This window comes from Xenopus laevis, chromosome 1S (assembly GCF_017654675.1).
Source record: "Xenopus laevis strain J_2021 chromosome 1S, Xenopus_laevis_v10.1, whole genome shotgun sequence".
NCBI lineage: Eukaryota > Metazoa > Chordata > Amphibia > Anura > Pipidae > Xenopus > Xenopus laevis.
In genome coordinates, this window is record NC_054372.1 from 140032169 (window position 1) to 140104257 (window position 72089).

Sequence of the window (72089 nt, forward strand, 5' to 3'; positions counted from 1 at the left end):
CAAAATTTAAAAAGGGATTACGATCTCAGCCTGGCAATTATAGGCCAGTAAGCTTGACATCTGTGGTGGGCAAATTATTTGAAGGCTTGTTAAGGGATCACATTCAAAATTTTGTCCTAATGAATGGCATTATGAGCAACAATCAGCATGGCTTTATGAAGGATAGGTCATGTCAGACGAATTTGATTGCATTTTATGATGTGGTAAGTAAGATTCTGGATAGTGGGGGGGCAGTAGATGTGATCTATTTGGATTTTGCCAAAGCGTTTGATACTGTGCCCCACAAACGACTGCTTTCTAAACTAAGGTCTGTTGGGCTTAATGAAGTCGTTTGCACATGGATAGGAAACTGGCTACAGGATCGGGTACAGGGGGTGGTTGTTAATGGGACATTCTCTACTTGGAGTAAGGTTCTTAGTGGGGTCCCCCAGGGCTCAGTATTGGGTCCACTTTTATTTAACTTGTTCATTAATGACTTAGGGGAGGGTGTTGTAAGTAATGTATCAGTGTTTGCAGATGACACAAAATTATCCAGCCCAATTAATTCCATCCAGGATGTGGCATCCTTGCAACAGGATCTTGACAAACTGGCAATCTGGGCAGCTAAGTGGCAAATGAGATTCAATGTTGATAAATGTAAAGTCATGCACCTGGGATGTAAAAATATCCAAGCCACTTATACCCTTAATGGGACTGCACTAGGCAAATCCATTATGGAAAAGGACCTTGGAGTCCTTGTAGATGATAAACTTGGCTGTAGCAAGCAATGCCAGTCAGCAGCATCAAGGGCAAATAAGGTCTTGAGCTGTATTAAAAGGGGCATAGAGTCACGGGAGGAGGGGGTCATTCTTCCACTGTATAGAGCACTTGTAAGGCCCCATCTAGAATATGCCGTACAGTTTTGGTCTCCATCACTCAAACAGGACATTATTGTATTAGAGAGGGTACAGAGAAGGGCAACTAAGCTGGTAAAAGGTATTGAAAATCTTAGCTATGAGGAAAGACTGGCCAAATTGGGGATGTTCACGCTGGAGAAGAGGCGCTTAAGGGGTGATATGATGACTATGTATAAATATATAAGGGGATCATATAACAATCTCTCTAATGCTTTATTTACCAGTAGGTCTTTCCAGCTGACACGAGGTCACCCATTCCGATTAGAAGAAAAGAGGTTCCGCCTAAATATTCGGAAGGGGTTTTTTACAGTGAGAGCTGTGAAGATGTGGAATTCTCTCCCTGAATCAGTTGTATAGGCTGATACATTAGATAGCTTTAAGAAGGGGTTGGATGGCTTTTTAGAAGTAAGGGAATACAGGGTTATGGGAAATAGCTCATAGTCCAAGTTGATCCAGGGACTAGTCCGATTGCCATTTTGGAGTCAGGAAGGAATTTTTCCCCCTCTAAGGCAAATTGGAGAGGCCTCAGATGGGTTTTTTGCCTTCCTCTGGATCAACTGGCAGATAGGTAGTTAATAAACAAAAAAAAAAAAAAGGTTGAACTCGATGGACATGTGTCTTTTTTCAACCTTACTTACTATGTTACTATGTTACTATGTTACATATACAATATACACATATCTAGTAATAAACGTATTTATAAATAAGGTTATTTCTGTGTCGATGGGTCTACAGTTATTACTAGTTTGCTGTCTCTGTGTATAATAATATGGTAAAACAAAAAACAAGCATATGGTCTAAGTGCAGATCAGTCAAGTTTTACTGGACAAAATTTGGCTCTAAAGTACCAGTGTTGGATGTTGGTTATTATGTGCATGTGAATCCTTGCAGAAAGAATGTCAGAACCTTTGCTCAAATTGATTAATAAAATATAATTTATGCACTGTGTTCAGAACAGGAAGTCAGCTCTTTGGAGCTCTTTGGAGCTCTTTGGTAAAGCTCTTGAAGATAGCAATGCGCTTCCATGCCCAAATTTGTTATGGAAATAAAACTCATATTTATTAACACATCAAGACATTAAGGGGCATATTTATCAAGGGTCGAAGTGAATTAGAGGGAAAAATTCGAAATTTGAAGTAATTTTTTGGATACTTCGACCATCGAATAGGGTACTTCGACTTCGAATTCGTTTTGAAGTAAAATAGTTCGATAGTCGACCATTTGATAATTGAAGTACTGTCACTTTAAAAAAACTTCGACTTCAATACTTTGCCAAATTAAACCTGCCAAAGTGCTATGTTAGCCTATGGGGACTTTCTAGAGCAGTTTTTTTAAGTCAAAGAAAAATCGTTTGATCGATCGCTGAAATCCTTCAAATGGTTCGATTTGAAGGATTTAATCGTTCAATCGAATGATTTTACTTCGACCACAAATGGCCAAATTCTATGAAAAAAAACTTCAACTTCGATATTCGAAGTCGAAGTAATTCAATTTGATGGTCGAATTTCGAAGTATTTTCAAATTCGACCCTTGATAAATCTGCCCCCAATAATAACAAATTAACACTTTTACAATTTATTGTTCTTTTGCTCTAATTTAGTGTTACCAAATCTCTTGAAAATCCAGGGACATGTCTAGAAAATACAGCTAGAAGCAGTGAAAACCTGAAACATGAAAATGTGTCCCTGAATTTTTAAGTCTCCTTTACTCACCTACAGTAGTGAAAAAAAATAACTCTAAAACCTGGTACATATATCTTTGCTCTCAACAACAACATATTAGAGAGAGTAGACAGACTGAAAAATTAGGTTCAATGATAATAAGTAGGGATGCACCGAATCCACTATTTTGGATTCGGCTGGACCCCTGAATCCTTCTAGAAAGATTCGGCCGAATACCAAACCGAATCCGAATCCTAATTCTCATATGTAAATTAGGGGTGGGAAAGGGAAAAAAATTCTTACTTCCTTGTTTTGTGACAAAAAGTCACGCGATTTCCCTCCCCGCCCCTAATTTGCATATGCAAATTAGGATTCGGATTCGGTTCGGCCGAATCCGAATGTTGCTAGATTGCATCCCTAATAAAAAGTGCAATTTGGCAGAAATAATATAAATGCAAGTTATACACTAAGGGGTACATTTACTTAGCTCGAGTGAATGAATAAAATAAAAAATACTTCGGATTTCGAAGTATTTTTTTGGCTACTTCGACCATCGAATTGGCTACTTCGACCTTCGACTACGATTTCGACTTCGAATCGAACGATTCAAACTAAAAATCGTTTGACTATTCGACCATTCGATAGTCGAAGTACTGTCTCTTTAAAAAAAACTTCAACCACCTACTTCGCCACCTAAAACCTACGGAACCTCAATGTTAGCCCATGGGGAAGGCCCCCATAGGCTTTCCTAGCTTTTTTTGATCGAAGGAAATTTATTAGATCGATGGATTAAAATCCTTTGAATCGTTCTATTCAAAGGATTTAATCGTTCGATCGAATGATTTTTCCTTCGATCGTACTAAATGTGGTAAATCTTTCGACTTCGATATTCGAAGTCGAAGGATTTTACTTCGACGGTCGAATATCGAGGGTTAATTAACCCTCAATATTCAACCCTAAGTAAATGTGCCCCTAAATGGCAGTATATTGGACTGTTTCCTTAATTAAGAAGGATCTGGGGATTTTTGTAGGAAAAATTCCAGGCAGTGTCATTTTATGGGTACTAAAGCAAGATTTGAATTATGAGTGTAGACTGCCCAGGTTGGGGTTGTTTCACTGGAAAAAATATGCTTGGTGATGACAAGATTATTCTTTATAAGTACATTAAAGGGCAGAAACTGTTTTTCACCATAAAAATGATCAACACACCAGAGGCCACCCCTTAAGACTAGAGGGGCAGAGCTTTCATTTGAGTTGGTTCTTTACAGTGAGGGCAGTGAGGTTGAGGAATTCCCTGCTGGATGATGTGATGGCTGATTCTGTTAATGCCTTTAGGAGTGGCTTGGATGATCCATTGAACAAGCATAATATCCAAGGTTATTGTGAAACTGAATACTTCAATAGTATAGATATTGTTATACAGAGTTTAAATATGTGAGTGTATAGACAGATCTGTATTAGTATAAGTAGCTATGTGTACTGGGGCTTGTTTAGAGGGATTGAACCTGATGGGGTTTTTTTAATTTCCACTTAAATATGTAATATATATGTTATATATATGTAACCAGGACTGTCCCTACTCTCAAAAGCTTTCCCAGATAATTTGAATTATAAAAAAGAGCAGCACAAAATAGCTTGAAACAACCTTAATGGTACATTGCTTTTTTTTTTTACTGAATCTTGTCTAAATGCCTGTTATACACAGCCAATTCTAGCTGATTGTTTTCGAAAGCATCCACATCAAATTCCCAGCTGTAGACCAATCATATTATGAAATTGATTTTCTGCTTCCAGTGACAGATTTTGCACTGTGCAGTAAACCTTCACCTTCGATAGTGTAAGGCGTTAGAAGCCAACCCTACAAAAGATGATGCTTCGCGTATGCACTAATTGCTTGGGATTAATTGGGGAGTTGGATTTCTTGTCTATCGCCTCTATGAGGGACATAATCAGATCCCACATTTGGACTCCTACAGTTAATCAGAAACTTACCAAGATCCAAGCAATAAAAGTTCCCTGTCTAAAAATATATTAAAACTACCCCTACATTTCCATGAGAATGCAGCAACCTGACACAAATTAAAAATTAAAGGTTTTGGTTTGTTCTTGTATTTTTTTTATAAATGTTACAGTTATTCCATCTGTTGACTTCTCTAGCTTGCATATAAAAATTAGTGCTGTGACGAAAAATAAACTATTCTGTGTCAAGTGCAAATATCAATTAGAATGGGGCAGACTGCAGTGTTTTAGGCCACCACAGACCTATTGCAAATATTGGCTGTGACCTCTGAAATACTGTAGTAGTCACAGTCCATGTCTGCAGCAAAGGCATTTAAGAAGATTATGGTGAACAGGGATGTCCATTTGTTTTGATGAATTGAGGTCAATATTGAGTAACTTGCAACATATATTTAATGTGGATGGGTGAGTGCTCACTGCTTGTCTTAAGACTACTATTCAAAACAAATCAAGCACAACTGAGTAATGTGTACAATTCCCTGGATATTAGTTTCTAAAGATATGGGATCTGTTATCCGAATTAGTTCCGAATTTTAGAAAGGCTGTCTCCCAAAGACTCCATTTAATCCAAATAAAATGATGTCCTTTTTCTTTGTAATTATAAAAGAGTGCTTTGTACATGGTCCAAACTAAGATATAATTAATCCTTAATGGAAGCAGAACAGAACTAACAATCTATCATATTTATTTAATGTTTACATGATTTTCTAGTAGACTTAGGGGTTTATTTACTAAACTCCAAATGCAAAAATCATGAAAAATGTGTGATTTGTTTTATAAAATAGGACTTTTAATTTTCAGAATTAATTAAACCCCGAGGATGGAAAAGTCTGAATCTGAAAATCCAGCATCTCAGACCTGTCGAGGTTGCATATAAGTCAATGGGACTTGAAAATCGGGTGAAAAAATCCAAAAAAATCTTGAAATTCTGATTTTTGTTTCCCGCAAAGCAAATTTTCGGGAAAATGTCATAATAACATTTGATCGGAGTTTGTAGCAGAAAATACTGTACATGACTTAATTTGGAGGATGTACATTTATGGGATTTTTTTTGTGTACTAAGTATATTCAAAGCAATATAGCAAATAACTGAAACAATCAATGAGAGAGTAATTGTGGTTTTTTTTAATTCTGATTTTAATTTTATTCACCTTCATAAAATATTGCAATCAATTAAAATGCAGAATTGCGCCCATTAAGACTCCAAACGCCATACTTGTGATCCTCTATACTAGCACATTGAACCCGTTATCACCTACTTTTGAGCCTGAGAAAGCAGACAGTAAGTACAGAGCTCCCTGAGCACTGGCACAATTTCCCTGCTTCAAACCATCCCCTTATCTTCCACCTTCCACCTGATTAAAAGCGTCCCCTTATCTTCCACCTGTTTGGATGCTGTATTCAGTTTCTCATGTTTCCTTGCAGACTTTTAGGCTAATACGCATTTATTACTGTCATTTGTGTCTTTAAAGTGTTGTTGTGGAAAAGATAATGACTAATATGATGGCTCCTCCCTTTTCCGTATGAAGCCCTGTTTGAAAGATCAAACATGTCAAAGACCAGAAGAGGAGGAGAACAAGCCTGAGGAAATATGGGTTAAGGACCAGAGCTTTGACTGGGAAAAAAGAGGGAGTTCAATCTAATTCATTTCAATAATATTTTTTTTTTATTATTATTATTATTAATTTATTTTTTAAAATATTTAGAGCAATTAAAAAAATATTATTTGTGGTGTACTACAGTATTTCAATGCAATATATTGTGTAATAAGAACTACCCCTTCATTGTTATTTGTAATAGTTTCTTCCCAAAATATGTTTTAATTTGCACAAAATTGTATTTTTAATTGATGATATCTTTTTCATATTGTAAAATCGCCTAAAATGTTAACTGTGAAGCTTTTTTGCTTTGTTTTTCACGGGACTGTAAGTAAATACAATATTTATCATAGGGTCAAGGGTTCTTTTGAGAACTTTATCTACAATCCAGAGTTAACCGTATTTTTTAGCTTGTTTAAAACAGCCAAGAGTAGATAATCACAAGGTTTTTCTCTTATTCCAGTGGGGTTAAAATTGCAGTCAGAAAATGCTTTATGGCGACTCTTTCTTTATAATGGAAAGGTTAAATGGTCATCGGGCCTCTAATGTTTACAACCCTGAAAATGCTAAAGGCTGTTAGATATTGAATTAGAACAGATGATAAACTAAGTAACAGAAACCTAGGACACAATAAAAATACCTAGGCACAAACACAATAATACTACATAAAATGTATATGTTAAAATGAGAATTTTGAAAAGATATACATTATAAAATGCCATTCATTAATTGCAAAATTAATGTTGTTTACCCCTTTTTTCTATAATATTTATGCATTTAAAATAAATTTGCTATACAGAATCCTGATTTCAATAAAGATCCAAATTACGGGACGGCCATTTCCCATAGAGTCCGTTTTATGCAAATAATTCAGATATTTCAAAATGATTTCCTTTTTCTCTGTAGTAATAAAACTGGTATTTGTATTTGGGAGTGGGGGTACACTAAAGGCCTGATCTCTAAACTCTACAATACCCTGCTATGATCTACCTCCATCATACACACTGACCACTTTAGACTAGCTTGGCAGGACAATATTGGTCAGATTGACCAGGAAGAGTGAGACGAGGCACTTGAGTCATTTAAATATGCTTCCCCATATGTAAGGTAACATACTATCCAAAACTATATCCTACACAGAGCTTACCAAACCCACTTAATACTGAAATACTTTCCCTTAAATACTGATGCTGTCTGCCCCAATTTGGACATGCCCATTCTCATTATCCAGATAGCTCTGAATTACAGAAAGGCCATCTCCCATAGACTCCATTTTATTTAAATAATCCAATTTGTAAAACATGATTTCCTTTTTCCCTGTGGTAACAAGACAGTACCTTCTACTTGATCCAAGACAAGATATAATTAATCTTTATTTGTAGTAAAACCAGCCTATTAGGTTTCTTTAATGTTTACTTGATTTTCTAGTAGACTTACGGTATGAAGATCCGAATTACATGGGAACTGTGATGGCAGAGCTACTTTTTGGGGCCATAAACACATAACAAGCTATTGGTTCTCCGCTTGGGCCCCAACCCTAGAAGGTTGGATAGGTCTTGTAAACCAAGCATTTCTATATAGGAAAATTACCTACAAATATAGAGGCTTCCCATATAAGTATGACAAAGTATGGAACCCATAACTTGAAAGCCCCTGCACTAAAGGGATAAAGGTATAACCTTAAAATGTCCTTGCAGATAAGCTTGACCCCTCTGTATGGCCATGATTTCCTGCATTACCACCCTAGGAGAAACTGTGATATTTGTTCCACTATTTTGACTGTGTATGAACTCTGTAAGCTAAAAAGTATTGGCTACAGGGGCACTTCAGCCAATAGGCAATTTGAGAAACCTGCCTCAGGAAGCAGCGCCCCACAACGCCCCTGATTGTTAAACTTTGAGCATTATCTAAGTGAAACAGATGCCCATCTAGGTTTATTATATTTCAATATTTTAAATGTTTTTTACACCAAAACCCAGAAATAGAGTTTCAAAAACATGAATCTTATAAATTTATTAAGTGCAAAAAAATTTTTAAAATTGATGAGTAGAATCTGATTTTGCTGCATGGTTTTTTTATGTTTTTATTTAATCAGTTTTTTTTTATATTCAACTTATTTTATAAATTAGCACAGATTAAAGTTGGATGAGATTTTCTAAAAATTTTTAAAAAGCTCTAAAATTTATAAATTTGAATTTTGATAAATAAACCTCCCAACATATACAGTGCCACTGACACTCAAACAATGGCGTAGCAAGATCAAAAGATGGGGAGCTACTCTGCACAACCTTTTTTACAGATAAACTGCAGACCAGGGACAAAGGAATTTTATTAACTTTTAAAAAAGTACCTATGTGCTCCTTCCTCAGAGCAAGGATATATTTTGGGTGCGCTGGATTGTTTCTGGTAATTTGGTGAAGCATTTGAAGTAGGCTACTCTGGTCTGATTAATTATATTAATTATTTTTTTAATTTTAAGAATACTGTATATTGATTGAGTGTCATGCTGTGTGAGAAAGGCTTCTTGGCTACATACTATAAGATGCCAGAAGTAATTTTTTATACAGGTATAGGATCTATTATCTGGAATACTTGGGAACTGGGCTTTTTTGTATAAGGGATCTTTGTGTAATATTGTCTGCTAAGAATCATTTATATAAACCCAATTGTGGACCAGTATGTATTTAAGCAGCTTAGTTAATATTAGGTACAATATAATATTTTATTATCACAGAGAGTATTCGGAAAAACTGAATTTGCTTAAAATTAATTCTAAGGGAGATGGCCTTCCTGTAATTTGGAGCTTTCTGAAAAAATGGGTTTCAGGATAATGGATCCCATATCTGTATAATACTCTGTTTTGGCCCATGTATTATGGAACTTCACGCACATTGGTACAACAACTATAAATATGATACTAATGGTTCCCCCATAATATCCCACTGTAAAGTTCAGAATGTATGCAAAAAGTTGTATTGTACCCCTGAATGCCTGTCACTAAATGTCACCCACTGGGCCACCCAAAATGTCATAGATGTGACAAAAACAAATTAAATTGATTAATGTTCAAAAGATATGGCAATGATACATTTTTAACCATTTATGTGTTCTCTAGTTTTAGGGATTTTTATGTAGATATATTTCTATGTGCATTGCCTGACATGTGCTTACTTAAGGTACATTTACCTTACATTTACCTTATCCCATGAGGATACAGATTCCAGTAGTAGGCTTTACTATGACATTGTAATGATATCAGATACAGAGGAGGGCGCGGAATATTTGCATATTTTTTATTTGCATGGGGAAAATAAAAAATATGAAGCCTTACCTATTCAGGGTTTTACTGTTCAGGGAAGTTTAAAACAAAATACCAGTTATTTTATAAGAAAACATATCTGCATACCTATATTGATTGATGATTGACCTAAATTACAATAACCTGAGGATGTTATTGATTCTGACACGTAAGCACTAAATCTGACGAATTTGACTGCTAAAAGTTTTTGAATTATATCTGTCCAAGATTAATACAGGAAAGCCCTGAAGGTATACGCGCAGGGGCTGTATGACAAAGGGTCTGAATGACCAGCAGACGAATTATACTGTTCTAGGTCAGAGATGTGCAGAATCACATTTAGCTGTGTTAAGGTTAGAAGGAATTAATTAAAGCAGGAGATGGCCAGGCCCAGGGGTGGAGTAAGGTGGAGGGATGTGATGTCAGGGGAAGAAGCAGTTTACGTCCTTATCTTCTGAGCAGGTAGAAACATCCCACCCACTCTCCCCCATTTTGCAAATGTTGTGAAATGTCAGGAGTTTTCTACTTTTTGTCCTCATATTATCTATTAATAACTGAATATGGATGTTTTTATGAAAGCACTGTTATATTGAGGTCTCTGTATCTTTACACATTATAATTGTGAGAGTCTGTGTTGTATTTATTTATGTTAAATGAATGTGAATCGCTTGATCCAGGGAATGTTTCTGATCACCATTGGGGTCAGGAAGGAATTTTTTTCCCTCTTGAAGCATAATTGCCAGTGGCTTTGGGCTGGTTTTTTTGCCTTCCTCTGGATCAAAACAGTGCACATATGATATTATATTTTAAGTTTTATTTGTCACAGCAGTGGTAGGACCTTGCCAGAATACTGCACAGGTAAGTTTAGAAGAGGGAGAAAGGAGGTTCTCTCCTGTGTATGCACAGTGAATTGATTGATACAGAAGCTGCTACTGCTTGTGCTAGGGCGCAGCCTACTTGGATTTTCTGTCATCGACACACTGCAGATGCAGGTCCGGCAGCAGGCTGCTGAACTTCTCTCATATTGGCGGCACAGCATAGTAACGATCTCTTGTTAAATTCTGGCTTTAGAATATTGCCTTGGGTTAAGCGGGCAAGGTCCTATTTATTTAATAAAATGTGAATAAATGCTGTGGCCATTTTACACCCATCTCTGTCTCCTGGTTTCATTAAGGTATGTAATAATGGGGTGCAGTGGGATAGCTCAAGTCCCACTTGTCATGTATTTCCTGGTAAAACAATACTAGTTGTTCAGTTTTTAAAACAGTAATAAAAAGAACATTCCAAGAAAAATGTATTAACATTTGGCTTGCAGGTCTGTAATGGCAACAGGGCTCTTGTGTAACTTGTTGGTCTCTCCACTTCTCTACTCTTCCCAATTACAGAAAGATTTCTTATCTGGAAAACCCAGGTCCTGAGCATTCTGGATAACAGGTCCCAAACCTGTACCCCTATAACTGTGCTTGCAATCATGATACTATATATACTTTCCATCCACCTTCTCTTTGAGGAATCTATAAGAAAGTCATCATCACTTTTTATTGATTAGTTATTAATGATGTAATCATGGCCATGAATTGGCTGATTAATATGTATGCTTACATATCTATGGTTCAGTGGGATGGGAGGTATTAAGAGGTTTTTAGTTCATTTAACACATATGTATATATTGAGATTTTATAGGTAGGTTTATGGATAAATATCTCTACCTATAAGCATAACGGCATCTACTTTGGTTGGTCACACCAATGGTTCTGCTGTCAGATTACCATTGGTGTGACCAGGCATTTTTATCTAGCTGCCAGATTGTCAGTGACATGTGGACCCCTATGAGAGAAATGCTGGCACATAGGTACCTCCACTGAGAGAAGCTCATATTCAGTATTGCCTTTTCTTCTTCCTCATCAGCATATAAAGAGCTTGGAGGAGAACAGGCAGATTGTCTTTTGAAGGCAACCATGACTTCTTATGTGATATCTGGAGGCTATCTTTAGGCTTCTGGTGGCTTCTTGCAAGAGCTGATCAGGTGGAGGCCTGTGCAATGTTTGTGGGAAGAGGCATTCAAGGGTGGCACATTAGAGAGGATGCAGACATGATAAACTCTATGGAGCTGGTGATCCACCTCAGGGTAAACAACCAGAACCCTGCCATCCCCCTTCCATCCAATCTTCCATCTTGGTTTGAAAAGTCTAAGCTCCCAGCAGCCTATTAGCCACCATGTGCTCCAGCCTCCTTGTTGGGTGAGAAATTCATCTCAATATTCCTCATGGCACCAATTCAATCTCAGACAGCGAGGAGCAGATGTGCTTTTGCCTGGAGAGGTATTTGCATTAAGTGCAGATTGGGGTTTCTTTCCGGGGGCACAGATGAACCCCAGGGTGCCTAGGGACCTCTGCATCCATGGGAGAAACAGCATATGTAGGAAACTGATGTTTGTGTTCAGTTGGTTCCTCTGAGCTTTTAGCCACTAACATTCTGCACTTAATAACATGAAATGATGAACACTATCAGTGATGAAGCCTTGGCTTAGAACTGGTGTATACCTGGCAATGTAAAGAATCTCTGTGCAAAATAAATATAATTCTTCCAACTTTTACTCAGTGGCAAGTGCTTAATGGTCATGGACAAAACATGTCACCCTTTAATCAGCTCCTCCGGTTTTCTGGGCACCAGCACTGGGGTCAGTACATGAATGTGCACAGGCTGCCAGGCTAGAAACACACAGTTTCCAAGGTCACTGGGCAGATAAGAAAACAGTGAATGGTTCTTTGGGTGCCACCTGCAGAGGTAAACCTGGAGCTATAGCCAAGTCCAGGGTGGAGGCAGCTCGAGACTTTCCCAACACCGACAGGATCACTAGGGAGGATGCAATGGTGCTTAGTGCAACTATAGGGAAGTGAAAGTGGCGAGTTTGGGTGCAAGTACTTCTCATTAATTAAGTCAAAAGTTGCAGTATGCTGCATCTATTTAAAAGCAGCCACTGTTTCCTCTCCGTGCGTAAATGTGCCCTGTGTTGTGTCAACTGGATTGTGGGAAAAATTCGGCAAAAGGATCCCATAATGGGAGAGATCCGATTGGATTTCTAGGAGATCATATCAAGCAAATAACTGTAATGTAGGGTAAAATAAAGGATGAGCACAAGTGCCAGGGTATTTATGGGGTGGGTATGTGCTGGTTGTTTATTGCCTATAAACTGATAGAGCCGAGCAGCAGGTGAGAGAAGTTGCTATGAATCCTGTGAGATATATTTATGGGGTAGGACTTGTTGTTAATGGCAGGATCCCCAACATACAGGTGGGGGGGCTCTCTATTCTGCCTGAGGGAGAGGGAAGGAAAGGTACTATTTATTTTCTATGGAAGGTAATTCAATTCCATTGTCACATTGTTATTATCTCTTCTCTATTTGTAATTTTTCTCTAGTCCCTCCCCAATCATTCTTCATCTGGACATTACAACTGGTTGCTAGGGTGATTGGCCAAAACCAAGCAGCTTCAAACATAAATACAAATTGAATCACTGGTCTCAGAATATCATAGTATAAAACACACAACAGTTATGGTGACCTTGCCGTTTACACTGTGAGTATAGATATAAAAAGTCTTATTCATTTGTTGCCTGAACAACCAAAGCACATCAGTTATTTAAGTTAATAAAGGGAAGGGCCACAGGGCTGTGTGCGCCAGATGCTCAGTGAAGGCTGAGCAGAAGTTGCAGCCATTTCACCACCACAAATGCACATTGCCCATGTGATCTCCCAACCAGTTCAGTAAACTGTTGTCCAAAAATCATACATATTGCACAGGGTATTTAAATGATTAAAACATTACTTTATTCATTGAAAAGAATCAGAGCGATGAAGCATCAGAACAACATTAAAGGCTTTAAAATCGCCAAACATGTTTCATGTATCATTATGGCATGAGGTGCAGTTACGCTTAATTACCTTACATAGAATAATATGTACACCATTCAAGCCAACTTACCTGCTGCAAATTATTGTTACTACATTAATATACCCAATTCCCCTATTATCATTAAAGGGCCAATTATCAAGCAGCGGGAAGTGGCTTGATGAAGGCTTATAAAGGACTCTAATTGATAAATTACAAACAAGGTGGGTGGTGATGACTGTGTAGAAGGGAGAGGAAACTGGATGCCTGTTAGGATAATAGAATAGCTCGAAAAAGCCTCCAATGGTTCACTGAAATGATGCAAGAGCAATTAAACACGGATTCCAAGTATAGTCGAAATTATTAATCTTTGGTCCCATTTCATAAGCTGCCTGCTACAGCATTTTCCATGGAAAGGTTTGTCCTGGACTATTACATTAATTATGAACAGAATTATCTGTGCATAGATGGACATAGTTCAAGAAAAAGATAGAATAATCTAAGCATATGAGATGTAATTTAACTGAGAATATAGTATTTGCAAATGCTGGCCACTAGTGATTAGTTTTGAAAGGCATATCACTTTCACCCATTAATAAATACTCTTTTAAAAATCCCATAGAAATGAATGGAGAGTGGCGGGATTTCACTCTAGTAGACTGTGGAGATCTTTAACTTCACTATTTGATAAATATACCCCATAGACTCTAATGAGTGAAAAAAAATTTTGACGAAGACTTTATTCATTTTAATGGCACACATTTTTCTGCATTCATTTCCATTGATTTTGAAAAAACAGAACTGCAAGTGGTTTTAATAATTCAAGTGGACAAAACAACCATTTCCTTTTTCATTTAATAAAAAGCCCATTTCATCAACAAAACACTCCATTTGCAAATTAAATAAATATTCTTTTAAATAAAAGAGTTTGGGAAAACGTTTTGTCCCACCTACTGCACTTGTGTCCTGTCACCAAGAGTGAAGACTTTTTATTTACTCCAAAGAAACGTTATCGTTGGTTTTTTGTTAAAAAAGGGACCTGTGTAGTGATACCAAACAGACTGGCAGAACAAAATAAAGCATGCAACATCCTTTAAACTCGCACAAAAGTTTTCTGGAGTATTGAGAAAAGGCGATTGTGTGCCTGAAATGTCGCTATTGTATCTCTGTCTAAAGAATAAGCCCTTTTGAAATAAAGGCCTTTTAAGATACTACAAACGTGTGGTGCGCTCTGCTTGCTGATTGTATCTACGGAACAGGTAGAGGTGGCTACCAAAGACTTGCACACCGTCCATTATACCCTAAGGGTGAGTGCTGACTTCTAATCTTCTCTGGAGTATTTTATTGCAGCCAAGTGCATCTTCTCACTCACACAATTTGTCCTGCTGCCTAAGATATGTAGAAGATGTGATCAGCAGAGAAGAAAAAATAGCATAACTTCCTGCAGTTACTGCTCTTTGCCTACTTGCCGCAGGTCATTTAAACTGCAACTGTGGGTTAGCTCTAGTATGCTGAAATTTTGCATCCTGCAAGATGGGATGCTATTTGGTAGAAAAAAGTGTCAGGATGGCATCCAATAGGGGTTATGGCTGGTGCATTTCTGCCACTGATCTGCCATTCTAGCCCCCACAGGTCTCTACATTGAGTCTTTCACATATGTATCTATATTATATATATTATTATATATATATTATTATATATTATATAATATTCTTATCGTAACCCAACTGACAAAAAGTGATGGAGATGTGAAGGAAGATGGATTCCATGAGGAAGGAGGCAGGGGTGCAGCAAAGAATGCTTTCGGAGAGCTACAGAGTAAAGTGTTGGTAGTGGTTGGTTGTGTATTTGTAAACAACAGTTAAATCAGAATTGCTATGCACAGTAGATAGAGGGGCAAAGGTAAAACCATACATAATAACATTAAGATTTGTTTTTTCCCTTTATGTGCATTGTATGAGCTGATTGTGGCCCTCCCAATGATTTATATGAAGCCCATACAGTGCAAGAGCTCAAATGACCACTTGAATGATCATCATTTTATTATAATCTGGTCTTTGAACATATAAAAATGGAAATGATTTACCCATAACATGGACACCGTTTTGCAACATTGGCTCACACTCTCTATTTAAATGCAAACCGTGTGGAAATAGTATCTCATAAAACAATACACGTTCTTTCTTTACAATTATAGATTATTACCTCTGGTCTGCTTTGTGCTTAATGATCATATTGCTTTGGAACAAAGAAGATCAATTACATACAGTATATATATTTGCAATGTTCTTTTTGTATCTTTCCATCTTAAAAAGATGTTTCCTTGTCTTCTGTCGTTTGTTTTTTTTTTCAAAATAGAATACATATTTCAATGTGTTTTCTTCATACAAAAAAGAGAGGGAGAGAGAAAAAGACAAATTAAGTTCAAAAAGAATTGTAGCATCACAGGCTCCCACGGGTACAAGCTGTCACTGAATGCCTAATGAACAGAATTTTTTCATGCGCAGGGATGAATCAGATTCATTTCACAAATTATAAACATAAGATCCTACTATTTTTATACAAAGACAAGTTATTTTATTCTCCCCAGTAAAGAGGAGTGCAAACAAATGACAGACATAAATCATTTTGGTAATCATTGTCCTGTAGAGGAAAAGCTCAATACTGATTAACTGCCGAGCATTATGTTATTTTTCACTGGCAAAGCATTGTTTCACTCAAAATACATTCCCCATCTTGTTATAGAATTTGACAACTTTTAGACATTAATGTCCTCCTGCAAAGAAAACAGTAATCTGTTGCTAAGCAATGAGCTGTACCCCTTACTGACCTGGAGTTAATGCTGGATCCATTCATATTGTCTCATTAAACTGCAAGGATGAAACTGAAGCAATGTTACAGGCTGCATCTGTCATTTTCTGTCAGATAATGAATAAATTATTATACAGGTGAAGATTATTTTTACCTAGTGCATAATACCATTATGTAAAGCGGGATGAAAATGAATCATGCAAAAACCTTGTGCACCCCACATCAGCAAGGTCCTTTGTACAACTGGAGATTTATCAAATGATCCCTTTTGCCATTACCCTTTTGTTAACAATATCAGGCTATCTATATTGATGCTATATGGATTCCTCACTACTTGTATATAATTCTTTCCCTTGTCTAGTTTTAGAACATATAAACTTGTCAGCTGCTCTAGCTGCTACATCCTCATCAGATCTAATGGATAGTGTTGTGGAACATGGATACTGTATAACATAGGAGAGCAGCACTGCTATAATGCACACACACAAATCTGAAAATACTCCAGCTTAAACCTCAAATCAAAGTCATGTAGAAGTCAATGGCAGATGGTAATTTTAGCAATAGGAACATGTGTTTTACCTTCAGGATTCTCAATAGTTTTGGGCCGTTTGCGTTGGTTTCCTTTCGATAATCCAATACATTTCGAGTTTTCGGGTGACTAATTGGAGAAGTCAAGTTTTTGGAGAGACAATTTAAAAGTGGCACAATTCAAATTGACGAATTGACGAATTTTGGCTCGATTTTATCTTGAAGTGTTGTGGGATTTGGGTTTGTGAGTTTGGTCGAATTTGTTTTTTAGTAAAGTGAAAAAAAGTCACGTTTTAGTAAATAATCCCCTTAAATCCTAATATTAAAAGACCAGTAACTTTAAAAAAAATTTAAAAAAAATTTGTTTCTACATACAGTATGAAAAAAAAACACCAGGACCCATTTAACTTAAAAGTCTTTATTAAGAAATAACTTACTGATTCTGTGCTGTATTCATAAATGAGCCTTCATTATTACTAGCCTTGAACTTCACATATTACCTAGAACTTTTATGTTACTAACTTTAAGCAGGTTATTTACTAAAGTCTGATTTTTTCTGGTTGGAGTTTTAAAGGGGAAAATTATTTTTTCATGGGAAAAAATTTATTATACAGTCCCCTGAGTCTGCTAAAGGTCCAAATAAAAATAATCCATATCAAGTGCATGTAGAAGTCAATGGCAGATGTACCTTTTACAGTTGGAAGATATGATCTGTGTTGGGTTTTGTACAATAATCTAAGAAATTTGTGGTTTTCGGCAATATTGGGCAGCAAATCCGAAAATATCAGATTTTTCCATGATTTTATCAAGTCTTTTCCGATTTTAGTAAATAAACCCCTAAGATAGGCAAATATTGTATGTGTGCAAATGAAGTAAAAATGTCAGATGTTTATATGCCAGGACAGTTAGTCAGAGACAGCAAGTGTGACACCAGGTGGAAGTAATAGGTTAAAGGTTTACCTCTAGGATAACATGGCCAGACGTGGTTCAGATCCCATACAGGAGAATATCAGTGAGAATATATCTAAAGCCTGATTCCCTATCCAACTGCGGTCGCTTCACTATAGACAAACTCAGAGCTTAGGGGAGAGCTACTCCCTACTACAATCCTTATTTGAGCACAGGCTGTTAATGCTATTTAACTTTTCTATCTCACTCTCCTAGACAGTACTATCAATCTGACCTGTCACTGGCTAAGCCTCTTTCACTGGTCCCTGCTCCCTGACTTATCACTAGAGGTACTGGTCCCTCTAGAGCAGAACATCTTTACTGGGCCTTGGTGTACCCAGACTCCCTGGAACAGATGCAGCTGGGTCAGCAACCAGAAGCCAGAGAAAGATCCACCCCAACCAGACACTAAGGAGATAAGGAAGTGTAGGGATTTAAAGCCATAGGGACATATAAAACCTATGGGTCCCTACACTTTCTTTAATATGAACATGTAATTTAAGTATATCTCAGCATGTATACTGAAAAAATTAGTAGCAGTCAATTTGTTTTGTGATTTTAGAATTACAGTATTAGAAATGTGGTACAGTGTACAAAAAAGGTTCTGTAAGAGTCATAGACAATGAACTATATTTCAGAGAGTTGCATGGAATCAGTTCATTTAGTCAACAGATTTTATATGGGTTACAGAGTACAAAGTATACTTTTCACTTCTTTTTAAATTGTGCTGGTGCTTCTGGGAAACCTGTGTTCTTTCAAAAATCAGCTTAGTAAAGAAGTCAAAAGAATCCCGTCTGCACTGATTTGCCAATTAAAAAGTATACGTAAACACAATGTATTACTTATGGAGATTTTAACATACATGAATGTTTAAAAGGCACTATATTTACAGTATTACATGCTTTAATTCTTACTTACAACATATTCCAATAACCACTGATGACCAGGTCTGGTAATATTAACAGATTCATTAACAGCTTAAACCGAGACTAAAATTTCTGACTGCCTCTTAGTAATCTAGTAATAGCTGGGGGAATCAACAACGCCTCAAACTGAACCTAATAAAAACTGATCATCTTTCCCCATAAACCTGATTTAACTCCCCCTCCTTTACTATCTCTGTTGATGGCATGTTCATTAACCCTGTCACCTCTGTTGATGGCATGTTCATTAACCCTGTCAGCTTAGCATGTTGTCTGGAGCTAATCTTTCACACTTGTCTCTCCTTTTCTGACCATATTAACCCTACTTACAAAACCTGTCACTTCTTCGTATGCCAGATTGCCAAATTCTGTTCCTTTCTTCCACCATCAACAGTTAAGGTACTCATCCATGCTCTCTTCCTATCCCACTTAGACTACTGTACCTGCTACTAAATGGCCTCAATAACTGCCCATCTCTCCCCACTACAGTCTGTAATAATTGCTGCTGCCAGAATTCTCCTTCTCTCACCCAAGAGAGTACAGACCCCTGCCCTCCTGAAGTCCTTATCAACAAAGAATAACTCACAAACTCATTGTCATAACTGTTTATTTCTCTGCACCTCATGACATATCTTCTATTGTGTCTCCATACATCCATTTTGTTGTTGTTGCTAAGGTAGAGTTTATTGAAAAGAATAAATTAACACCTTACAGATGTGATTATAACAAGATGAAGTAAATTATGCTAACAGCAGTATCTAAACGTACACATTATGTAGACATTTCATGTTAATTATTACAGTTACAGCTTTACAGTGAGAGGCAACATACTGAGGTATAATGAAAATATATTTAACATTTATATTTTATTGCATTGTAATTCCCCCTGGATAGGACCTACAGATTTTAGAGGTTTATCCAACCACCACTAAATCCACAAATATCTACTTATTTATTAAAAGATCAGACTATAAAAAGCATGAGTGAATATAAACGTGTAACAAATCCAAAAAAGATTATGCAAACCTTGAAATTTAATTTACTCCTGTGTTTACAAATGAAAAAAAGTAAATCAACTACATATTTTAAAATTTGCTAAGGACGGCTTCCATTGACATCGACATGACCTTGACAGCTTGTAAATGGAGTACTTTTTGGTTCGAGTTTTTTGTGTTTTTTACACTCGTGTTTTAAACCCATTCTTCAGATGCAAGCTTTTTAAATCTAAAAATTTTGAACTTTAATAAATCGGCCCCTTGATCTTTAATGTAACTGAACTTTGTATTGATTTGTATTAGTGTAATGCCCCATTTCTTTTATTAATGTATTGCTCTTCTGTACGGTGCTGAGTACACAAGTAGCATTCAATTTCTATCTATCTATCATCTATCAATTATCTATTTATCTATCCAGACGAGCCAAGTATTATAACTCTCTTAATTCCTCTTTGAGGCTCCATGTACCATTCAATTCAAAAGCTCAGTTGGCAAACTGATCAAAATGTCTGTTAATTTTTCCCTAAAATTTATATAATTAACTGTTCAATTTAATTATTATTCATTATTAAAATAATTTAATATTAACCCAACAAATAATGCCATGCATTTCTCGTCAGTTTATATTCCTCACTGGCCACTGACCTTATAATTTAGTTTAGTTCTTCAACCTTACCTTTAACGCCGAAGGTGTGTGAAAAAATTAAAATTCAATCCAGCATCTCTAAATGAGCAATCAGATTATACCTACTTACATTATTACTACCCATTTCCTAGCAAAAACCGTTTTAATAATAGTGTAATTATAATTTACATATTTTAATAGTCATCCTGGCAGTGTGCGTTACTAAACAGTCAAGGCAGTTAATTTAAAAAATTGTTTAGGTATTGGAACAAACATACTGACTGAATTTCAAAGAGAGAGAGAGAGAACATTTGTGAATATAAATAAAGACATTAAATATAGAATATCATGATTATAAGACAAACAAGAAAACCATTTATGTTCCATATTCTAGCACCCAGACTCCATACTAAGGATAGAACTTTCATCCTTTGCATATCCCTGTAGAATTTATAGCCTCAGAAAACTCATAAATGCCAAACCTTAACTTGATGTATGAAACAGGGAAAACCTCTCTGGATGTTACAGGCTATTTCTTCATTCTCTGCACTGGTCCGGCGCTCATAAAACTGTTTCTGCTCAGCACTAGAGGACTTTTAATATCCACATTAAACAACCATTTGGAGGTTAAAGCACTTGTAAATTAGATGGATTTTGTCCTTTAAAAGTTGTCTTTCATTTGCTGTGTTAATTTTCCTAAAAATCCCATTTCATTGATTATTATGGGAGACTCATTAATGCTGGTCACTAATTTCCTCAAAACTGCACAAGTGTTCTGCAAGAATAGTTTGGATAATTTTGGCAGTTAAAATGATGCAGAAAGTATTTTGTTCTTTGTTTAATGTAAAATGTGAAGATGTATACTTCTGTCTTTTGTATTAACATTGCTTTAATTCATGGTTGTTAGAAATTATTTGATTTAAATGTTACCCCAACCATTATATCTCTTTCTTTGTTGAAATCCAGTATGCGAAACCTCTTCCTCACATACAGATGCAGCCACTTTGGTTTGTCTGTTTGACACAGAATAACTAAACACAGATATCCCATTTATCTCATTTAACACAGAAAACTGTGACACAACATCCCATCTAATTAAAGCATTCACCATTGTGAACAATGGTGCTTTGGTATGCTAATGAAAAGGTTAAATGCATTAAATGAGTTAAGATAACTTTAGATAACACAGTTTCTTCAATTAACTCTGAGTCATGACGCATTTAACTCACAAATCCAAGTGGCTTCATCTGTAGCAAGGCATAACACACACATAATTTAACTGTAATATTTAGTTATCTAATAGTATCTAATTTAGTTGCTTGCAATGTAAACTTTTTCTTTTGAAATATAAACTGATTATATATACAGTATCTGGCTCGGCCCAGCCTGAACGTCAGGTCTGTCTGAAAGAGAAGTCAGAGAAAGCTTTCTCATACTCATAATAAAATAAATAAGTAATAAATGGACAAATAAATATATTATACATTTTCTTCTGTTCATAATTTATGTAGTGCTTTTCTTAACTGGTGTATTCTGGCTTTTCACCTGTTTTTAATCTATTCCCCATTCTTACCTAACACATCTGCCTTTTCTTACATTCTGAAGCCAGTTTATCCTTTCCATTATTTTCCAATTGCCCTTTTTGTCAACCAGTTCTGCATCTCATCAGCTAGTAGAGATGTCGCGAACTGTTCGCCGGCGAACTTGTTCGCGCGAACATCGGGTGTTCGCGCTCGCCGGAAGTTCGCGAACGTCGCGCGACGTTCGCCATTTTGGGTTCGCCATTGTTGGCGCTTTTTTTTGCCCTCTCACCCCAGACCAGCAGGTACATGGCAGCCAATCAGGAAGCTCTCCCCTGGACCACTCCCCTTCCCTATAAAAACCGAAGCCCTGCAGCGTTTTTTCACTCTGCCTGTGTGTGCTGAAGAGATAGTGTAGGGAGAGAGCTGCTGCCTGTTAGTGATTTCAGGGACAGTTGAAAGTTTGCTGGCTAGTAATCGTTTTGATACTGCTCTGTTATTGGAGGGACAGAAGTCTGCAGGGGTTTGAGGGACATTTAAGCTTAGGTAGCTTTGCTGGCTAGTAATCTACCTTCTACTGCAGTGCTCTGTATGTAGCTGCAGTGGGCAGCTGTCCTGCTTCTGATCTCATCTGCTGACTGCTGCAATAACAGTAGTCCTTGTAAGGACTGCTTTTATTTATTTTTTTGTTGTTTTACTACTACTACTACTACTACTATAAGAGCCCAGTGCTATTAGTCTAGCAGTGTTGGGGAGTGGGACTGGTGTGCTAATCTGCTGCTCCTAGTAGTTCAGCAGCACCAACTTTAATTTTTTTTTTATTCATTTTTTTTTTATTTTACTTTTTTTTATTTTACTACCGCTGTAGTAGTGTATAAGTTGACCTTTTAGGCATTATTTGCCCTGTAGGCATTATTTGCACACTGTTTTCTTCAACCCGCCATCTAGCTGTGTGACCTTGTTCACATTCTGTCTAAATATCCATAATATTACCGTCTCCAGAAAAAACACCGGAGTGACTTTTTTCAAGCAGCCATAATATATTTTACGTAATCCGTATCCACCGCTGTAGTAGTGTATACGTTGACCTTGTAGGCATTATTTGCACAGTGTTTTCTTCAACCCGCCATCTAGCTGTGTGAGCTTGTTCACATTTTGTCTAAATATTGATAATATTATCGTCTCTAGAAAAACCACTTGAGTTACTTTTTTTCAAGCAGCATTCATATATTTTACGTAATCCGTATCCACCGCTGTAGTAGTGTATACGTTGACCTTGTAGGCATTATTTGCACACTGTTTTCTTCAACCCGCCATCTAGCTGTGTGACCTTGTTCACATTCTGTCTAAATATCCATAATATTACCGTCTCCAGAAAAAACACCGGAGTGACTTTTTTCAAGCAGCCATAATATATTTTACGTAATCCGTATCCACCGCTGTAGTAGTGTATACGTTGACCTTGTAGGCATTGTTTGCCCAGTTTTTTTGGCCGCAGCCACTGAAGCACAGAGGCCAGAAAAAATATGCCATATAAATGCTGAAAATAGTCATTTTTTGCCATACGTTGACTCAACGTATATGGCAAAAAATTACTATTTTCAGCATTTATATGGCATATTTTTTCTGGCAACTGTGCTTCAGTGGCTGCGACCAAAAAAACTGGGCAAACAATGCCTACAAGGTCAACGTATGGCAAAAAATGACTATTTTCAGCATTTATATGGCATATTTTTTCTGGCAACTGTGCTTCAGTGGCTGCAACCAAAAAAACTGGGCAAACAATGCCTACAAGGTCAACGTATGGCAGTTGTTTAAAGAGAACAGTAGATTACTAGCCAGCAAAGCTACCTAAGCTAAAATGTCCCTCAAATCCCTGCAGACTTCTGTCCCTCCAATACAGAGCAGTATCAAGCAGATTACTAGCCAGCAAACTTACTATCATCTGTCCCTGAAATCACTAACAGCTCTCCCCCTACACTATCTCTTCCAAGCACACACAGGCAGATTTTTCAGATACATTTTTGCCCTTGATCCCCCTCTGGCATGCCACTGTCCAGGTCGTTGCACCCTTTAAACAACTTTAAAATCATTTTTCTGGCCAGAAATGTCTTTTCTAGATGTTAAAGTTCGCCTTCCCATTGAAGTCTATGGGGTTCGCGAACCGTTCGCGAACCGCTCGCGTTTTTGCGCAAGTTCGCGAATATGTTCGCGAACTTTTTTTCCGACGTTCGCTACATCCCTATCAGCTAGGCAACTATGCAGAGACATATGATCATTTTATATAAGAGAATATATTTCAGAATATCCCATTTTTACTGTACATTATTATCTTCATAGTGGCATTATTTAATGTGACACATTTTAGATTCATTCTCATCAAACTTATATTAGCTATGACCTATTTCCATCACGCTTTAAAAAGTACCAAAGACATTAATGCTTCGTACATACACAAAGGTGCTATGCTTTCCTTGAATTCAGTAAATGCGAGACATCTCTGGACTGAACATGGGGTGGTTAAGTTGCCCTAAATCTAGATTTCCGAACTAAAAATGTAGAACACATGTCAATGAACTGGATGTCCAGCTAGAAATAGAGGTTACAGTTACCAGTCTAGTCTTACGAGTGCCTGTGATTTGTGGTTGTCAGAGCCTAAATTGGAATTCAGGTACTACCTTTGTTCAGGAAACAGAGTGTTTGTGGAAGCCAGAAGTATCTGGTTTTGCATGATATGTGGTTTTGAAAAAATAAACTTGTTAGTAAGTAGATGTAGTCGTATTTTCATGAGGAGATGGAGATATATTTTAACCTACTGTATTCAGGAGAGTAATGGTTGCAGGGATTCCCTAGATCACTAAGCCAGGTGGCTTTGCATGTGAATACTAAATGAATGGGTAATTGCATGTATTTGAGTATCATAACCTTGAGCATAGGGTGTGAATATGAATAAAATAGGCACTGTCGGGTGGTGTTGCCTCACTGTCAAAGGACAGTGGTATCCATTTTATGAACTAAAGAGAACCCACTAATTGTTAACATAATCTAACTCTATTTTACTTGTATGACATGAATGTTACTGTTTTGTTTAAAATAACAGACCTCTCAGCTGTATCATTGTGGATTTACTTTAATGTTATGGTAAACGACACAGGTATCATACTGGCATACCTCCCATATACAGTAGAGCTCATCTTTGCAGCCTCTTTCTAATGGTAGACTAAAATGCTTTGACCTCAATACTAGTAAGAGCTACATACAGTACATATGAAGGTCTCCTAATAAAAGTCTTGGGTTCTTAGGATCTTCTTTCAGCTTCTTACGTTCTGCTCTGGAGCTGAACTTGCATGGATAAGCTAATCACAGAACAAAACACTATTCAACAACAAACAGAGGGATAGCTCAGCACAGCAGCCAGATCAACTCACTCCCCTTCTGGCTCCCAGGGAAAGTTACTCAAACTCCAAAAGGAGCATACCGGATCCTCCACAGAAAGACTCCAGCTTAAAGGGCACCAATCATAAAAAAATCATTTAAGTAAAGACACTATGTTCAAGAAAGTTCAAGAAATCCAATTTTCAAAACAAATTGTTTGTATAATGTAAATTATCAGCTCACTATACCTTCTGCAAAATCTCCCCTATATCCACTGCAGTTCTATCTAAAGCAGGCATCTTGGATTTCTCCTCCTACCTATATCTTCACAGCCAACTGCAGCTCTGAAATCTCGCACATGCTCAGTCTAAATTCTTAAACCCTTCTAAGCTATTTTCAAATCAGCCAAACCTCTGTGTTAGCTGCTGTTCAGTAGTGCTGCCACCTGTCTGGAAGTTAGTGTGTGCCTTTCATTTGCATAATAACATCACCAGCAGGGGATAAGAAAGGGAATTCTCTCTCTACTCTCTAGTGGAGTAGTTTACTAGAACAGAACATTCTGGGTAGAATACTCAAGGCAATGCTACAATCTGAGCATGCTCCTAAACTTTGCATATTATAGTCACTGTTATAGTCACTGTATGGATTCCCTCAGTGAAAGAACCCATTTGACAAAGTAAGGGATTTTTTTAAAAAAACTATATATGTACTTTGATTAAACATGTTTAGGTTGAATAAGGTTTGAAATAATTTAAGATCATGTTTTGATGACTCGTTTGGGGTCTTTTTGGAGTATCCAGTGTGCACCTATTGGAGTTTGCTTAGATAACCTAGCCTGGTTTAGGCAAGCAGGCAGTTGTAGAAGATTTCAACCCCTTACTGAAATTATGTTTTCTTTTCTTACAGGCTCAATCCAAATCCTTTATTTGAAATTAAATATTAATATATACGTGTTAATTGGAATCGTTGTTTTGATTATTTGCATTTTTTCCTCTACTGGTAAATATAATTGGAAAAGTTCAGTATGATTAAAGGGGAACTCCTGCTTCCAAACCAAAATTTGACAAAGAGGCCCACATAACAGAGAAACCCCTAATATACCTATCACAGTAATCAAAAAGTATGAATAAATTCCATTTTGCTAAAATCCAGCTGTTTAAACTGGACCTATCACCCATACATAAAAAACTGTATAATAAAAATAATTTTCAAATGAAATATGAAATCCAAATTCTTTTTTTGATTAAAGCATTCATAGCTGTTGTAAACTCAATTAAAAATCGCAGCTATCAATCAAATATTGCCTGTCCCTCCTCTATGCCTTAGGCATAGAGGTGGGGCAGACAATTACTTTCACTTAACATTCAGCACTTCCTAGATATCACTGCACTCCCCACATTCCAACTCTCTCTTCACCATTTAATTGTGTAACCAGTGCATGGGGATGGACATCAGGTCCCCCATTCTGGCACACAAACAAGATTTTGAGATGATGCAAGGCTTGCCTTAATAACAGTGTCCACAAAATGGTTTGTGCCTGCTTGCTATAATTATGAATTACCAGACTGAAGGAAGCAAGATTAAAATAATTTATATAGTGTAATTAAAGTTCCTTCTGCTTGACTAACACCATACAATATGGATTTGGAATAATTTTTTTGGATGACGGGTCCCCTTTGACAGTTCTTCTCTCGCTCTGCATCATTTTAAATCCTGGCAGGGAAGGAGGGACTAAACACTGATGTTACAAATTGTTACAACTTCTCCACAGCTTACAGACAGCATAACACTATATAACCCACAATACATTGCACTGTGATGTTCTATTCCTTATTGAAATTATGTGTGCAGGGAATTGTGGGGTTCAGAGGATGCAGGCTGAAGACAGATGACTATTGATACAAAGTAACAGTAGTCAGCCAGCTCAGCAAAGTAGTCACAAAGATTAACAGAAGAGCAGGGGGCTAGGCTTAGGGAACTGTTCCAAACCATTGAAATCATAAAAAAAGTCTGCATCTTTTTTAATTGATATATATTGCAAAGTTGCTTGAAATCATGCTTACTTTTCAAAAAGCTCAAGTTATGTTTGTGTGGAGTTCCCATTTAATATGTAAGAATGGCCTTTTGTATTGAACCAAGCGTTGCATATCATTTAACATTTTCCCTCTCTTGTGTGATTTATATTTAATGTTTTTTTTCCTTTATTTTATACAGGTATGAGATCTCTTACACAGAAACCCAATATCTAGAATGCTTCAAATTAAAGGAAGGCCATCACCATAGAGTCAATTTTAATTAAATAATAAATGATTTACTTTTGATTTTGGATTTCCCGCTGGGTCTGTGGGATTTTTGGTAATGTATTTATTTTCCACTTTCTAATATGAAGCGGGTGTCAGACCATGGGGTTGTTTGTATTTTTGTTAAGGTAACTTTTTATTCTAAGAGTTTGGGGAATCAAAATATGGTCTATTTGGGAGTATGTATTGTGAGTAGAAAGTGTAATTTTTCTCCTAGGGTTCATTTGTCTCCATTCATCAAGAAGTTGCATGGGTTTTTTTGAGAGCATTAAGGCCTTTCTTGGTAGGGGGTCACACTGGCAGGGTGGCTTAAAAAAAGCAGATCTATCCATTTCCAGATCAAAACTTATGTTTGAATCCTCTGCCATTATTAGGACCCCTTTGTTGTGTTTGTGTGGACCTGCTGGAGGAGTAACAATAAAAATGTGACTTACCCCATATTGGACAGTAGTAATTCACTATAGTGATTCATTGTTCTTGTAGGTCACCTGTTAGGATTAGATATCTCCTCTCTTGGTCCTTAATTGTCTCATGAACTAGCAATGGAAGATTTTTCCATACACATGTCGCTACTCCTTTAGTTTTAGTAGGCCTGTTAGCTGTGTAGAAGGAGGGGTTATAGGGGGGAGAGGAAAGTAGGCTGAGATGTGGCCGAAAAATTGGGTTTCCTGTAACAGGAGGATGTCAGCTTGTATTGAGCGATAATATCAAAACACTTTTGTCCTCTTATTAGGTGAATTAAAATGTTATACATTATGTGAGACCAATTTCAGTTAATCAGGCAACATTAAGCAATAGCATAAGTCTCTGTGAAGTTGCATTACTTACAGTTAGGTAGGTACCGGAGTGAAGTTGTTGTTGAATTAAACCACTTGTATCAGTACTTCCCTGAACCCTCGGAGGCAGTCTAAACATTAAAATAGGAGGCACCCAAAAAAAGGTAGAAAAACACATAGTGAAAACAGTTAACAAATTCTGGCCTTAATGGCCTGTTTTGAAACATCATTATTTGCATGTCTAACTACAAATAACAATTAAGTTAGAAGGTAAATAATAATCACTGCAGCTATGCAGTCACGCTGGTACTGGCATATGCCTTTTTGTATGTCTAGTTGGGCTTAATATTTCCCTTAAGCCAATGACATTGTTAAATCAAGGGTATAATTAACCATCTTGAGAATGTGCGTTGGCCCAAATAGGTGAAGGAGTGGCCAGGTGGGGGGGCTATGTGATGCTTTGGGGGACTGGGATGTGGATTCAGTGAGGCGAAGACATTGTAGGATTTCCATGGTGTCTTCCATGGTGGAAGGAGAATACTGCTTGCCCTTGTGAGTAAAGTCGTAGAGGGAATGACCAACGATTTCTCTGGCTGCTCTCGTAATTATTTCTTTACTTTGATAGTAATGAAATTTAGCATATCCCAGGCTGGCCTGCCTGGCCCAGTTTGCCCAAAGATATATGAACTCTGTCCAATTCCAGTTTGGCTGGAGATAGGCGTGGTGGTCTTAGAATGTATAGTAAGGCGCCAATGTCTTTCTTCAAGTTTTTTAGGTTTCGGGGAAGCCCCTTATATGTGTGTTCTCTTCTTGATTGAATCTTCTGTTCTTCCAGGTTTTCTTGAAGATCCTCAATATGGCGTTTCATTGAGAGTATATCCAGTCCATGTCCATCAAGGACCGAATATAGTATTATCCATTTTTTATTCAAGCAAGTCCATACGTTGGCCCAGTTCCCTTTGGTTAGGGGTTAGCTTTAATGACATTACCTCTAATTTGGTGTGCAGCATTTGCTTGAAGTGTATGAGAAGATCTGTATCTTTAAGAGTGGTGTAGATCTGTTTGTGAAGTAGGGTCCAAATATTGTGTCTGCATGGTGGTTTCAATGTCTGAGTCTGATTGCTGTGGGTCTGGGACCTCTTTTGTCTTTGCCTGCCTGGAGCAGGTTGTTTAGTTTATATAATCACCCTTATTCGTCTGCTTTCTGATTATATGGGGAGCCTCTAGCCCGTGTAATGCAGGAGTTTGGGTGTATTATTGCACATGAATGTGAGATGCTACGGTCTCTATTGCTCGATTACCAACCAGGTGTACAGTACATACGTAATGTAACGTAACGAGTCTGAGGTTCAGTGAAGACATTGCCATGTTGTATCCACAAACAAACTTTGCAGCTGTCATACTTCAGTATATGTTCCTTACTCAAGAGACACTGTTGTCTCTGAAAATAGATTGCTTCCTCTTTTCATACAAAACAAAATAACAAGGTTTTAATATATATCTGAGTACCTGACATCTACATGTACAAAACTGTGCATTCATCAAGCTTTTTAGATAATAATTTTCCTGTGTGAAATTTCAACATAAAAATCAATGGAAGCATGAACATTTTGTTTTAAAAATACCATATGCTCGTTTTAGTTTCTTAAAAAGGATATAGCTGGATTTTCTTGGCACCTGATTTTTTTTTCCATTGACACGAATGGGTTACTCCATAAATATAACCACATAAAATAACAGTGTTAAGTACAGTGATGGGGAAAATAAAAATAAATTACACAGCAATATAAATTATTTTACACTGATGCAAATAATTAAACACATTATGAAAAATAGGCCCCTATATGAAGTTAAATTAAATGTATTGTATGAAAAAAAATGTCCACTTCAATTATTTAAACATTAAAAAATATTTAAGGTTACCAGCAACATTTTATAGCAAAACTTTAATCATTGCATTTTTTAGATTACAACTGCTATCCACATAAACCACTTACTAATTAGAATCTAAAGCCATAATAAACATCATTTTCTTGTTTCTTTTTCTAAAGATTTATTTATCCTTTGTTTACTCTCTTAGCAAACTCGTAAAACAGCTGATGATTCATAGTGGTCTTCAAATGTTGCAAAAGCTCTTGAAAATCTACTTTTGGTTATAAGATCTAACAAAATAGGACAACTTTTCTGTTCTGTTATTTGTTTAAACCTTTGTACTTATATTTTGATTATTATTATATTGGCATGCACAGATAAAGCAATTTCATGAAAAATATAACAATGCTTCATCTCATGAAAACAAGAAACTTTCTAAACATCATATCTTAAGGTATGCAAAAGAGTTTGATTCACTTCTGTTCTTATTTTGCCTATACGATGTATCAGAGTAAGCTATCAAACCTTGACTCCGCCTACACCATCAAGAGGAATTAGAGGAAAAAGGATTGTGAGAGGGAGATACAAAAGTTTGTCTTTAGTGATGGTTGAATTTGGGGCGTTTCGCCGAAAAATTCGTTAATTTCCAGTGAAATTCGCAAAACAGCGTTTTTGATGGCGGCGTCTGTTTTTTTGGACGCTGGCGCACATTCGATGGCAAATTTTTGTGGCGGTTTGCGAATTTATTCACCGGCGGCGATTCGCCCATCACTATTTGTCTTGATTATTTCAAAAGCAGAACAAAATCGTTAATAGATTATATTTTGAAAGTATCATATTTCCATGGCATGACACTCATTTTATTTTTTTACAACCATTTTAGGAACACATTTATTACAATTTAATTGGTACATAAACATGATATCCTCCACCACTATGTAATAATGTAATGAATACATTTGATAAAATTCTGATTATTTGATAGATGTCCTAGGCATACTAATTTTATGTGTTTTTATTTAGTATTGAAATAGTTCAAAATGTTAAACTTTTTTAATTTATAATACAGTTAAAGGGGCAGATTTACATATGGTCGAATATCGAGGGTTAATTAACCCTAGTTATTCGACTGCCGAAGGTAAATCCTTCGACTTCGAATATCGAAGTCGAAGGATTTACCGCAATTACCACAATTAAATCCTTCGAATCGTTCGATTTGAAGGATTTTAATCCATCGATCGAATGATTTTTCTTCGACCAAAAAAAGCTTGCAAAGCCTATGGGGACCTTCCCCGTAGGCTAACATTGAGGTTCGGTAGGTTTTAGATGGCAAAGTACTTGGTCGAAGTTTTTTTTAAAGAGACAGTACTTCGACTATCGAATGGTCGAATAGTCGACCGATTTTTAGTTCAAATCGTTCGATTCGAAGTCGATGGTCGAAGTAGCCAAAAAAAACATTAGAAATTCGAAGTTTTTTTTATTATATTCCTTCACTCGAACTGAGTAAATGTGCCCCTTATGGATAGAGTTATGGGACCTATTATCCAGAATGCTCGGGACCTGGGGTATTCTGAATAAGGAATCTTTCTATAATTTGGATCACTATACATGGGGAGGCCTATTTATCAGTCATATTTTAGTGGCTTTAGAGGTTGTTCTCTAAAACCATGAATGCCATGGAAATTATTAAAAGATCTGACTTTAAAAAGCATGAATGATAAAAAGCACTGAACAATTCGAACAAAAAATACCTCTAAAACTAAAAATCCAAGTTTTTCAGACAATTCAAACAATCTATAAAAGTCCAAATTGATTAAAAAAAAAAAAAGGTTAAATAGGATCAGTGCAGATCCCACTGACTTTTATAAGACCTCAATAACTTTTATCTGATGAATTTTTGTATTTTTTTGTGTTTTTTACACAAAGGCTTATTTATTAAAGGTCGGATTTTAGTGGTGTAAGTAAAGTAATTGGACAAATTAAAAAACTGAAAATAAAATGTTCATTTCTAATAATTGGTTGTAAACCCTTTGCTGACAATGACAGCCTGAAGTCTTGAACTCATTGACATCACCAGATTTTGGGTTTCCTCCTTTTTAATGCTCTGCCAGGCCTTTACTGTAGCGGCTTTCAGTTGCTGTTTTTTGTGAACCTTTCTGTCAGAAGTTTAGTCTTTAACAAGTGAAATGTTCAATTGGGTTCAGATCAGGTGACTGACTTGGGCATTCAAGAATATTACACTTCTTTGCTTTAATAAACTCCTGGGTTGCTTTGGCTCTATGTTTTGGGTCATTGTCCATCTCTATTATGAAAGCCTCCCAATCAATTTGACGGCATTTAGTTGGATTTGAGCAGACAGTATGTCTCTGAACACCTCAGAATTCATTTGGCTGCTTCTGTCCTGTCCCAAGCCATCATGTTTTATAGATGATGTGTTATGCTTTGGATCATGCACTGTTTCACGCCTTTTCCAAACTTTTTTCTTGCCATCATTCTGGTAGAGGTTGATCTTGGTTTCACCTGTCCAAAGAATGTTTTTTCCAGAACTGTGCTGGCTTTTTTAGATGTTTTTTTTTTTTTGCAATGTCCAATCTAGTCTTTCTATTCTTGAGGCTTATGAGTGGTTTGCACCTTGCAGTGCACCCTCTGTATTTACTTTCATGTAGTCTTCTCTTTATGGCAGACTTGGATATTGATATGCCTACCACCTGGAGAGTGGTGTTCACTTGTTTGGCTGTTGTGAAGGGGTTTATCTTCACCATGGAAATGACTCTGCGATAATCCACTAGGGATGTAGCGAACTGCCGATTTGGTGTTCGCGAACGCCGTTCGCGAACACCGGCAAAAAATGCGAACGTTCGCAAACAGTTCGTGAACTTCGAACACCAGCTAAAATCGTTCGAATCGAACGATCGAAGGATTTTAATCGTTCAATCGAACGATTTTCATTCGAATCGAACGATTTTCATTCTAATCGAACGATCGAAGCATTCGATCGAATGCTTTTCATTCGATCGAATGCTTACAATCGTTCGAACGAATGGAAATCGTTCGATTTTTAGCGGTCGAAGGAATTCGAATGGTCGAATGGTCGAACGATTTGTATTCGAATCGAACGCGAACTCAAAATGCGAACATTCGGCGGACGCGAACGGTCGAAGTTCGCCGGTGAACAGTTCGCTACATCCCTATAATCCACCACTGTTGTCTTCCGTGGATGTCCAGGATGTACCAAACTGTAGATTTTGCCACTCATAATATTGTAGCAATTTCTCTGATGGGTTTTTTCTGTTTTTGCAGCTTAAGGATGGCTTGTTTCACCTGAATGGAGAGCTCCTTTGACCGCATATTGTCAAATCAAATCAACTCCAGGACTTGCCCACACCTGCCCATGAAATAGCCTTTGAGTCAATTGCCCAATTGCTTTTGAGCCCCTGAAATGAAGTGATTGTGTTAAAAAAAAGGCTTTAGTTCCTCACATTTTTATTAGTGCACTTTAAAAAGTACAGTAGTAAACCGATGTAGAGTCAATATTGACAAAAATATTCTGTACCCATGGAAGATTTTTATCCCCCCAGGGAGTACAACATTACACAGCAGTACATCCTACTGGTTAAGTTATTACTTCAGTGAGCCATGGCACATGATATTCCTGCCCACTCAAAGGTCATTCTCTAAAATATAACCAGTTTTAACTATTGGGGTTTCTGTCTGTTCAGGCAAACTGGCAATACCATTACACTTTGCCATTAGGAAATGACTAACCATTTATTGTGATTATTGAGAAAATACAAGACATTAGGATTAGACTATTTCTCACAATATATTTTAAAAGAACATTTTTAAAAGAAACATCTGTGTAACCTGAGCCTTTTCTCCTTTGAATGGCTGCCTCCTTTGCTACACAGCATCTTATTTATTAATAGTAGTGTTTCTGAAGCAAACACAGCAGTTTTACCAGTGCAGGGCAACACTGCATTATATTTTTATTACTTTAAAACAATTTAATTTTTTGATGTTACTGGTCCAAAGGTCAAATTGAAAATTTGAATTCAAATTTTCACATTTTTTTTATGGTCTAAACTGTCACATTTGAATTAGGGAATTATCCAAACTCTAATAGAATTATCCAAACTCTAATAGAATTTTTCTTTTAATTTGAATTTGATTTTTGAGATTTATCAAACTCTAAAACCCGCCCATTTCAAGTATAAGTCAGTGGGAGAGGTCCAGTGACCAATTTGAAGATGTTAGTAGCCTTCCTGACATTCAAGTTATTTTCGGAGAAAAAAATCAATTTGAGTTTGGTAGAATATGATTTGAATTAGATTAGAGTTTTCGGGTCAGTAAAATTAGTCTGAGTTTTAGATATTCTATTTTATTTAACAAATAACCCCACCAATCGAATTTTGAGTAAAAAAAAGAGTTTGTTAGAGTTAAAAAAAAACTCACATGAATTTAAAATTCGGCCCTTGATAAATCTACCTCCCCATCTCTTCCATATACTGTTTCTGCCGGGTCAGTTTGGCGTTCAGGAGTTATTTATCGTGGCCTGATATGTCTGGCTGCTGCGGGTCTCAGTCTTCCTAATGCTGCGCTGATATCGGTGCTATTTTGTTTTGAGCACAGTTGGTTTTTTTTCTTTAAAAACAGCTATCTCATTATTAGTTAGTGCTTTTTCGCTGGCTGGGGTGCTCTCCCTATCACGACATGATTTATGTGTTTTCTCATGTTTTCAGCTCACCAGGTCTTAGTTGCACAGAGTTCCAGGATCAAGCAGCCATCACATAGTCAGGCAAGCCATGCCCCCTTCCCTAAAATATTTTGAACTTGTTTTTGATACAGTATCTATCTTCACAACTACATTACACTATGCCTTCTCTTTATTATTTATGATGAGAAAGTATGTGTTTCTATTTATTTTTATTTGCAGCTTAATTTTACAGCAGTAGCTTAAGCTATACATGACATATAGGGAGGTGCAGAAGAAAAAGAATGTAGGGAGTGGATAAATGCTTTCACTCACTCAAAAACTATTTGTTATATTTATATTGCTACAAGAGATGATACAGGTATGGGTCTGTTATCGGGAAACCTGTTATACAGAAAGCTCAGAATTATGGGAAGGCAGTCTATGTATGGGACTATCTTCCATAGATTATATGTCCCGTTATACAGTATATACAATTTTTAAAATTTTAAAATTTTGAAAAATTATTTCTATTTCCTCTTTAAAACAGTATATTGTACTTGAGCCAAACTACGATATTCTTAATCCTTATTGAAGGCAAATAATGTTAAGTTAATATAATAATTTAATGATTTTTAAGTAGACTTAAAGATATGGCTCTCTAAATTGAGCTGCAGGGAGACCTGGGAAGTACCCACCTACTATAGGTATAATATAGAGAAGAGGAACTGAAACTGTTCACCAACTGTATTACTTGGTTAGAAGCATTCTTCTTATGGTAATAATGCTCCAATTCCCCAAAAATAAGTAAAAAAAAAAATAAGAGTCTGTTAATTTTTTCAGTCCTCATAGTCCTTCAACATTAAGGGGCTGATTTATCAATGGTCGAATTTCAAATTAAAAAAACTTCGAAATTCAAATTAAAAAAGACAGAAATTTATTTAAAAAAAATCGAAGTTTTGTTTTTCCGGGTGAATAGGCCGTTTTCGATCCAGTTCGAATCGTACGAATCGAAGTATCAGCACAATAGATCAAATTCGATTCAATGTTTTCCCAAAAAAACTTTTGATTTTTCAAAGTCCACCAATTGACTCCAAATGGGTTGTAGGAGGTCCCACATAAGCTAAAACAGCAATTCGGCAGGGTTTAGATGGCGAATGGTTGAAGTCAAATTTCTAAAGAGACAGTACGATATTAAAATTTTCTAATTTTTTTCAAATTCAAAAAAAATTTGGATTATTCCCTAGTTGAAGTACACAAAAAATAGCTTGAAATTCAATTTTTTTTAATTCGAATTTTCACTTCGGCCTAAATCTGCCCCTAACATCCACTACATACATATTTGTTTATTAAACAAATACCTTACTTTTAGGGGTTATTTATCAAATGTCGAATTTTGAATTCACGTGAATTTTCTTTAACTCTTATAAATTTGAATATACTGACAACTCGAATGGGAGGTTATTTAAGAAAAATGTTTATATCTGATATACAATTGAATAGGAACAACACGGAAATTCAATTCGTATTCGATTCGAGTTTTCCCTCTGAAAAAAACTCAAATGTAAGGAAGGCAATTAACATCTTCAAATGGCTCAAATGACCTCTGCCATTGACTTCTACATGAATTTGTTTTAGGTGGTGAATATTCAAATTAGGCCTATGATTAAGTGTTTAAGACACAAAACACGTAAGGCTGTGGACACAATAAACATTTTTTACTTTGAACTGTTGTCCTGGTGGAAGTTTGCCTACATTGAGTGCCTGCTCTCAATTGGTTTTCGAATATTCAAATTAGGACTGTTTCCATGGTTGAGGTGTGATAAATCTCATTTAAATTTACATTCGAATATAGGGATTAAAATTTAAATGTGTGAATTTTGACAGCAAAAAATTTTTACAAATTCTAATTTACTATTCGACCCTTAATAAATCTGCCCTTTAATGTGAACATCATAAGTTTCCAACTTGTATTACATTTCCATACTATATGAATCTTTGAGGTTACTATAGAATTAAAAGGAGGGTCGTTGGTAGAAGGAGAGAAAAAATGCTCCATTGTCTTGTTTTGTTTTTTTTTTAATTCTTATCTTTAAATAATGTAGTGCAGTGGCATATAAAGAAAACTTGAATATTTCAGTATTATAGCATTATATGTTCTATAGTAAGATTAGTTCTGTGTTAGAAAAGCCTCCCATTTATATACGTCATATTTAACAAATCCTTAAAATTTGCATAAAGAAAAAAAAAGTCAAATGGAACATGATGAACTATTTAGTGTGAGGAAGCACATTCTAGTTGTAACATGCTGATATTACCAGATGGTTATTAGTGGCTGATCTTAGCAACATTATGAAAAGCCCCTGAAAATCTGCTTTGAGCATTAAATGCTCCTAAATGGAAGAGATTTTTCAATTTTCATCTTTCTTATACAATTGATCTCATAAATAAAACACATCTGTCCTAAAGTATAATTTTCTTGTTTTTTTCTTGTACATTTCCTGTGAAAATGTTTGGCATTCTAAAATCAAAACGACAAGCCTATACAAATTATTCTCAAGTGCCAATTTGTGGATGATTGCAGTGTATCGAATTACTCCAATTTCATAGCTGAAATACTGTCACAGTGTTATACAGACAAGCCTAAAGTGATCAGTTTGCAAAAGCAAAATATCTTACATTTTTAAAGCACAAAGTTAGCAATAATTAGATAAAATATTCAGCTGGAAACAATGGATTTGTACATTCAGCAATTTATTGAACACGTTTATACAATTAAATAATCATTACAAGGTATTTCACATATCTATTTAATTTTGCAAATGTTTCCAAACCCCCACTAAGTCTAACTGAAATTTTGCCTCAGAAATATAAATGAATAATATGGTAGTATGCCAGTTTAAAGTCTGTGCAGAAAAGACATTTCTGTTGCCATTGTACCAATTACAGCACATCCTCTGAGTCTGCATGGTATTTGCTGTCATGTTGTTTTCTCTTGTTTATGTGAAAATCAAATAAAATATTTTAAACATAAGACATTTTGTGGTAAGGAAAAATTGTGATACTACTTCACATTGTTTACAGTTACATTTTATCAAGATCATTGTGAAAAGCAGGGGCGAGCCAAGCTGACAGGTACCCTAGGCAACCCAGCCGGTCACCTTGTCCCCCTGTGCATGCTCGCGCAAATGTGAGCATGCACATGTAGTGACATCACCAGGGGAGCAAGCAGAGTTGCGGAGAACCAGCTGCAGCAAGAAATCCTGGACTAGGGTTAGGATTCAAGAGGTACCTGCCCAGTGCCCCCCAGTCATTGTGCTCTACGCAGGTGCCTCTTTTGCCTACCCCTAGTTTCAGCCCTGATGAAAAGCATATAATCATATTAAAGATGATTCCAAAAAGTTCCTTGATGATTACGATATCTTCATTTTTACTTTGTTTGCCGGCTGGAAATCTTATTTACAAATGCAAGAGCATGTTTAAATCATTTGAATGGACAAATAACATAATTGTTTTAATGAGCATTGACACTTAGCACTTGCCAATACATGCTCCAAAAAAAACTTGTAATGAGCACCAATGTGCCCCTTCACCCTGTCTGATAAAAGTACAGAAAGGCCATCTCCCATAGATTCCATTATAATTCAATAATCCAAATTGTTTTGAATGATTTCCTTTTTCTCTGTAATACAAAACAGTACACCTTACTTGATCCCAACTAAGATAAAATGAATCATTATTGGAAGTAAAACTAGCTTATTGGGTTTATTTAATGTTTACATGATTTTCTAGTAGACTTAGGGGCACATTTACTAAGCTCGAGTGAAGGATTCGAAGTAAAAAACGTAGAATTTCGAAGTATTTTTTTGGGTACTTCGACCATCGAATAGGCTACTACGTCCTTCAACTACAACTTCGACTTTGAATTGAACGATTCGAGCTAAAAATCGTTCGACTATTCGACCATTCGATAGTCGAAGTACTGTGTCTTCAAAACAATCTTTGACTACATACTTCAGTAGTTTAAACCTACCGAGGTACAATGTTAGCCTATGGGGACCTTCCCCATTACTTTTCTAAGGTTTTTTTGATCAAAGGAAAATACTTTGATCGATCGATTAAAATCCTTCGAATCAGATTTCATTGTCCGTTCGAACGATTTTTTCTTCGATCGTTTGATCATAGGATTTGCGGTAAATCCTACAAATTCGATATTCGAATTCGTAGGATTTTACCTCGAGGGTCGAATTCGAGGGTTTATTAACCCTCGATATTCGACTCTTAGTAAATGTGCCCCTTAAGGTATGAAGATCCAAATTATATTGCAATAAATTGTGGTCCGCTAGCACCACAATTATGCTGAAATTTTGGGGTAAGAGTAATACATTGTGCAGAAAAAGGGCAATTTAGGTACAAATATTTATGTAAAAACATTGCATTGAGTTGTAACAAGCTACCCACAAAAAGTATTAAACAGATTGTCTTTCCCCTCATATAGCTTTTGCCAGTGGTGAAAATTTTTTTCACAAATGTTTCTATGATTTCTGAGATTTTTCTGCAAAGCAAAACAAGGAGTTTCCCTAATTACTGTTTGGGGGCCAGAAAGTCTATATGATGATTTGATGAACAATACTATTACATACCAGTCCAAAAACAATTCTGCAGTGGGATTTTGGGTTAACATCCCTTACAGCAGTATGCACTTATGTGTAACAAATCACCAGTGAATTCAATTATATACATAGACATACATTTGACTGTAAAAAGTATGAAGTAGAACTTATACTGGCATACCACTATATTATTCATCTATATTTTCCAAACTGAGTGGGGATTTGGATACAGTTGCAAAATTAAATAAATATATCAAATACCTTTTGCATCTCTCCTGTTCCTCCTGGAACCTCCTTTCGTCTCATCAGAATACATCAATGCCCTTGTGTCTGCTTGAAGGACACACTTGTAAATATTATTACAGACTTTGTTATATCACCTGGTTATAAAGTTATATCATATTATAGATCTCTCTTTAAATGCTTCTTCTGCAACGTAAACAACCTCAACTTGTCCAGTATTTTTCATAACCGAGACTGTCCATACCCTTTATCAGCTTAGTTGTCCTTCTTTTGACTCTATGTAATCAAATAATGTCCCCTATGAGCACTGGAGACAAAATAAAAAAGCACAGCATTTTTTAGTTGTGGTCTTTCCAGAGCTCTGTTAAGTTGAAGAATGACCCTCTCCTCCTGTGAATCTATGCCCATTTAAATATAGCTCAAAACCTTGTTTGCTCTTACAGCTGCTAATTGGCATTGCCTGCTACAGCAAAGTTTATTATATACATTAATGGTGGCTTGCATATCATTACATCACAGGCACATAAAATCACATTTATTGACATTTAGGGTCAGATTTATTAAGGGTCAAATTGAAAATGTTAATTTTTGATTTTGTTTTTTATGGTCAAAACTCTCTATTCGAATTGTGAATAATCCAAACTCAATTCGAATTTTAATTAGAATTTCACAATGTATCAAACCGTGACCCTACAAATTCTAATTTGACTATTTGATTCCTAAAACCTGCTGAGTTTGTGTATAAATCAATGGGAGAGGTCCAATGATCAATGATGTTACTAGCCTTCCTGACAGAGTTTTTTTTTGTAGAAAAAACTCAATTTGAGTTTAGTCGAATTTGATTCGAATTCTATTCGAGTTTTCGGATCGGTAAAATTAGTTTGAGTTTTAGATGTTGAATTTTTTTATTAAATAACCCCTCAATCAAATTTCAAGTATATTCGAATTTATTAGAGTTACAAAAAACTCACATTAATTCAAAATTCAACCTTTGATAAATGTGCCTCCCAATCTAATCTGACACTTAGGGGCAGATTCATTAAGGGTCGAATTTCAAAGTTAAAAATACTTCGAAATTCGACCCTCGAATTGAAATCCTTCGACTTCGAATATCGAAGTCGAAGGATTTAGCGCTAATCCTGCGATCGATCGATCGAAGGATTTTTCGTTTGATCGAACGATTAAATCCTTCGAATCGAACGATTCGAACGATTTTAATCCAACGATCGAAGGAAAATCCTTCGATCAAAAATAGGTTAGCAAACCTATGGGGACCTTCCCCATAGGCTAACATTGACTTCGGTAGGTTTTATCTGCCGAAGTAGGGGGTCGAAGTTTTTTTTAAAGGGAAAGTACTTCGACTATCGAATGGTCGAATAGTCGAACGATTTTTACTTCGATTCGTTCGATTTAGTTCGAATTCGAACTAATTTAACCAATTCGATGGTCGAAGTACCCAAAAAATACTTCGAAATTCGAATTTTTTTCATTCGAATCCTTCACTCGAAGTTAGTGAATCTGCCCCTTAGCCATCCTAAGTGCAAGCATGTCACTTCCTGGATGTAATTAATTGGGCTGCATATTTTTGTGTCATCTGCAAACACTGATACATTACTTATAATACCCTCCCCTAGGTAATTGATGAATGAAGAAACCTACTCCAAGTAGAACATTTTTGTAGAGAAAGTAGAGAAATATTTGTACATTATGACATTTACTTTTTAATGAGTCAAATGAATAGTCAACTGCATCACAAAGGTTTATAGTAATTAGTATGTTATTGACATTCTGGAACCTAGCCCAGTCAAATTGAGCCTGCTAATGGGCCAAACCTATGTTCTTCACTAGCTACACAGAAGAGAACTCGGTTAACACAACATGAGATGCATTAGTGGGAAATCATTAATTACATAATTACATCTTTTCAAACAACAACTAGAATAGTCTGCTAAGACTGTTTGCATTAAGTAAAAAGCATTAGGAAAAATCAAAATCTATATCAGAAATTATTTGTTACAGGTGCAGCCAGAGTTATTGTATTCAATGGTATCTACAATGGCGATGTAAAGAGTAAGATGTCTGCTTTCACACTGAAGAAGAGGCGCTTAAGGGGTGATATGATAACTATGCATAAATATATAAGGGCATCTTATAGTAATCTATGTAATGCTAATTAAGAATGGTTTGCGCAGGACATATTTTAAACTAGATAAATGGTGAATTAGGCCGCATGGAGTGTCCTCACCCACCTTAGAAAAGTAAATATAAATATTAGAAAAATGGGAATTCAACTCCAAATGACCAATTCACCATTACAATATTAATTTGGATATTGAATTACAAAATATTCTGAGAGTAAAAATAAAAGGCAATATTTATTTGTTTACCACCATGCCATGAACTGGTTAAAAACATTTAAAAACCAAGGAAACAGCGCTGCATAAGGACTGAGGGATCCCTCTCCACTGACAAACATACAATGATAAATTAAAAGTTTGTAAAGTGGAACTGAACCACTCAAAATAGGTAGCTGATAAAAGCCACCCTGGGTGGCTTAATTGTTTGCAATCAATGAAATGGGTGCACCTGGAACAAGGTCTAATGCTGGATAGTATTGTATCAGTTGTTACAAAGTTGGGAAGAGTTTGCTGGAATAATTATTATTGATCCATAACACTCCGATGAGGTGTGGGTTAATCTGCCCTAGCTGTGTAGCCAAGTTGGTATGGGGCTGTTGTATTAGACTGCAGTCTGTGAGTCAGAATGACGTTGCATTGGCGTGTAGTAAAATGTATAATCCAAATGCGGGTTACAGTTTTAAGACCCCCTTCACAGCCAAATAGTTGGAAAGATCTACGGGTAAAGTCTATGTAATGCTTTATTTACCTGTAGATCTTTCCAACTGACACAAGGTCACTCATTCTGATTAGAAGAAAAGAGGTCTAAATATTTGGTAGGGGTTTACTTGCTGAAACATTAGATAGCATAGAGAAGGAGTGGGATGGCTTTTTAGCAAGTGAGGAAATACGCTTGTAGTACAAGTCGATCCAGGGACTGCCATCTTGAAGTCAAGACGGAATTCCCCTCCCCCCTCTGAGGCAAATTGAAGAGGCTTCAAACGTTTTTTTTGCCTTCCTCTAAATCAACTAGCAGTTAGGCAGGTTATATATAATCGTAAAAGGTTGAACTTGAAGAATGTGTATCTTTACCCGCACACCACTACTGTCTGTGGTCCTGTATTACTACTGTCTGTGGTCCTGTATTACTGGCTGTAGTGGTTACACAAGCTGTCAGCAGTGTAAAAGGTCATAGGTCCACAACTGCCTGTATCTTATGGAGTGGGAAGCTCCAGTAAGGAAAATGTATAATACAATAATGTTTCATGGAAGTACAATCCAACTTTAAAGAACTTTTAAAAGCGTGGTTTGACCAACTGGTAGACTTTCCCACCTGAGTATGTAGGAGAGCTATTGAATAATTGGAGAGCCTACAAAGATAAGATTATGACAGGGCTATTATAGAACTGGCTTAGTGAAATAAAGTTATTGCAACAAGCCCCCTCAATAGGCATTCCTCAATGAGCACGTAGAGAAGTAACAATATAATAATTTGGTTACCATAGATGTGGTGTACAGTGACCCCTATAATTTTCCTTTAAGGGTTAATTTGATTTCAGTTTCTGACAATAATATAAAGTGTTTTGAGATGCTCCCAAAAGAGTTCTACAAAATGTTACAAGCTAGGATATCTTGAAAAATCATTTTAAATGGTCAGCGCACCATCAGTTCTTACGGAATTTCATCTTTTTAAAATTTTGTTGTGTGGTCCCATTTTCAAGCTAGTACAAAAATATGCTTTAACCCCATCAGTAAAAAATTCATTATATTTATCGTATTGTCCTCATATATTAAACTTTATTCAAAGTTGTATCCTGATATTCCTATGAGGCAGAGCGTATTTTAGTCTCAGAGAAATTAGCAAAGCAGATTGATGATTTTTGGCAAACCGTCCAAGTCTCTGACCAGTGATTAAGCTGTCTTGTGCTGCTGTGCTCTAATTTAAACTGGTGAAATAAAGTAATATGCTGCAGAGGTTTTCTCAAACACAAATTTTAAAAACAGGCTCCTCTGAAACAGCATAATTATTAATGCAAATGCTTATGTGCCATCCATTTATCAAGCACAAGAGGATGTATTTTTACTGTATTTGCAGAAGATGTGAATGCCTCTTAACACTGTCAACATCTGGCAATCGTGTGTTAAAGGGATGCATTTGTTTGTATTTTTAACAAATTTTAACAAAACACAAAAATGTAGCCCTTGGGGTAATCAGTAAGCATTATATATATATAATACACAAAAGCCATGAATATCCTGTAAATTATATCCTTATAAACGGTGAGTTCTGATGTCATCAGTTATAAACGGTGAGTTCTGATGTCATTTCTGTCACATGACTCATTGAAATTTGTGTATTATAATAAATAAAGTACCCCCAGTTGTAAAATATGAGGATATTAGAAGTTACCTCGGAGTTCCATGACCTGTATAAAAACACTCGGCCTTCGGCCTCGTGTTTTTATATGGTCATGAAACTCCTCGGTAACTTATAATATCCTTATATTTTACAAAAGGGGGTACTTTATTCACTATATATATATATATATATATGTATTATATGAAATACTTAAGTAATAACTTAATAACTGATGGTTCCCATCAGTGCAGTGGTATTAATGGAATAAATTCAAAATTCATATCTCATGTCCCATTTTCTATGTGAGTTATACTGTATAGTTACATACAGTAGTTAAATCGGGTTGAAAAAAGGCGAAATCTATCAAGTTCAAACCCTCCAAATGAAACCCCAGCATCCATACATACATAGACTTACACTGACCCCTCAATATACTCACATTACTATATTAACCCATATCTATACTAAGGGGCACATTTACTAAGCTCGAGTGAAGGATTCGAAGTAAAAAAACTTGGAATTTCAAAGTGTTTTTTTGGGTACTTTGACCATCGAATAGGCTACTACGACCTTCGACTATGACTTCAACTTTGAATCGAACGATTCAAACTAAAAATCGTTTGACTATTCGACCATTCGATAGTCGAAGTACTGTCTCTTTAAAAAAAACTTCTACTACATACTATTATTTCAGATATTTCAGGTAATTCTATTATGCTGGGAGGCTTTAGCATTTGAAATTATGACCAGAGGTAAATAGTTAGGGACCGAGATATGGGTTTTACCTTGACATGGTATGGTGGCTTATCAATCTTATGATCATAATTTTGTAACTAAAAAAACCCTGTCTTTGTAAATACATGCATCTGCATAGATTACTGATATGACAGGGGACCAGGGAATGTGCATTGATCAATTTTTCTTAAATTTTTCTTCTTTTTTCTATGTCTGTAATTAATTTGGCCAGATCAGTAGCACTTCCATTGTATTTTAGTACATTTTTATTAAGCCATGGAGTGCTCCCACAACCTTTCCTTTTTGCATTACATACTACGGCAGTTTAAACCTACCAAGGTTCAATGTTAGCCTATGGGGACCTTCCCCATCACCTTTCTAAGGTTTTTTGATCGAAGAAAAATCCTTCGATCAATCGATTAAAATCCTTAGTTTCATCGTTTGATCGAACAATTTTTCCTTTGATCGATCGATCATAGGATTTGCGGTAAATACTTTGAATTCGAATTCGTAGGATTTTACTTTGAGGGTCGAATTCGAGGGTTTATTAACCCTCGATATTCGACCCTTAGTAAATGTGCCCCCAAGGGATTTATTTCCTAAAACTTGACTTTTTCCTGTTTTTTTTATTCCCATCAACGAATTTAGCTTAAAAAATGTTCAAATTTGTCCTGTTTGTCCACAACAAACATCTTCAAATGGTTAAAGGTATTTCTACTATTGGCTTTTACATGATTTTTAAAGATTTTTGCTGGAGTATTTTCAGATTTGAATTGTTAACAGCTTCCAGGTATAATAAATCTTGGAAAATTCAAGGTTTTTTTCTCTAAAAATTATAATTCTAGTTTTTCCCCTTTAGAACTCAACTAGAAAAATTAAAGTTTTAGTTAATAACCCCCTTAGTGTAGATTTTAGTATCACAATAGTCTTGGATATTATGCTTGTCCAAGAAATCATCCAAGTCCCTCATAAAAGCATTAACAGAATCTGCCATCACAACAACAACAATCGAGGTCCCTGCTCAACTTCTCATAAAAAGAAATTAAATTAGTCTGGCAAGATCTATTACACATAAAACCATGCTGGCACAAAGTATTATTATTTGAAATGAAGTCAAGTTCTCACATGCCCATTGCTCTTGCAATGGCTGGCGTTGGTGTTCTTTGTTTTGTGCTAAAAATTATTATATAATAAAGGGTTAAGTTGGTTATAGAAATATGTGTTTATAAATGTGCAAGGATCATTTGAATAAAACATGATTAATAAAGCTGTGACTGACCTTCATCTACAAGTTAGCCTCTGTGTCTTTAATTGGGCACTTCAGAAAAGGGGGGGATTGCTTTCTTCCCTGCAGTCTTTAAATGGGGTGATGTGGACATCCAGCAGGAAACATATCCCTCACCAGACCATATGAATTTTAACCTAAAGTGACCAAATGATGTAGTCAATATGTTAATAAAAATGTAATCATGTGAGACCCTCTATTCTAATATGTCCTCTGTCTTACAGAACTACAAGATAACAAGTGACAAATTAAAACCCAAATGTTTAAGAAGTTTGTAAATATAGGAAAATTAATGATGAGGCAAATTGAGATCAAAGTTTCAGCCCTTTAAGGACTTTTCTCAGTTAAAGGAGAAGGAAAGCTACAGAGGCATTTTATTGCCAATAGATTAGCTGCAATAGTGCAAGCTAGAATGCTATATTTATTCTGTAGAATATTTTACCATACCTGAGTAAAAAGCTCTAGAAACTCTCTGTTTGTTTAGAATAGGAGCTGCAGTATTAATGTGGTGTGACATCACTTCCTGCCTGAGTCTCTCCCTGCTCTGGGCTCAGATTACAGTAGAGAAGGGAGGGGTGGGGGGAGAGGCGCAAACTGAGCATGCTCTTGCCCAGGGCAATGAGGTTTAAGATGAAGGCAGTAAGTCTGATACAGAAGCCCATGTGTACACAATAGAAGGAAAGAAATGCTGTGTTTCTTTTCACAGTGGGCTCAGAGCAACATTACTTTGGGGGTTTACTGGTATATTTAGATGGACCTTTCTGATAAGGCTTACTTAGTTTTAACCTTTCCTTCTCCTTTAAGTACAATTGTAACTGCACATTCTCATCAATCCTTTTCATCACTTTATCTCTACATTTAAGGCAGTATTTTTGTTTCATGTATATTTTTTTCTAAGCTTTGTCATGTAAAAAAATATTATGTGTAAAATTATTTACTCCAGAAAAACGTGCAAAATGGATTGAAAAATAAACAACAATTCAAAAAGAGAGAGAGAGAGAGAGAGAGAGAGAGAGAGAGAGAGAGAGAGAGAAAAAAAAGTTGCATACAATTAAATGTACATATGCATAGGGGTTATTTATCAAAGTCTGAATTTATCTCAATATTTTCTGCTACAAACTCTGATCAAATCCGCTCAGGTTTTTTTACGCTTATTTATATAATCTGATTTTCTGCCTTTTCATACGATTTTCACAATTTTTTCTTAATTTTTACCCGAAAACTTCAGGGTATTGCACACATCAAAAAATCATTGGGACTTCTCCCATTGACTTAAATGCAACCTTGATAGGTTTGAGAAGCCGGATTTTCAGATTGGGACTTTTCCATCTTCTGGGTTTAATAAATTCTGAAAAACTCTGAATGCAAAAATCACAAATTTTCCGTGATTTTTGCATTCAGAATAGAAGTTCAGTGACTCAGTGTTCTGGGTTCTCTTATTTTAATTATGTTTCAGAAACTTTGTATCTTTTACTGGCATCAGTGCAAGAGATCAAAGAGAAATTCAGGACATTTCCGAAAGAAACCCTGGACTGCGAACTGAGCTGTCAAAATCTGGGCTGTCCTGCTGAAAATGTGACAGTTGGGAGTATGGAGTTGGGGGGTGTGTGGCACTAAGAATTGATCTACCCAGAAGGTATAAAAAGAAGGAGGGGAGGAAAAGATAAATGGAAATGAATTCAAGAAAAAAAAACTGTTTTCTATAAGAGGGGACAAAAAAAATCCTAAACAAAGAAAAAACCATCACACAGAAATAAAATGAATCACACATATTTATGTTACCATTGACTTTAAAGGACCAGTAACGTCAAATTTGTTTTTTTACAAAATTCGTTAGTATACATCAAAATATAAACACCAACACACTTTAAAATTTTAAATTGCAAAGCCTTTATTAAAAAATAACTCACTGAAACTCCACTTCCTGTCCTCTTCAGAAACGGCGACACGGCGACCATCCATCCTGCAGCAGTTGATTTCTTCTCCCTGGCTATCTCTCCTGGCCACCCTATGTCTGCCGCGCTCTGCTCTGCCAGCAAGATTGACAGCCAGCTTCTTCTTCTCCTCCAGTCACTTCTTGATGCAGCCGTACTGGTCCTGGTGGTGATCATCTATGGGGCAGTTGTGGTTGGCACGAAACCCGCGTGCGCTGGCCTTCTCCCTGCACACTCGGTGTGCTGCTGCTGACTGAGCCCTGCTGCACCTTGTCTCCGCTGAACCCTGTGTGATGGAGGTCCCTGCTGGTGGTCTGCGACGGAGAGCGCTTGTTGTTGCTCCCACTGCCCGGCCTGTCACTTCTGATCGCTGCTCCCATTAATAGTAGCGCCATGGAGAGCCTGTCCCGCAGTGCTGCTGCAGATTCCATTGCCTTACTTCTCCACCGATAACAGCTTCAGTTCAAGCGGAAGCGCCTGGGACAGCGCCACGCTGACAGGCTCTCCTGTCAGATCCATGGCGCTCTCTGCCACCCCCCACACGCTGCAGACCCCCTGTCAGCAAGAACTAATGAAAAAATATAATCTGAGCATGTTAATAAATAAAAGCGATGAAGAGTTCTGTATTGTCCTAATGAGAGCCTGTCAGCGTGGCGCTGTCCCATGCGCTGCCGCTTGTTGTGCCAACCACAACTGCCCCATAGATGATCACCACCGGGACCAGTACGGCTGCATCAAGAAGTGACTGGAGGAGAAGAAGAAGCTGGCTGTCAATCTTGCTGGCAGAGCAGAGCGCGGCAGACATAGGGTGGCCAGGAGAGATAGCCAGGGAGAAGAAATCAACTGCTGCAGGATGGATGGTCGCCGTGTCGCTGTTTCTGAAGAGGACAGGAAGTGGAGTTTCAGTAAGTTATTTTTTAATAAAGGCTTTGCAATTTAAAATGTTAAAGTGTGTTGGTGTTTATATTTCGATGTATACTAACTAATTTTGTAAAAAAAAAAATTTGACGTTACTGGTCCTTTAATGCATTTGCAGTGAGAAAAATTGTGGCACGCATAAAAAATTGCATGTAAAAACGCCAATTGGCTTCAATGCATTTTTGCAAAATTTCACTGTTTCGCTAATTTTTTCGCAGTTTCACAAAATTTTCGGCAACAGATTCGCTCATCGGGCCAGATTCGCTCATCACTAGTAAAGAACTGAAGTAGGTTCTTGTATTCAATAAGGAGATGTATTGCAACCACAGGTTTACTATGGATCTGATTATTTTCATCAACTTGCTGCAAGCTGCATATGTATTAAGTTCAAGATCAGGGAGAATCAGAAGTCCAGTGCTTACTGGCAATCTAACAAAACATTTGGGCACAGCTGGTATTAGCACATCAGGACAGCGGCAACAATAAGCTTATTTGCAACATTTTGGTGGTTTAACTGGTACCAACATTCTAGTGAAGGTACCATTTACCAGGTACCAGATGACTTGAAAATTTAGGAACATGTCTAGAAGGGCTGCACTCACTGGCATAGCTATAGAGGAAGCAAACCCTGCAGGGGGGCGCAGATGGTTTAAGGACAGACCGTGGGGTTTGCTTCAACGAGTTGTTAGAAATCTCCCTTCTCCTACTAACATCATCGCAAGTGGGCAGAGAGCAGGGGGTGTTATTTTGCAGGGAAAAACCCAGTGTGTTGTAGTTACTCCACTGGCTTATTTAAATAAAATCAGCCCAACAACAATGCATTTATTAGACATGTCCCTGAGTTTTCAAGTGACCTGTTAACCCTAATTTAAGGACCATTGTACAGGTATATTTTTGTCTCTGATGTGTCGCTGCTCCACTCTGAAGTCTCCTTGTTCCTGATTTGAAATATATTATGGTTTGTCCTTTCAGCTTCAATGAGTTGATATGGTCATTTATCATGTTACTGAATAAAGCAGATACGTCTGAAACATCTTTTATTTTTTCTTACTGTAACTTGCAATAAAAAAAACCTGCATTAAAAACATTTCCCTCCAATTATACAGGATAGTTCTGCAGCATTCATTATTTCCACTTGAAAGACAATTACAATGAAAGTGGGAAAGTTATGTTCACAGCTCGAACTGAACAGCAATCTTTTTTGAAAAAGATTATAAAACTGTAATGAAAGATCTCAGAGAAAGCTTAAATATAATCTACCAACAGCTTCTGTAATTTAAGCAAAGTTTAAGTATATGAGAAATGAATGTGACTTCCTTCAAGAATACCCTATCTATGTTTCTACAAAATTAGTACACCTAAAGCTTTAATATTAAATCTGTAGGCACAGTGGTACTAAGGTGTAAGCTAAATCACTGATTAAAATGAGCACAGGTATCTTAAAATGGAAAACAAATTACCGTATAAAGAAACTTTGGTTGTGGCACAATTAAAGATGTTTTGCTTTCTCTTGTCTGGGATCACAGGCAGTGACCAGGGCTAGACTGAGAATTAAAGCACCATCAGGGAATTAAAGTGAGGCAAATGTTTTAATAAGCCATACATGATATTATTTACCAAGCAGTAATGATTCATAGCACTATAAAAAAAAAGTTACAAATGGTGACAGACTTACCAGTCTATTTTCCATGCAGGAACAATTAATTACAAAACATAACTTATCCAGGTCATTATTCCTTACAATTAACTTGCATTATATTAACCTTTAACTTAGAGCTCATTAATTGCCATAGATTAATGATTTTGGCAGTGTTAGAGCCAGTACTGCTGCTAAGTTCTAACACTTCATAGAACAGAATGACATTCTGACAAATTGACAAATGATTGCGCTTTGATAAATGTGTCATTTCACTTAACACTAAACTTTATAGTCAGAACTGTCCTTAACTGGCCTAGTTATTTGTAAGATTTTTTTTAACACAAGCCAAACAAATTAGAACTTATGCTTAAAAGAAATGATGTTAAAAAGACATTTCTCCCTATTTTAAATATCTTTTTCAATTATAAAACAGTAACAGAGCATTATTTTGCTCTCACCTATAATTATCAGTTAGAGTTTAGAAGGCCACAATTGTTTGGACAGCTAGGCTTATTTTTACTGTACTACCACACAACCTAGGAATGTATGATCAGTCGGGGGCAGTTTTGATAATATGTCAATGCCGGTGGAAATTGTCACAAAATAAAGTGAAAAAAGCTGCAGCTCTGTTACGCATCAGTTGGTCATAAACTGAAACTCCAGAAAACCTTTCCTGGAGCGGAAGGAATTAAAACATATGTTGCTTTTATTTTTGACACCGGAAGCACATTATGAATTAGAACAGTGCTCCTAAACAATAGGGATGTCGCGGACTGTTCGCCGGCGAACTTGTTCGCGCGAACATCGGCTGTTCGCGTCCGCCGCAAGTTCGCGAATGTCGCGCGACGTTCGCCAATAGGCGTTCGCGTCAAAATCGTTCGACCATTCGACCATTCGATCGCTAAAATCGAAGGATTTTCGTTCGAATCGAACGATCGAAGCCATTGGATTGAATGAAATCATTAAAATCCTTCGATCGTTCGAATCGAACGATTTTCGGATGTTCGAAGTTCGCGAACTGTTCGCATTTTTTGCCGGTGTTCGCGAACGGCGTTCGCGAACACATTACCGGCGGTTCGCTACATCCCTACTAAACAATCTTCTTAAAAGAGCCTTTATTTAGCAAAGCTTCGGCTCAGACCCTGAATGCAACATTGCAGGCTTCTGTGGCCTTTTATCAAGCTAGGAAGCACTGGAATTAGCCCGCCACTTATATATCAATTACACATGGGGTGGTTTTAACATTGGAGTCCCAGGCTTCTTTATGTGATTCCATCATACATATTAGGACATGCTTGGCTTGCTATATACTTTAAATTACTTTTAGTAGTGATGCTTAAAGTACAAACAGTGGTAGATAACTGTAAGGTGTGTTTATCCGTCTGAATAAAGTAATTCTTTGTGTTCCACACTGTTTAAAGAGTAAAAACTATGAATTAAATATTGAATCAATTGAGAAATACAGAAAAATGGGAAAACAATAATACTCTTTTATACTGTAACCCAATCCACCATGAGATATCTCACGGAATGCTATAAATTACTTTTCATCAGAAAAGAGAGATAAATAAACAACAAGGATGATCTTGCCTTGCTAATGTAGACACAATTCCATAAATTCATTGTTGTACCCAGGGCCAGATTTACATAGCGGGAACCCCTAGGCCTGCTGCTGTTCGTCACCCCTGTCCCCTTCATTCGTGCACATGCAGAAATTTTCATCATCATGTGGGGAGCACTGGGGATTGGCACACAGAAAATTTAAAAAACTATTCTATCTCCTGAGCAGCACTAGAGCTTCCAAACCAACATTGATATGGTTGGGTAGCATGCCGTCCCTATAAAAGCCTGCCACGCTAGGCCCGGGCCTTGATGGCCTTTCCCCAAATCTAGGCCTGGATGTACCTGTACTTCCTTGCTTCCATACAAAGCTACTTATGGTGCTCATATTTTACAAGGAATAGCATTAATTTGACTGGGTTTTAATAAATCTATGAGTTATAATTGCGAAATTCTCGCCTAAGAAATATCTGGTCCACTTCATTCATAGCCTGTAGCTCTCATTGCTAATACAATACTTACCAATTACAAAATTCTGTTTATACCCCATTTTGTTATCCACAGTAAAATTATAATTTTATTACATGCTATGTCATCATCACATTAATTCAATTGTTCAAAAAAAAAAGATAGAGGCCCTTGAATGAAAGACAGAGATACATATCTGATCAATACCCATTAAAGGCTCAGTTATGGGCTTGAGCCAGAAATACAATCCTGTTTAAGTGAAACTATAAGCGGTAATTACTGGCTGTCTATCCATTGTAATACAGTACAGCATATTGAAGCTAAGCTAGCTTGGTAATAAAGGATCTCTTAAACATGACATTTGTGATAAAAATTTTGCTGTAACTACAGTTTTATATAGTTATAACAATTAACTGTAGAGTAAGATAGTTATGATATTACCTGACACTGTACCTAGAAATTGCAGTAGCTAAACTGGCACCAAATGTATAAGGTTTGTGCTATAAGCAGATTTTCTAGAAAGCGAATGCAGAGGCGGAAGTGGGACACTGATTTTATCACGTCACTCTTTGCATAATCCTAGATGCAAGATATTTATCATGAATGAATACACAAATCATAAATTATGCCACAGAAAAAGAATCTGCTCATTGGGATCATCCAGATAATATGTATCCTGTTATTACATAAGATGGTGTTTGCATTTATATATAAACAAACTGGATTTGGAGGAAATTATTAACTCTTGCATTTTTAATAGACTATAATACAGAGAATTTGGTATTGGATTTCCTTAAGTATATTCTGCATATTTGTGAAAGATTAATCTTGCTTTTTTAGTCCAAATTACCACAGAAGAAAATTTCAATGCATGCAATGTACAAAAAGGGTTTCGTCATCACAAAACTAGCAAAAAAAGAAATCTGAAAAATACAGTTGTAGAATGAAAGAAAAATATTGATATGTCAAAAAGATCTCTATAAAGAGACTTTGTCATCAAAGAAAAATCGAATATTCCAGCGATAAAACATCTCATGAAAAGAAATGTGACAAACCAGAACACTCTTCGTTTACCAATAAGTCTGAACAAAAAAAGCATGTGCGGGAAAATGTTGCGACAAAATCATGCTTCAAATCAAATAGTGCAACTTTTTTTGACACACAAAAAACCCAACTTTTTTGGATTATCAAACAAAAAACAGCACAAAGCCCTCGAAGATCATGAAGGCAAGAAATATCTTCAAATTGTTAAATGTAATTATATTTATTGATCTATAAATCTGACTCGTTTCACTTTACCATAAATTCTAAAAATGGCAAATAATTTGGCAAACATCAATGGGTACTTTTTCACAGGGCAGTTTTTCAAACCATGCAATATTTAGCGGTCCATTTACTAACAACCAAATTAAATTTTTCCCATGAACCTTGAAAAATATGTGTTTTTTTATATTTTCTAAAAAAAACTCTTTAAGGGGCAGATTTATCAAGGGTTGAATTTCAAAGTAGAAAATACTTCGAAATTCGACCATCGAATTGAAAAACTTTGACTTTGAATATCGAAGTCGAAGTATTTTTCAGGCCATCCTGCGATCAAAGTAGAATCATTCAATCGAACGATTAAATCCTTCGAATCAAACAATTAAATCCTTCGAATCGAACAATTTGAATGATTTAACCGATCTATCGAAGGATTTTACTCTAAAGACTTAGAAAAATGTTGTAGAAGGTCCCCATAGGCTAACATAGGACTTCGGCAGGTTTAATTTGGCAAAGTATTGAAGTCAAAGTTTTTTTAAAGAGACAGTACTTTGATTATCGAACGGTCAAATATTCAAACTATTTTACTTCGAGTCGAAGTCATAGTATCCTATTCGATGGTGGAAGTATCCAAAAAATGACTTTGAATTTCTAATTTTTTTACTTCGAAAATTCCCTCAAATTCACTTTGACCCTTGATAAATCTGCCCATAAGTGTAAAAACCACAAAAACATATAAGGAAAAACGTCACCAAGAAAAGTTGGTGAGGTGCTATAGAAGTCAATGGGAGCTGCGCTGATCTGATTGGACTGCTTTAAATCAATTCTGACTTTTAAAAGATTTTTGCTAAGAATTGTTTGACAAAACTCACATTTTAGAGGTTTTCAAGATATTTATATTTTTTACAGCATTGTTCAAAGCTTTTTTTTTCTTCTTCAGAATTTTATATTTGAGTCTATAGACCCCGCAATAGTAACGTATGGGCACATCTGGTTTAGAATGACCCACATAATGTTTTGAATTACTAAAATTAAATAAAATTTCAATTCATTAAAATTATTATAAGGAAATTAAAGGACAAAAAAACTCAATGGAGGCACAAACGGGTGCAATGCTAGGGGGTAGAGTTATTTACTGATACCATTTGTGAGTTCCGGAAATTATGTGTGGTTTCTGCTACAATTACCTTGGCTTGTTACTGAGCAGGTTTTTTTATCCCACCAAGAGGGCTTTTTAGAAAAATTTTAAATTTGGCACCTAAAACCTGCCAAACTTCTTATTTTTTTTCAAAAAGGAAAAAATCCCGCATGGCAACAAGCCAAGGTTATTGGGGTAAAAACCACTAATTTCAGTAAATCACACACTAATTTCAGTAAATCACAAGACTCAACAAATCATAAATCTGCCCATTGGTTTTATTTTAAAGATATAGTTAACATAATCTTATCACCTGGAAGCACTATAAGGTTTAACTATGAAGATATCCATTCATCCAGGTCATGATACAGTATCTAGTAGATAAAGCAACTGTTAATTTACATTCAACCTTTAACAGAGCCTATCAATTAACTGCAGGGATCTCTCTTTTACCAGTGGTCCACTACAATATGGCTTAAAAATAAAGCATGCTTCAGAATTACTGAATTATTTGTCAAGTAAAAAAGCCATAACAATCTCTACTGAAATGGTTATAGTATGTTATAGTCACTGAACAAAATCCGTACCAGTATCATAATTAATTCTTCTTGGAACCCTAATCATAAAGCTATAACATACTTACATTGTAGTGTGATGTAGCTTATCAATCACTATAATGTCTGAGCAATGCATTTTCGTTGACAAGAGGGGTGACAATATCAGGTTATTGCTCACAAAAGGATTTTTCTATATTTCCTGTGAGGAAGCAGAAGTCTCAGAGTCGAACAATGATTTCTCAGCAGAGATGTACAATCCAATTATCAAGATGTATAAATGAATGTCACATTTGTAATTCTCTTTTATTGCACTTTCTATCAGGAGGAAACTTTAATTATGCTTAAATGCCCCACAAATACAGATGATAGAAAAGAATATTCTGAAGTTTATTTAGCTCGCATTATATTTCAAGTGGTATTTTCTCGAGATTTCATCTCCATATGGTTTGGCAGATTGCATATGTGGGTGTATTTTTTCTGTTTTTCTATCTTTTCAATAACAGTTATTTTTCTATCTTTGTATCTTTCCTCAACAGTCATATGAATGTATGGGTGGCACATTTGTGTTGAGTTGTTTATTCCCACTTCATTTAAATCCATATTGGTTCATATCTTTATAGCATCTATGTCTTGGTTTTAATACTTGTTTATTCCTTATTTTTAGTTTGTATCTCATAGGACATTTTATTGCAGACTGTTCAAGAAGTACGCCCTTCAGATATGCTTATTATGCCTGTGTGACCCTGGCTACAAATATAGATGTCCCTGTAGTTACAACAGTTTCCAGAAATCCAACTGTTGATGCCTATGCCTCTTTCTTGTGTATACCTCGGCATTCATGACCTAACAGATTATGGTGACATTTGATCAAACTTGACTATATTTCCAGCATAGCAAATATCAGCATACTTTTCATTATATTATTCCACATAGTATTTAGGATGAGTCTTTATATTTCATTGTTAGGGATCTTTAGGATCTGATATGAACTGTACTTTGTTACCACAGTTTTAAAACCATGGCACCAGCATCTTTTTTCTTTCATATAGAACCTGTCAAAATAGATGCATAATTATAATTGCAAAGTGAAAAGCCAACAAGCATATACTGACTGAAACCAGCTTTCCAGAGTTGCATCCTTATTGTCACTTATGCTATGTTCATGGCAGAATTATTTAAATTCAGAAAGCACTGGAAGTGTGAACTACACACAAATATGCCAAGGCAATCAGATCACAGACCTAGGGGAGGGGGGCATTTTTTTAAGCTCAGTTCCTGACATTTTTCCATTTATCTCACTTATTAACATTTTCCAGTTAGAAATATTTTCCTGACAGCCAAGAGAGTGTTTAAAGAATGTTATTATTTATCAATCCTTTTCTATCAATCTTATCCCATCAATAACTCAAGGTCTATCAATTTATTTCCAGCTGTAATTACATTTACCACTCATTAAAATTATACATGATTATGTACATGACTATGATTAGAAGGGCTAAATGGCTGATATAAACTTATGTAACATTTGTAATCACATTGTGCAGGAATTGTGCAATCAGATGACATTGAGGGATTTAATTGGCAGACTCAGCATGAATTAATCCAATTTCTGCTAAATTTAAAGAGGAAAAAAAAAACATAGCTGCTAATCCGTAGAAATATCAAAATACCATAATTGTCTGAATTTGGACTTGAGGAGAACAGTAATGTATTTATGCCTACCAGTTTTTCTCATTGAGATCTACTAATGTGAACCCTTTAAATTTTCTTATATCTTTTCACTACCGCAATCATAAAATAATTAGCATAAATCATGTTGAATTTTCCTGAAGAACCTAGTGATAGGCAAATATATTACGGGGCAGATTTACTAAGGTTCAAATGGTAAATTCAAATTTGAATTTTTTTTTTTTTTGTTCAAAACTCAAATTCAAATTTTACAACCACCAACTCGAATTTGAATTTGACCCTGGAAACAGTTCTAATTCAACTATTCTCCACCTAAAACTTGCTGAGTTCATGTAGAACACAAAAGGATGCAATCCCCATTTGCAGATACACTGTTGCTCCAATCCATTTAAAAAAAGAGGCAATTGATCAATGCACATTCCATTTTTGTTTTTTTTTTGTAGCTATTTTGGCCAGATCAGTAGCACTTCTATTGTATTTACTGTATACATTTTTACTTAGCCTTGGAGTTCCCCACAACCCCCCCCCCCTTTACCATGCTATGATATGGTGCCTTACCAATCTTATAATTGTAACTAAAAACCCCTGTTTTTGAAAATACATGCACTTGCATAGATACTAAATTACGTATGAAACAGAGGACCAGAGAATGTCCATTGATCCCCTGGGGGTCATTTATACATTTTGCACAGCACATATTTATTCACAAATGATTGCATTGCCATGTTTTTTCCTGAAAGCTAACATATTTTACTGATTTTGCCTGTCTTCCCATTTTTTACTAATTCGCATTGCACACAAATTTTCTTGCAAATGAGAAAAGGTGTTTGCGTGATTGCTCCCACTTTTTTGTCTCTGCGAACCTCTGATGTACTTATCGGATGGACATTTATTTGTCATTGTGTCAGTAATAATTACTTACACTACTATAGTATTACCTTGATATATCAAATAATGGTCTCAATTCAATTCAATGCACTAAATGTGCGATAAAGAAAAGATGTGTTTACCTGCGATAAATAATGTGCAAATATACTTAATTAAATTCACTGTGATATTGAATTTAGTAAATGCGAGAAACATTCAATTTAGATGTGGCTTAAGAACCAAGTGAAAGGGAAATCAGATAATGTACTACTCCAGTGGATGATGAGGATGGACAATGAGGCCACAGGTTTAGCTCTGAAGAAACGTTTGCATTAATCAAAGCTATCATTGAAAGATATGATGATCTGGTTGGAAATGGCAAGGTCCATAAATCCTATTCACAAAAATCAGCCTGCTGGAATGAAATCACAGCATCTGTTAACAGTGTGAGTAGTGCACGCAGAACCTCTGATGTCATCAAAAAAAGGTTTAACAAATGCAAAAGTATAGTCAAATAAAAATGAAGATTATTTGTCATTGACACTTTGCAACTGGTCTTTTTGTTGTATCTATATTTGGAGAATAATCAGTTGCATCAGATCTTCTATTTTTACTGTTAGCAAATGGAACCTAGAAACCAGCCAATGTTTGGAAACATAAATACAAATATGCCTAGAGGATGGCTACATGGAAAGCCAAGTGTGAAAAAGTTATAGTATTATTGAATTATGACCCTCACACACAAATGTGGGTGTTGCAGTCACCCCATTTAAAAACTCCAAATATAGGGAAGAGTAAGAAATTATATTAACATTTCAACAGTAAAAATGCCAGAGTTTAACATTCTTAAATCAAATAAAAACATACTCTAACATTACAAAATGTTCACATTCTTGTCTTTTTTTTACAGACCAACAACATCCACCACCCATGGGACAGTCTTGTTGTGTAGCACAAAAGAGCAACTTGGCCAAAAATAACAGCACATCCTAATCCAACATAAAAAGAATCCAATAGTCCATCATCCTGAAAATATAAGAGAGGATCCTGTTGTCATGCACCAACCATCTTTTCCTAGCTGGCCAACAACACACCCATATAGAGTTTATGGTCCAACAATACCCGACATATACAGATGCAGCCACTTTGGTTTGTCTGTTTGACACAGAATAACTAAACACAGATATCCCATTTATCTCATTTAACACAGAAAACTGTGTCACAACATCCCATCTAATTAAAGCATTCACCATTGTGAACAATGGTGCTTTGGTATGCTAATGAAAAGGTTAAATGCATTAAATGAGTTAAGATAACTTTAGATAACACAGTTTCTTCAATTAACTCTGAGTCATGACGCATTTAATTCACAAATCCAAGTGGCTTCATCTGTATGTTGTTAATAACCCAACACCACCACTTTATGATGTTGCAACAGCTAGATATCATGATCCTTTTTACACAGTTACCATCCACATCCTTATTCCAATGTGTCTACACAAAGGCCTTTTGCAACAATTGATGTCTACAACAGCAATGTCCTCTCCAAATGTAACCAATACTTTAAATACTGAAACAGTAAATACTGCAAAATAATCCAACAGCTTTATTGAGTGTTTCTACAAGCACACATATTGATATTGATAATGCAACAATCTGCAATGAAAAAAACGTAGACAATACATGTCATCCTGTAAATGAATCGAATGTGAGGAAGAAGAAGCTCAATCACATGATGATGCTGTATCTTCAGAGGAGAATCAGGTGAAATGTGCGCTGGATACATTTCATGTGTAGGATAAGGCATTCCAATCTTTCAACAATTCCTATGTGGAAACACAAATAAGATGTCATAATGATATGGTGAATTTGTAGCATTCGAGAAATAGAGACATTTTTACATTATGTTTGCAATTAGCAGAAATGGAAAATCAGAATTATGATTTGGCTGCAACACTGAAAAGAATGGGACAATCAATCAAACTGAACTCCTAAAGAAAAATTTGACAATACAACACCTGTTTGAATTGTTCATTGACAGATATCATTTCTTCAAAGGGTACAGTCGCATGTACTTCAAACCTGCCTTAAATGTGCAAAATAAGATTTACTAACATGTAGTCAAAGTTTACTTCCAATTCTACAGAAATGTGTAGATTAAGGGAAAATGTAATTTACACACATAGGGGGTAAATTTACTAAAGGGCGAAGTGACTAACGCAGGCGAAAATTCGCCAGCATGACGTCATTTCGGTACTTCACCAATTTACTAACGGACGCTAGCGAAGGAGATAGACTGTAGTGGTACTTCGCTCCCTAACGTCTGGCAAAGTTGTGCTCTGGCGAATGGACATGACTATGCAAGTTCACTAAGATGCAGATTTTACTGAATGTTACCTTTTGCGCCAGATTTGCCTTCGCCATCTCAGACCAGGTGAAGTGCAATAGAGTAGATAAGACTTCCTCAAAAAAAATTTATAAGTCCCAAAAAAACACTGGCGACTTTTCATTTTTCAAGGTGATAGGCTGCAAAAGATCATAATTTTTTTCTGGGGTACTTGCCTTCCCCCCTACATTTCCTAACATATATCACCTAAACTATACAGTGGGCTCATGTGTAGGGCAATATAACAACTCTATTTTATTTTATTAAGCTTCCCCGGGCTTGTGCAGTGCAATGTATTTGCTGCAACATATACGTCCATTAAAATTTAACTTCCCGCTGTATGCAAATGATGCAACGCTAGCACAACTTCGCTTTGCTTGCCGCAGCAATGATAGCGCAACTTCGCCAGTGTTCGACACCCTGGACACAACTTTGGATTTTAGTGAATTAGTGTTGTCCTGGCGAATCTACGACTGGCGAAGTGTTGCAATGTGAGCGAAGCCATCACTGGGCGAACTTTCGGAGGTTAGTAAACATATAACTTTGCTTGTAACACCTAATCTATTGATATCTTACTGAGATATCTGGTTGCTAGGGTACATTTTACTAAAGCAAGTTGCCTGCTTGAATGAGAGATTATAATGTGAGTTTGAGAGGGTGTTATAGAAGGAAGATGTTGATAATGTTTTAGTAAACAGAAAAGTGTACCCTCACATAAAAACCTATTTTGTATGGTGGGGACACTAAGAAATGTTTTGAAGCATTTAACAGTGGATGGGCATCTTGAGTAAGCCAAATGCATCTGGCCCTTTGATGAGCTGCATTGTACCTTTCTTCACTATATGTGGCTGGATTAGCAACTGGAATAAGCAGTCAGGGTCGACATCCATAACCAACATCTCCTGTAAAAGATTGGGTACCTGCTTAATTCAATATAAAGTGTTTTAGAATTCTACATAGATTAGCCTTTATAAAAATTTGTTCTTTTGGCATCTTTATTTCTGTGTACAACTGCATGTTATTTTTTGTTGGATGGGGGGCAACTGGAGTGAAGATAAAAAGCTTTGATGTAAATCAGCTAGCTAATTTCTTTAACAAGTAAAAGTTAGAATGTCAATACATTTGAAAAATTCATCTTTGATCCTTTTGCTAATAGGCCTGATATAAGTATTTAGTGGTAACCTCATATAGACAAAGGGACTACACACTAAGGATGGATTTTGACAAAGAATAGTTCATGTTTAGTGATGGGCGAATTCGCAGCGAATTTTCGCGATTCGCCGCCAGCAAATAAATTCGCAAAACGCCCGTGAAAATTCGCGGCAAAAATTCGCAAATTGCCCTATCAACTATGCATTGATTTGAATAAGAGACTGAGAAGAATAGAAGGATCAGTAATAAAAAGTAACAATAACAATACATTTGTAGCCTTACAGAGCATTTGTTTTTTAGAAGGGAGTCAGCGACACCCATTTGAAAACTGCATAGAGTCAGAAGAAAAGGGCAAATAACTATAAAACTATAAAAAATAAATAATGAAAACCAATTGAAAAGTTGCTTAGAATTGGCCATTCTATACCATAATAAAAGTTGCCTTAAAAGTGAACCATCCCTTTAACTGACCAAATTCAAAATGCCTCTGAACTGGTAAATTGATAAACAGAATATGAGTCAAGTATGCTTCCAGGGAAGGCAGCAAAAACATTAATCAAACTCTAATTTCCATCACAAATGATTTGAGTGTTGATTATGAAATTGCTTCCTGTTCCTGTAGAAAATTGGCTTCTGACCACAAGAGAGTAATAAAGCCACAATATATTGCACTCGTGACTTTAGGCATACCACCTCAGACATAAAAGTCCCTTTTCATTTTCAGCCACTCCTGTCTGGTGTTGGGAAAATGGATAAATAAATGACATCTTTTTTGAAGAGCTGGTAGAACTTGAGTCAGTGGATTGAGACATGCCACTGACAAGACCTTCTGATGACTGAAAGCTGCTATATGCCAGAAAATGACAGGTTTCCAGTAACTTGGTGAAGCCCAGATTAGCCCTATTTGTAGGTGACTTAGGATCTATATCTTTTTTGTTTTTTTTTTAAGCTCATAAATATCTATGAGACACTGGCAATATCGATCAATGACTTCAGCCTCCCCTGAGCCAGCCAGGAAAACCCTTGCTCTATATAGCCTTGGGGAATGTGCCGCAGCAACTACTAGTGGATCCTCTGCTGAATGGTGTGATGCAGCAGGGGAAGCAACAGCCCTTCTAACCTACAATATTAAGTGAAGTCTCCTGGCTCTTCATAGTCATTTTCTCTGCTCAGAGTTCCAAACACATCTGATCCACATAGGAGCCAAAAAGACAAGGATTTTAAAAATTTTGCATTTTAACACTTTCAAATCTGTGTCAGTCTGGCATTTCAAACACTGGATATTTGCTAGGGTCGAAAACAAATAGTGATATAGTATTAGTCAAGTTTTATAAACACGTTTCTTTAAAAAAAAGACGAATGAAAATGGAAGAAATAAAATTAAGACAAACTTGTCATATATTTCGAATCAATGTATTTTTTCAAGACAATAGAACATTTGAAAGTATTGTTGTAGTACTTTTTGGTGCAGCTGTAAGTGGCTTTAGAAAACTTGCAATGAGGCACATGTGAGAATATATGGCGGAAAGAGGGTAAAAAAGTTATAGGAAAAAAAGCATTTCCACCATGTTCAAAGTGGCGTAAGTTAATGGAAAAGACTTGACACAATAAACAGTTTGGGGTTGGACTGAATTGCGAAAAGTAAGCATTCCCACTACTTTCAATGGGCTGTTAGGTAGCAAAAACATGGGTAACGAAAAGATGTTGATGAATGCGATAAGTGTTTAGTCCAACGAATTGCATAGCTGACACACGAAAAGTTGCACCATATTGTATTGATCTGAAACAAGCTCAATATAAAGCAGAACAGAACAAAATTCTATGATAACAAAATGGCATTTGTTTAACACTAAGAAGCATACTAAAAAATAATGGTATTGTTCATTTTACCCTTAAACTACAGAGCAAAACTGAGGTAAAATGAACCACATATTTTAAAGTTGTTTTTCAGAAAGTAATTAAATATGTAAATAGTCTGGTGACCTGTACATCAGAGGGTGTAAGCACATGTCACAAACACAATTTTAAAGCTCATGGACAGCAAAGTTTCTTAGTGTAGTAAATTTGCATAGAAGCTGTTGGCAAAATGGCATACTATATTGTATATTACCACTCTTTAAAACACCTAAAGGAGAAGAAAGTGCACCTAAGCAGACAGACATCAGTTTATAAACTACAACCAAGTGTAGAATGTTATTACCACCATAAAGGGTTTGCGTTGATGCAGGTATGATGGTTACAAATTGCTATGATCATAGTTTTTATTTACAATATGTTCACTTGGCAGCAATAATGATTAATGACCTAACTATGGGACATGGGGATGTGCACAAATTATGTTTGTGTCCTTTTAATTTCGGAATTAAATCATCTGTCCTATGCCTACATGTTCTTGGTGTTGATTACACTGGTAGATTTATATAGCTAGATATTACATACGAATATTAAAAACTGGAAAATAGCTGGCAGCTGTTGTAGACATCACCATGCTCTTCCCTGAGATGATTGCTAATTATAAGCACAAATACCTGAATTTCTTAATGCAATCTACTACCTGAGGCTATGGAGCAAGGATTCAGTCAATTAACCTGTTTTTTTTACCAAATTTGCATATATTTGTGAGACAGAAAGAGTAAATCATTTTATTAATTTAGGTAATGTGGCATTAACAGTAAATGCAGTGGCCCTTCTGGCATTTGGCCGATCGGACAGATTCCCAGTCTGGGCCTGGTGGCGTATGTATCAATTAACCCACCGTGCAGTCAAAAGAGAGAACCTCCTTTCTCCCTCTTCTAAATTTACCTGTGCAGTTCTCTAACAAGGTCCTACCGCTGCTGTGACAAATAAGACTTGAAATACATTATCATATGTCCACTGTTTCCTTCCTTCCTGATTCCTTCCTGACCGTTTGGAAACATTCCCTGGATCAAACATTTGACTTTCATTTAGCATGAATCATGCCATGCAAAAAAGAAATTCCCTGACATTTTGAAAGATCAATATGAAAGAACAAATATCAAATATATCAAATATCCATTCCCATTATTTATTTCACCTAGGAGCATATACAGCACAAATTCCCAGATTACGTTTCCGTGTTTATTTACTGTACCTACTCACTGATCAGAAAGATGAATGCTGGAAACGGAAGCAACACAGCTAAATGTGGGACCAACACTGCTGGGAAGCTCCATAGTTTAGGGGATGATGGGAGGGCAGTGTACTGGTACAGTACTAAAATTTGCCAGGGTGGCCTTATGTCACCTATGAATAAAGATCTATTATATATATTATTTTTTTTTTCAAAATGCTAACATTGCCTCAATTATTTAGCAAAAAATAGCAAAATAATATATAAAATGTCATAAAATATACGTTTATATTGTTTATAAACCTATTTTTTTTTAGTTCTGGTTATATAGAAAACAGGGTTTGTACCCTGACAATAGACTGCTAATCCCCATAAATATGCTAATTAGTCTCCGATACTGCACCTAAAAGTGGGATGAATGGAGATTGAAAGAAGCAATGCAGAGCTTTACTTATTTTTAAAAATGTGGTTAAAATAGTTTTTCATTTTTGTATTTATTGTTTTAACAACATATTCACAAAATACAACATAATTCACCAAAAAATTAAAAGTGGTGGTTGAGTCTGTATTTTTGGCAGCTTTCTGGGTGTAAATGGAGATTATATTTATACCACTTTTAACACCATTTTTACTCCAAAAAATAGCTTTGTCCACTTTTGTGAATTCCACCCCAAAAAATCTGAATCCTCTGTTCTGCTTTGTTCTGTAACTTGTATAAAATCATTCTTTTTTTTTGGCAGTAGTGAGTTATAGAAGTATACATCTCATCAGATATGACATTTTATCAGTCATTTTCATGAGTCAGTCTAATGTGTATATAGTTTATTACACACTTCAAAAACAAGGTCAATTCAATTTTAAACACTGATTAATGAAATAATGAAATAAAATGATACTGCTTAATTTGCTTGTGTCTTACTTCTGTGAACATATTCGATTAGGTACAAATAATTACCTAAAGAGATTAGAAAAGAAATAGAAGATGTACAAAATTGGGGGGTTGTGGAAGCACTCCTAAGGCTAAATCAAAGTATATTTAAGTATAATGGAAGTGCTACTTACAATGCACTTCCCTGGGCCCCTGTCTCATAAGCAATTCAGTATAAAAGCAAGTGCATGTGTTTACAAAGACAGGGGTTTTTTTAGTTACAAAGTTATGATCATAAAGTTGAAAAGCCACCATACCACGTCAAGGTAAACCCCATATGGCGGTCCCTAACTTGTTTATTCTCAGGTCATAATATAAAAAGACAATTCTCTGCATAATAGCATTACCTGTATTCAGTGTTTGTGGAACATTGGTTTCACTCTGGAGCCTAGATCCTCCCCCGCCAGTTAAGGCTTTTAAGAGAGAGAGATTGCCCAAACCAACGCCAATATTTAAAAGCATAGGACCACCATTAGTATATAGGGGTGGGTATGGGGTGCTATTAAAAACCACATGAAGCTAAGCCACAGCTTCAGGCTAATACAATGTACAAAATTGGGGGGTTGTGGAAGCACTCCTAAGGCTAAATCAAAGTATATTTAAGTATAATGGAAGTGCTACTTACAATGCACTTCCCTGGGCCCCTGTCTCATAAGCAATTCAGTATAAAAGCAAGTGCATGTGTTTACAAAGACAGGGGTTTTTAGTTACAAAGTTATGATCATAAAGTTGAAAAGCCACCATACCACGTCAAGGTAAACCCCATATGGCGGTCCCTAACTTGTTTATTCTCAGGTCATAATATAAAAAGACAATTCTCTGCATAATAGCATTACCTGTATTCAGTGTTTGTGGAACATTGGTTTCACTCTGGAGCCTAGATCCTCCCCCGCCAGTTAAGGCTTTTAAGAGAGAGAGATTGCCCAAACCAACGCCCATATTTAAAAGCATAGGACCACCATTAGTATATAGGGGTGGGTATGGGGTGCTATTAAAAACCACATGAAGCTAAGCCACAGCTTCAGGCTAATACAATGTACAAAATTGGGGGGTTGTGGAAGCACTCCTAAGGCTAAATCAAAGTATATTTAAGTATAATGGAAGTGCTACTTACAATGCACTTCCCTGGGCCCCTGTCTCATAAGCAATTCAGTATAAAAGCAAGTGCATGTGTTTACAAAGACAGGGGTTTTTTAGTTACAAAGTTATGATCATAAAGTTGAAAAGCCACCATACCACGTCAAGGTAAACCCCATATGGCGGTCCCTAACTTGTTTATTCTCAGGTCATAATATAAAAAGACAATTCTCTGCATAATAGCATTACCTGTATTCAGTGTTTGTGGAACATTGGTTTTACTCTGGAGCCTAGATCCTCCCCCGCCAGTTAAGGCTTTTAAGAGAGATGTTGTGAATGCTTAAGAATACCGAGCAATGTGCTTGTATACTGTATTAGAATGTTAGAAATATTAGAAATATTAACACAATTTCTCCTTATTTAGAGAATATTATTAGAGCACAGGTCCATGGTTATGATGTTCTTACTTCATCAAACAAAGGTTGTAATTAAATTATAGATGACGTATTTTTATGGATTAAATTATGTATAATATTATAGTATATCCATCAGCAACTGTGTTGATAAATGTAGTACTAACATGGTGAAGATTTTCAAGTTTGTGTTTTAAAAAAAGTTTTTGTGATAAAAAGTAAATTGCAAATGCAAATTGCATTGTACCATGCATTTCAATTGGACTGTACATCTCTATTGTAAAAAAAAAAAAAATCATCGGCCCATTGGCAACAGGGCGAGACCGTACAACTTTTTCATCTATGCCCTAAGGGCACATTTCCCCCATGGGAAAATCTAAGGGAGTGTTTTCATTTGATTAGAACAAAAACGGAGCATTCGGGGAGATATGTTAAAATCTTCAAATTTTAATCATCCTGGTTAAAAGAATAACAGCGTGTCAAGTTCACATCAGATCATCCGCTTTACGCGTTTCATGGCATCTCGCCACTTCATCAGATGCTTCTGATGAAGTGGCGAGATGCCATGAAACGCGTAAAGCGGATGATCTGATGTGAACTTGACACGCTGTTATTCTTTTAACCTGGATGATTAAAATTTGAAGATTTTAACATATCTCCCCGAATGCTCCGTTTTTGTTCTAATTCTATGGATTGATCCGGATGGGGACGGATGCTACGTGCAGCATGGAGGTGAGAATGTGATTGAGTTGTGATGCTCCCCGTACCTGGTTCGTGTTCAGTGTTTTCATTTGCCAGTGACTGAACATTTTCGGTATCAACAACTAGCGAGCTTTATACGCACCAACATCCCTCTGCCATCTGATCATCCCATGTTTACGGAATTTGAAATGCTTTTTCCGTCACACTACTCCTCCTAGAAGCGGTATCTCTATTATCTACCGTCTACTCATAATATATCCAGACACACGGTTGCCCCCTCAACCACACCTCAATAAGTGGGGCGAGGCTCTTCACATTGTCTTCTCAGACCGTGAACAGGAAGATATCATCCTTAAATCCTGTACCGGACCTAGAAGCTGTCAAATTTTGGAAAACAATTACAAAATATTGACAAGATGGTATAATACACCCACCAAACTCAGCAAGATGTTCCAAGGTACGTCGGATACATGCTGGCGGTGTGGCAATAATCGTGGCACCTTATTACACATTCTCTGGGATTGCCCCAATATACGGAAATTTTGGTCTGAAGTCCTTGTGACCTGCAAAGATAAACTTCAGATGGACATTGACGATTCACCTGCAACTGTCTTGCTTCATCATAATATGGTCTCGGTACACAATTACAAAAATTCCCTGACACAATATGCCCTAAACGCTGCCAAAATGTTGATTCCCCGAAAGTGGAAGTCCGCAATTGTTCCGACTATACATGAATGGATTGTAGAGATGGAAGAAATCCGTAGATTTGAAGAACTCCATGCAGAATCTCAAACCTCCATACAGAAACACTGGGCAACTTGGCTTCCATGGTGCAATTACATGGATGAACTTAAACACTGTTAGTGAGCGGTCTGACCCTGCCAAGCCATGTCTGACTGCACTGCATAATCCTCCTCAATTCTATTGCTTTTAATGCTGTTCTTAGTTAGAATATGCATATATTTGGCATAATTTTTCTGAGCTAATAAGAGCTTTTACATATTCATTTTCCTTCCTTTTCTTAGATTATCTGAACTCTCTGGCTCTGGGCCTGGAACCCCTTCCCCCTCTTCCCTTCTCTCTTCCTATTCCCCTTCTCTTTTTTCAATCCAGCTGATGCATACCCTGTAAATCACGAAATTAAGAATGGAAATTTGAAGTCAATCTTGCTAGAATTTTACAGTAACACTTCTTTTTTAATTTCCATGCAACTTTATCATGAATGACAGCAAACTAAAATGCAAATGTTATGTTTTTGAAACTATCTGAACGTTTAAAATGTTTCAATGCGAAGGATAATGTACAATATACTCTTGGTTATTGTGATTGCATGCTATGCTGGATTCCTGTTTTCTGTTGAACCTCAATAAAAAAATTAAAAAAATAAAAAAAATCATCTTGCTTGAATGCTTGAGACACACCCTCAATGACTTAAAGGGCAAGTTTATTAAAATAAATATGTTGGGACGCATTGGTTTAATGTCTCCCTAAAGGTGGCCATACACGGAGACATCCGCTCGTTTGGCGATGTCACCAAATGAGCGGATCTCTCCCCGATATGCCCTTGAGGTGGGCAATATCGGGCTGATCCGATCGTGGGCCCTAGGGCTCAACAATCTGATCCTAACGGTGGCTTTATGGGCGGTCGGATCGCTGGACCGCATCAACGAATGATGTGGCCCATCCCATCGAGATCTGGCTGACTTTCAGCCAGATCTCGATCGGGGAAGCCCGTCGGGGGTCCCCATACACTGGCCAATAAGCTGCCGACTCGGGCTGTCTGCAGCTTTTATCAGCCCGTGTATGGCCACCTTAAGGCTTTTAATCCCTACACTTCCTAATCTCTTTAGTTGCTGGGCAGATATCCATATATCTAGTTATCTTATTAACATGTTTCAGTTATTGGCCTTCTGGCCTACAGTATGACCACTTCATGCCACACTTTTATATAGTGCCTGATTAGGGGTGAATCTTTCTCTTTGTCTTCTGGTTGCTGACCCAGCCTCATCTGTTCCAGGGAGTCTGGGTACACCAAGGCCCAGTAAATCTGTTCTGCCCTAGAGGGACCAGTACTTTTAGTGATAAGTCAGGGAGCAGGAACCCCGTGAATGAGGGTTAGCCAGAGACAGGTTAAAGGAGAACGAAATCCAGTATAAAAAAAACCCATACCCCACCTAGACCCCCCCTCCTCCCTCTAGGCTAACTGCCCCCCCCCGGGAAATGCCCCATACTTTATACTTACCCTTGTCGCAGATTCTGGCAGCGGACTTCACGGCATCCATCTTCCGGGTTCTTGGTAAGCTAACTGGGAGATCGGCAATCTCCGTCAATTTCGGAGCATGCGATGTTGTTGATAACTGGCAAATTGGTCCAACTGCCCATGCTTCTACATAATGATCTCCCAGTCAGCTTACCAAGGACCCGGAAGATGGATGCCATGAAGTCAGCTGCCAAAATCTGTGATGAGGGGTAAGTTTAAAGTATGGGGCATTTCCCCATGGCATTTCCATGGGGCAGTTAGCATGGGGGGGAGGAGGGAAGGGGTCTACGTGGGGTGTGGGGTACAGGGCTTTTTCTACAGGGTTTCCTTCTCCTTTAATTCCTTTAATAGTACTCTCTAGAAGAGTAACATTGATAGGGTAAATAGCATGAGCAACCTGTGCTCATACAAGGATTGTAGTAGGGAGTAGCTCTCCTCTAGGCTCTATACATATATAGTTTAAAGTGAAGGGACAGCAGCTGGATAGGGTGTCAGGCTTTAGATATATTCTCCCTGATTGTTTCACTGTATGGGATCCGGTCCATGGGGGGGCATTCCATCCTAGAAGTGTAACTGTCCTGGCATATTACCATTTGCTAATACCTTGCCTCTGTGGATTGTGAGTATAAATCTGTGGATCATTTGCCTTGGACAAATAAACATGTTCTGTTTTGCTGCTACAAAAAACCCCTGGCATCCTACTGTATATTTTACATTTATGCATAGTAGCCTATGTGAGTTGTAGTTCAACTTTCCTTCTTACCTTTCACATAGCAAAGGCTCTGTCTTGTGTGTTAGAGTCAAGTGTAACCCTACTGTTTAGCTGGATATAGCCTATTTTAGCCCAAAATAGTGTTACATCAGAGATTCAATTCACATTAAAGGAGAAACAAACCCTTAATTAAAAAACCCTTACCCCCTACCCTACATAGACCTCCCTCCTCCCCCTAACTCTTTACTTACCCCTCGGTGCAGATTCTGTCTAGCGGAGTTCACGGGTGACATCTTCAGCCGCTTTGGTAATCTTCAGAATGATACCAGCACTTCGTCAATTTTCAGTGCATGCGCAGTTGTCGTGAAATGGAAAATTGCTCCAACTGCGTATTTTCCGATTCGCTGGTCTCATTCCTGAAGATTGCCGAATAGAATAAGATGGCGTCTGTGAACTCCGCTGGACAGAATCTGCACGGAGGGGTAAGTAAAGAGTTAGGGGCATTTGCCATGGGGGGGGAGCTAAGCTGGGGGGGAGGTAGGGTAGGGGGTAGGGGTCTGTCTCTCCTTTAAGGAGGTTATTTATTAAACTAAAAATGTTCTGGATTTAGTATACCCCGAGGATGAAAAAATCCGAATCCGCATCTCAGACTTGCCAATGTTGTATATGAGTCAATGGGAGAAGTCCTGAAGATACTCTGATCTGCACTGGGTTTTGTGCAATAATCCACAGTTTTTGTGGTTGTTGGGTAAAAATCCAAATAAATAAGAGTTTTTAGACAGCAAATCTGAAACATTTATATGATTAAAATTTTCGGGAAAATGTATTAATAAACAAGGTGAAATAATCCGTGCAGATTTGGTCGTAGTATATTTCAGAAAATAATTAGATATCATTGGATTTAGGCAGTTAGAAGTGTCGCATTAGCACAATAGTATTCATGAATGCCTTTGTGGCCCATTGTTTGTTCATTTCCAAATCTTGCTTGAATGCTTGAGATACACCCTCAATGACTTTTATATAATCTTGACAGGTTTTAGTTGGTTATGTTTTTCATTCAAATTTTTATAAATGTTTGTGTTTGTTAAATTAAACATTTGAGTTTGAAAATATATTGGCCAGTTTACAAATATTGGTAAGTGCACAGGGTCCTTTGCTTTTGTACAAGTATCCCAGGACAGTTAAAAAATTGAAGATTAGGTTCATTGGCTCCTGATGAAATTGAGCATAGTGTACATTTGTGTGCCTGTGGCCGGAA